This window comes from Panthera onca, chromosome A3 (assembly GCF_046562875.1).
Source record: "Panthera onca isolate mPanOnc1 chromosome A3, mPanOnc1 haplotype 2, whole genome shotgun sequence".
NCBI lineage: Eukaryota > Metazoa > Chordata > Mammalia > Carnivora > Felidae > Panthera > Panthera onca.
Window position 1 is genome coordinate 119,718,762 of NC_138341.1, and position 72,089 is coordinate 119,790,850.

At 45.9% G+C, this 72,089-nt stretch overlaps 1 long non-coding RNA gene across 4 annotated transcripts; it reads left to right on the forward strand.

Annotated features, from left to right (window-relative positions):
- Nucleotides 1-23,450: 23,450 nt before the first annotated feature.
- LOC132668665 (uncharacterized) lies at nucleotides 23,451-36,187 on the forward strand. 4 transcript variants are annotated; one of them, XR_009605683.3, is made up of 5 exons: nucleotides 23,451-23,991; nucleotides 27,837-28,016; nucleotides 31,527-31,732; nucleotides 35,483-35,761; nucleotides 36,035-36,187. It is a non-coding gene; the product is annotated as an uncharacterized LOC132668665 (long non-coding RNA). The 4 variants fall into 4 exon arrangements; XR_009605682.3 differs by lacking the exon at nucleotides 36,035-36,187 and having other exon boundaries at nucleotides 35,483-36,028; XR_009605691.3 differs by lacking the exon at nucleotides 36,035-36,187 and having other exon boundaries at nucleotides 35,492-36,028.
- Nucleotides 36,188-72,089: the final 35,902 nt, after the last annotated feature.

Here is a 72,089-nt window from a genome sequence, read left to right on the forward strand (position 1 = left end):
CAGCCCCAGATCTAAATTTCATTGTTCACAGCAGCTTCTCAGAAGGACTCTCCTTCCCTCGGAGCTGGATTTCATGAGTTAATTACGTGAGTTTTTATAAGGGAGTGCCATTACAGTACGTCACCGCCTCGTTCTTACATGTGGCAAGTCAACAACGCCCAGAGGAGCCTCTCTGAAGCGACCACCCCTCCCCGCACATGATCTCATTAGGAGTCTGGCATTTTGAACAGTTGAGTTTCTATACCCGGGGCCATCTGTGCAGGTGACATAGTTGTTGTCTCTGGTGATGACTGGCATCCATAGTAAAATAATTGTGACCTGGTTTCTATTTCTGTTAGAAGAGCTGACTCTGTACTCGGCGTTGGCCCAGGCGTTGGGGGTGAGGGTACACCAGAAACGGCCAGCGAGCAAAGAGGCAGCAGACACAGCTACCTGCTTCCGTGTCATGAGGCTGGCTGTGCAATGCATCCTGTGTCTCAAGAAGAGAGGCTGAACTTGCTACATTTTCCATCCCCACACGACTCTTGCTTTGCACCTGTATTTCCAAGGCTTCGTGTTGTTTGTAGAACGCTGTCCCAACCACAGGATTCCCCATCCTGCAGCTGGGGAGTTTTATATTCCAAAGGGTGCCGGGTTTTCCAAGTGTGGGATGTCATATCTTTAGCAGAACGCATCTCGCCTCTCTTGGGGTTGGCTTGTCATGAGCTGTCCCTAGCTAAAAAGCAGCCACGGTGGCTGCATCTACTGGACCTGGCCACTGCCATTCTCTTTGGCACCCTAGCTGTCCCAGGCTTGGTTACTTTGGGCAATATTGCCAGTTAAAAAATTCATCTCCCCCTGTTCTTATTTCCATTCTCAGTCACCCTTTCCCATAGACCCGATCTCGGCTCATTCTTATCAGTTGAGGTAATCTACCATGGAGGCTGGGAGCAGAAACGATGGGTGCCCTGCCCCATCCTCACCTTTCAGTGTCCTCTTCCTGACCTGGAGTTGCCAGGATCTGTATCCTTGTGCCTAAAGGCTTTTCCCCCCAAACCATGAAAAGTTGCGCTCCCAAGAGCCCTCGATCAATGACTGTCAGGGATTGGTATATAAACACTCCAGGTCACTTGTTCCCAGGATGGGATAATTTGTGCCGTCTCCCAGAATCTCCCTACGGTAGTCATTGCTTATTGGCTTCCTTCCGAACAGTTGTGTGTTCGGCGGCTCTTTATGGAGCACCCACTGTTTAACAGACACTGTGCTAGACTCAGCATAGAAACCAGACATGGTTCTTGCAGCCTCGGGGGGCGAAACTGACAAGGAACAATCACGCAAAAGTGTACAATTTCAAAATTGCTCTCAGTACTATTAGGACTTAGACAAGGTATGTGATGGGGAAGCTAAGAGGCCTTATCCACATGATGCTGTGGGTGGGGGAGGTCCCCCTGAGGAGGTGATATTGAACCCGAGTCTTGAGGAACGAGAAGGGATGAACCACGTAAAGAGCTGGGGGACTAGGATGTGGGAAGGCGCTGGAACAGGAGGGCACTTAGAACGTTCTTAGAACTGAAGGAGAGCTGACAGAGGGGGGAGCGTGGTATTCGATTAAGCTGGAGAGGCAGGTGGGGACCTGGGATCTTCCCTGGCCCTGTGGGGAGCCTAGACGTGTGTGTGTGTGTGTGTGTGTGTGTGTGTGTGTGTGTGTGTGTGTTTTGCCTTTTTGTTTTATTTTATTTTATTTTATTTTATTTTATTTTATTTTATTTTATTTTAAATAGAATTTATTGTCAAGTTAGCGAACCTACAGTGTGTACAGTGTGCTCTTGGCTTTGGGAGTAGATTCCCATGATTCATTGCTTCCATACAACACCCAGTTGGGTTTGTACGTTCATAAGGGCCTTTGCACGCATGTTTTCGAATACGGGGTTTTGAACTTACCTCTAAGTACGTGTTTACGTATTTTACCACGGAGATGTCTGAGTCAGAGGGTCTGATTACTTATGAGTGTGCTCGTGGAAATGCACGGATGAGGGTGTCATTGTGCATGAAAGCGTGAGCACCACGTTAGATCTGCGCGTGAATGTATTTGTATTGTGTTGTTGTATATGTGAGTTTGTAGCTGCCTATGTGTGTGTGTTTTATGAGCGCGTGACTGTGTGGGTGTCTGCATCTCTGTGTGAAGCTCTGGAAATAGTCTTGCCCTCGACCAGACCACAAAATCCTGGAGTTTTTATGGCCCACATTTGCTAGCAAGATGCAAACGTTATTTGCAGTTACAGTTATGGCTGGTTTTCTTTTATATTTTCAATAGTCCTGCACTTTTAAAATCTGAATTCTAAATACGTTATGTGAATATGTGTGTGTGTGTTTATTTCTCTTAGGTTTAGGAAGTGAGCTCTAGGAAGACCAAAATCTCAACTCCTGTCTTTATGAGTTAATATCTTTAAAAAAATTTTTTTTAATGTTTATTTATTTTGGGGAGACAGAGAGACAGTCTGGGAAGGAAGATTTTATTTCTTTTTTTAAACTTTTAAAATATTTTTTATTTATTTTTGAGACAGAGAGAGACAGAGTGTGAGTGGGGGAGGGGCAGAGAGAGAGAGGGAGACACAGAATCCGAAGCAGGCTCCAGGCTCTGAGCCATCAGCACAGACCCCGACGCGGGGTTTGAACCCACGAAGCGTGGGATCATGACCTGGGCTGAAGTCGGACGCTCAACCGACCGAGCCACCCAGGCGTCCCTATAAGTTAATATCTTGATTGAGAAATGAGTTTCAGACCTGGAACGGAGTGGTTTCCTTAGGCAGCTTACTCCTCGGTGAATGTCCTAGCTGTAAGGTGATCTGGCAGCTTGAGAGTCGGTCAATCAAGCACAGTGAGGCCATCGCGAAGCCCCTCGGATGCTGTCACAGATGGATGTTGTCAGGGAAATGGAGACAGGGGCTCCCAGGGAATGGAAGTGAGAAGCCAGAGGCTGGACTGTTATGTCTTTAGGGAGCAGGGGGAGGGGGCAGCCCTTTGGTACATGTTTCTTTAGCTCCCCATCCTGGGGACACAGTGAACATGGTTCCTGCACAGGCAGGGAACGTGGGTCTGGTCTGAATCTTCACGAAGCTTCTCACACCCCCCTGTTTGGTACCCTATTTGTTCTCCCAACTACAACTGTTAAACACAATTGTCTACTTCATGTACTGTTTTGCGTGTTTCATTTTCGGTTGTATGAAACATATATAAGGCCTTCAATGGGTTTGATAATGTTCTTCCTTTCCTTAACCTTATTTTTCTCACGAGGTATGACGTTCTCCTGTCATGAATTCTCTGACCACAGAGAATTTTCAGGAAGTCAGTGCTAGCAAATTGGAGAAAGCTACCCGTGAAATCTATCACATTTACTGAGCGCTTTGCGGTTCTCCCGGAAAAGTCTCTCGCTGCTTTATCTCATTTGAGCAAGACATTATTCCTGTGAAGTAGGTAGGGAAGACCTTAGCATTTTCATTTTATGGCTTAAATGCAATCAGATTGGCACCACATCCTTTCGGAAGCGAAGAGAGATCACCTTGGGCCAAGCACGTGGAGAACTGAGGAGAAAACGGGTACATTAACACTGTGCCTCACTTCCCTGCGTCTTTCCAGTTAAATCACCTTGTTTCCTTTTGCTGCTACAAACTTGGCTTTGCTAGTACAGACCTGACCTGGATCTGTCCACGTTTCCGCATAGAAGGATGACCTTAATGTATTTGTAGAATCCACACGCCGCCCACAAAAGGCCACCCGGCAAATGCAAATGCAGCAAATGGAAAATGCATTTCAAGTGCAGATCAAAACCGTCCCAGCAAGATCAACAACTGCCCTGACAGGGACTTTGGTCATCCAGATACAAGCTGAAGGTCTCTTTGAATGAAAAGCTGGGTGTTTGACGATTTCGTGTCTTTCCTATCTGAAAATTTAATCTTCCGTGGGGTGGAGGAAGTGATCTGGGTCACTGACTTGCTCGGCCAGATTCTCACCAACACAAAGGCATCATTTAGCTGAGTAGAAGTGACAGGAACCTGGGGAGAGGTGGGGGTGTGAGGCGTTAGAAACCGGGCACCATTAGCAGACAGGAAGGTGGATTTCAAACAATTGAGGAAACGAAGTCAGCTCAGATCTGTGGGGTGAGGCTTTGAAAAGCAGGGTGACAGTGGCTGGAAAATGTCTTCGCGGTGCAATTCCGCCTATGTGAATTTTTCCAGCGACGGAAGGAAAGCATGGGGAGGCAACCAGAAAACCCAGTGTGGTTAGCCAGGGAGCTCTGATGAACACCAGGGCAAAGAGGCACCAGAAAGATGGAAAGAAGAACTCAGGATCAGGAACAGAATGGAAGAGGTGGCAGGGAAACCAGAAGACTGTGTCGTGGAGGGAAAGGTCACCAGGGGTCGAGGGGTCAACTGTGCCAAGAGGAGAATAACAGTCATCTTGTTAGAGGTGATCATGTGAAAAAATGATCATCGCCTCCAGCTGAGGCAGTAGGTCAAGGAGAGAGAAAATGGTTGTATGGTCCTGAAGAGGGATTGGAGAGAGAGAGAGAGAGAGAGAGAGAGAGAGAGAGACAGGGTGTTGATGAGGGGATGGGGGCACCGCCTCGAAGGAGGGGAAGGAACTAGAAGAGAGGGTCTCACTTCTCACAGCTCCGCTCGCTTGGTCTCCTCAGGGTGGGAGGGGACGTAGGAGGGAGATTCTGGAACATTTCTAATGATCGCTGAGAGAATCCCTCAAAAAAAAAGTAAGAGAGGTGGATGTCTGTGGGAAGACGAATGCCACCCCACCTTTCCGTAGGAAGAGAGTGTGGCTTCCACGAACCTTGAGGGGGTGAGGTTGTGGTTGATCCTCAAAGATCCCTGAGCGGATTCTTGAAGGAGTTAGATATGAACACATGGAAGAAGAAAGAAGGACGGTGGGGGGGTGGGGCGCTCGGCTCGTGTTCGCTCAGAAGCCCTCTCAGGTCAGTTGCAACCCTTCCTCTTACGCACGTACACACTCTCGACTAAGGAAGTGAGTTCGTTGTTCGAATCTGGGACAAGAGCTGGACATGGAAAAAATGTCACGTAAAACCTCCTTGGACAAGATGGATAAATATAGATTAGAAGGCATCATAACAGCAGTAATAACAAACATAGTGAGCATTTATTGAATGTTTACTAGATGTCAGACATGGTCAGGTCTTACAAATGGTTTGGTAATGTTTTGTGTTTATCAGGGTTTTCCAGAGAAACAGAAGCAGTAAGATAGAGGTGGGTATAGATATAGATATGAAGACGAAAGACTTATGGTAGGAATTGGCTCAGTGGACTGGGTGAGGCCCATCCACACTGGTGAGGCCCATCTTCTTTACTCAATCTGCTTATTCACATGCCCGTCTTTTCTAGAAACACCCTCACACACACATACACGCACCAAGAAATAGTGTTTTGTCTGTTATCTGGGCACCCCCAGCCTGGTTAAACTGACACATAAAATTAATCACATCTTTGAATGTGTCAAACACAAAACAGGCTACGGTCGACTAGGAGAGAGGTCTCCAGTGGTGGGTCCCAGCAGTGTGTCCTTGACCTTATAACCCAATCAGTACCTTTGTTTCTACACTGGAGGAGGATACAGAGGGCATATGAATGATACAAAGCTGGGAAGGAGGGAGAACAAACACACTGGATGACGGTCAGAAAGAACAAAGAACTTGACAGGCAGGAATAGTGGACTGAATCTAATACGACAGAAAGTACCAGGAGTAACTATTTAGCTACAAAAAAAAAAAAAAAAAAAATCCTCCTGCTCCAGTGTAGAATAGAGATGAGGTTAAACAGTTACTCAAATAGAAAGAGTTGTGATTTCAGTAGATGGCATAGTTTGAGTAAAAAATGGGAGATTCCCTCAGCAAAAATTTTTAAGAAGATTTCAGGCCATATTAATAGGAGTACAGTGTCTGTAATGTAGGAGGGTATAGTCTTATGCTTAGCACTAATTACCTCTTACCTAGAGTATCTTGTTTGGTTTTTAGTGACGTTACAAATGGGGGTGGGGCTAACATCCGTTAACATCACTTCTCTGGCTCCCTTTAATGGTTTCCCATCACACTTAAAAATCATATCCAAATTGCTTGCCATGGCACTTTGTAGTCTCTCCCCTCCCCCATCTACTACCTCATTCCCTCCAGTGTCTCCCTCGCTCATTAACTTCTATGAGTTCTGTTTGCTAATCTTCAAACAGGCTAAGAACATTCTCATCTCACGGCATTTAAATTTACTATCTCCCCTACCTAAACACACTGTCCCCAGAAATTTCTTTGGTTTAATCCTTTAGTGAATTCAGGTCTCTGCTTAATGAGACCTGAGACAAACAAACAAACAAACAAACAACCTTCTTCACCACTTTATTTAAGGAAGGACTCTATCCATTGTTCCCTTTCCACAATGTTTCATTTTTTCACCAAAACGTGTAGTGCTATCCGCCATTATTTTACGTATTTGTATGGTTATTATCGTCTGGCTCCCTTGTTAGAACATGTGCCAAGGGAGGATAGGGACATATGGTTTTGGTCTCTCCTAGCGCAGTGTAATGAAGGGTCATCGTAGGTGCTCAATAAAAACCTTGCTGAGTGATAAATGGAGGAGCGAATGAATGAATGAACGAACATTCTAGAGATCTCACGTTTCATGCAGTGCGTTTTGGCAAATGTGTGAGGTTTTCACTGCTGTCAACTCTGGAAACAAGGTAGAGATTAATGTAGGAAAATAGCCAAGATCTGGGGATTTCTCTAGTTTATACCCACTGTTCCCGGCTTTAGTCCCTGATCCCCTTTCTTAGATATTCCTAAAATTCTTTTCTTAGGAATTCTCTTTTACTTGGACCCTAAGGGCAAATCATGACCTAGCCTTTGGATAGTTCTGGGGCAGAGGCACTGTTACCAGGTATCTCTCCTTTTCTTGCAGCTCTTCTGAGCCTTGACCCTGAAAAGCCCATTGTCCCCAGCCCTGCTTCTCCTTCTTCTGAAGGATTCTTCAGGAGCGTGTTCGCTTGCTGCTTTTTCCTTGGGGGGAACTGACAGATAATTGTTTTTCTCTCCTTGTGTAAGTAATAGTCGTAAGTGTTCCAGTTTTATAATGTCAATAAGTTGCGTAAATGTGCATTTAAAAAATATTAACTCCTTGTTTGCAGAAATATGGCCTGTGTGTGTGTGTGTTTCCTTCCCATAACGTTTAACACAAAGCCTGGACTACAGCAAGAGTTGAGGACATTTTTGCTGCTTTTCAGGATGGTTGGGAAATGCCATCTTGGTTAAACAGGTGACTCAAATAAACATAAGTTTGCCAGAGAGACCCATTCACGCATGGGTCCTCATTCCAGGGGCCTTTCTTCATTCGTGTAACAGATATTTACTGGATGTCCCGTGTGCTTTCGTGCCCTGGCCTCTCAGCATGTCCTTACTTGTGGCCTGCCCTCACTGTTTTCTTCACGTCAGCTTGGCAGGAGAGGGGCCATTCTTTTTTTTTTTTAATGTTTATTTATTTTTGAGAGAGAGAGAGAGAGAGACAGACTGAGCATGAGTGGAGGAGGGGCAGAAGGAGAGGGAGACACAGAATCCGAAGCAGGCTCCAGGCTCTGAGCTGTCAGCACAGAGCCCGATGCAGGCCTCGAACCCACAAACCGTGAGATCATGACCTGAGCCGAAGTTGGACGCTTAACCGACTGAGCCACCCAGGCGCCCTGTAAGGGGCCATTCTTAAAGAATCACCTTATGTTTTACACACTCTTCCTTTGAACATTGTGCAGAGGTGTGATTTAGAATTGTAGAAAAGAGGTAATTGGACTGAGTAATTCCCAAGTATCTTTTTTTGGATCCTTTGGCCTTGACCACGGTTTCCGGGTGGTTGGTGAACGTTTGTTGTCAGTCACCAGCAATGAACTTCCACGGGGCGCTGGTCGCCCTGGTGAGAACAAGGTGCCAGAGTCAGACTGAAGGGCTCAGATCCCGGTCTGATTGTTTACTAACTACGTGGCCTTACTCAAGTCACTCACCTTCTTTGCTTTCTCCATTCCTCTGTCTGTAAGAAGTGGGGAAAGTGATAAAGCCTCCCTCAAAGGGGTGCTAGGGAAACGGAAGGGGATGATGTGGGAAGGGCTTGACGAGGGTGAGTGTAGCAGTTGAAATGGCTCTTGCCTTTTCCGAGCGACGTAGCGTATAACCTGGGGGCCGATCAGAGACAGGGAGGAGGCTTCTGATAGAAAAAAAGACCTTCATGGTGCAGCCCCTTTGAAAGACAGTTCGACAGTGTCTTGCAAAACTAAGACATTCTTCCCACACCATCCAGCAGTTAGGCTCCTTGGTATTTGCCCAAAGCGGTTGAAAACTTGCGTCCACACAAAAACCAGCACATGGGCGTTGATAGCAGCTTCGTTTATAATTGCCCCAACTTGGAAGCAACCAAGATGTCCTTCAAGGGGTCAGTGGATAAATAAACTGTGGTTCATCCAGACAATGGAGTGTTATTCAGAACTAAAGAGAAACGACCGCTCAAGTCATGGAGAGACAGGGAGGAAATCTTAAATGCGTCTTGCTAAGCGAAAGAAGCCGATCTGAAAAGGCTGCATGCTGTATGCTTCCAACTATATGCCAATCTGGAAAACCTAAAACAGTGGAGCCAGTAAAAAGATCAGTGGTTGCCAGGGGTCGGGGAGGGGCGTCAGTGGGTAGAGCTCAATAGGTAGAATTTTTAGGACAGTGAAAATACTCTGCAGGACGCTTAAATGATGGATGCGTGATATTATGCATTTGTCCAACACCAAGAATGAATTATGGTCTTCGGGTGACTCTGATGGGTCAACGCAGGTACATCAGTTGCATCAAAAGTACCCCTCCATCAGGATGACGGTCACGGGGAAGGCCATGCCCGTCAGGGATGGGGAGCACATGTAACCTCTTCACCGTCCCCTCAGTTTTGCTGCAAAAACTGCTCAAAAAAGGTCTTTAAAAATCTCCGGCATATGGCCGATTTAGTTTTGCATGGTCCTAAGTAGAAAGGCACCCAAGGAAAGAGAATTCCTCCCCCATCAAACCCCACATGATTTGCTATTATTTTACTCGGTGTGCGTGCGTGTGCGTAATGGGACGGGGCAGGGGCGGAGGGGGGGGGGAGGGCGCTCTCCTCACCTCCTTCCTCAAAGCCTTTTCCCAACTAATCCAGAAGTTCTGTTGGTTCTGTACAACAGAGACATCGAGGAAACCAAGCCCAGGGGGTTGGAAGAAATTCCTACGTAAGCAGTAATTTGTTCAACCCTATCTTCCTTCCTTCCCTTGTTGTCTGATTCATGATTAATGGATAACAACTTGGTGGCAGGTGTGGACCCCGGGCCTGGGCTTCCCAAGTGTGTCCATGTAGCTCACTGACCATCTAACACACACACACACAGGACTGCTGGCTTGTCCCCTGTCATCACCCCCTGCTCAGTACCCCAGCCCTTCCAGACTCGACTTTGAACGTTATCTTGTGGGCGAGAGGAATCGCTATAGACTTTAGGCAGAGGGGTGATTTTGAAAGATTACGCTGGAAAGGCAACAGCACTGAACCAGGGGGCAGGAAGACAGCTTGATCTCAGTTTCAAATTCTGGTTCTTTCTCTCCCCAGATGTGGAGACTTGGAGAAGTCACTCGGCCTTACTGACTCCCAGTTGCCTGATCTTTAAAATGGGGGGGGGGGGGGTAATTGACCGTATCTCCGATGATTATCACCTGACTTCAATTCAATGAGAAAACACACAAGACGGTGAATACAGTGCCCAGCCTGGATGGGGTGTTCAATAACGATTTCACAACTTCTTTCTTTTGCAACACTTTATGCTTTATTTAGGGTGAGTGACGAGAATTGAGACTCACCGTGGTCCAGATAAGAGCAAAATGACTGTATTGCAGGTAATCTTGCAATAAGACGGAATCAATCAATCATTTTCTCAGAGTTCACGATCCTTGATTTTTGTTGTTGTTGTCATTGGCGGTGGGGGGCGGGGGGGGATGGCATGTGTGAGGGGATTTAGTCAGGACGCGGGATCTTGTTCATTTAGCATTTGGAAATTCCTCAAGACGGGTGCCGCTGGCCTGGGAAGCAGCCGGAGCCCTGGAAGGAGCTGGGGACTCTGAGCCCAGCATTTCCAAGGCACAGATGCCAGCGGAAGCCCTGTTCTTGGCCTGGCCCACCTGCCCACCTATAATTAAAGTCGTGTCTATGCTGAGACAGATTATAAGGAAAGAGAAGAAGCATGTCAACAAGTCATAATTTCCAGAATCAAAGCTCCTTTTCCCTCCCCTCTTTTTTCCCCTCCCTAGTTTGGATTTGGCATCAGGTTTCCTCAAAAGTAGGCCATGGTGTCCTTTCCTACAGTTCATTACAAGTGGGCAAGGAGGGCCCCGCAGCCTGCCAGAGCCTTCATTCCGGGTTTCATGGGCGGCGGGCAGGGAGTGTTTCCCGAATGCACACCTCCAGCCAAGGAGGCAAACACTGGTCATGGAAGACTTTTTCTTCTTCCCCAAACGAGGAGTTGTCATAAATGAGGAATCATTTGCAAACGTCTGAACAGCCAGCCCAATTTGATTTTTAATTGTACAGTGCGGGTAGGCTGCTGCGTGTTGGATGTAGGAAACTGTTACGAGATGTCAATTGGAAGGATCTTTTCTCTTGGGGTCTTGGGATTGGACGGTTGCGTTGGAACTGTCCGTCACAGCCCTTTGGTTACAGAGTTCATGAACGGAGAACTTTCCAGAGACAGAGTGCGTGAGAGGGATTGGATCGAGGCTGTGACTCCACTGTTACCTCACGGTCCTAAAAATAACCACGGAGCTGACCTGTTGCCGCGGGGACCCAGGATTATTTCCTTGACAGAGGAAGACAGAGGAAGTCTTGGACAAGGACTGAGATGTAAAAGTTATAAAACAGGTTTTGAGAGAAATTCGGGTGGGAAGGAGATGATCTAGGGATTGTGGAGGTCTCCTTTGTTAAATGACTGAGCCTCTTCCAAGAACTGGGGGTTGAGTTTTCTCCCGTGTCCACTCTGGCCAGTAATGGCCGCCTGGGGGATCACCTCGCATGTCTGCTGTGGGGATGGCTGGGGGCCGAAATGGCCCATGTGCTGGGTGCCTGCCTGACAGGGTCCCACAGTGCAGGCCGGCGTGCTTCCTGACGCTCGTGGGGTCCTCCCTCCCACCAGGGGCGGCCTTCTGGCGGCTGCAAGCCCGCCATCTTCCCCTTCTCCTCTGCCTGCCCCTCCCACCCCCCCCATTCCCCTTCCTCTCCCTTGTTTGCCCTAGAAAAGAAAATGCTTTAATCCTTTCACGTATATGATCTTATTTAATCCTCAAGCAACCCTTATAATTAGAATCCCATTTTTAGAGGTCGAGGAACAGGAGCGCAGAGAGACCTGTCAGGGTGACGCAGTGCCAGAGCCGGGAACAGGGCCCCTGGACCGTCGGAAGCTGAAGATTTTGCTCACCTCTGTGGTGTCCGTGCCCCCCATGCCCCAGCTGCCCTCTCCATACACCCAAGCCTGTTCCTCCCCCCACCGCTCCACAGCTGGCCTCAGTTCTTGACTCATGAAAGATTGGGCTGGCTAACGAACTCTGTGAATGGAGGCTTACTATTCCTTTTTTGATTAAAAAAGTTTTCCCTCTTGTGTCTTCTTTGCTCCTATTTAAACAGTCCTGTGAACGGTAGACTTGGGCCCAAATTAGCCCCGTGGTGGGAGCTTCCAAGAATATTCTGGAGCGGCCTCTGAGCATCTGACAATTCCCTGGGCAGCAGAGCTAGAGCATGACGCTGACCTGAACTGCCAGAGGTGGGACTTCCCAAGTCTAATCCTCTAGGGGACAGTTGGGGGTGGTGGCTGGTGGGGTAGAGAAGCCTGGCGGAAGCTGGCTCTGTGTCAGGGTGGACTTTGGGCCAGGGGTGGGTGGCTTGGGGCTCTGTCGGCTAGGAAGGAGGACAGCTTGGCTGAGCTCTGATCTGTAGAGGACTCACGGCAAGAGTGGTCCTATCACCCCCGATTCTGCCCCGGCCCGTGGCCCTGGCCCCTCCACCTGGCAGCTGGATTCCCAGCTGCCTCCGGGGAGCTAAGTGACCACCTAATTTTCCTTCAAGGCCGGAGAGAACAGACCGTGTCCTTCCTCTTGCCAGCATTCTGATCTGCAAGGGGCACTGGCCCAGCATCTGAGCCACGCACACGCCCATCTCTACTTTCCCAGTTGGCGGGACAGCTCAGTTCCTTGCCAGAGACATGGGAAGGGGCTGCAGGACAAGGGGGCGTGAAGGTTGTTAAGGCAACTTATCAGGATGTGCACCACCGAGACTGGTTGCTTCTTTGCTTGTTTGCGGGTTTGATTATTTTGATTTTCCGCCACAAAGCAAGGCTCGTTTTTGCCAATAGTCTAGCTCCAAGAAGGTAGACTAACAGAGAAGAGAGCCATCACGGACCTGCTTTCTGAGCACATCTCCGCGGTTCTTAACCAGAAATGTGTATTGGAATCACTTAGGGAGCTCTAGGCAACGCGGATGCCTGGGTCCCAGCCCTGGAGATTCTGATCTGATTGTGAAGATCGACGCTTTGGCAACACGGCATTTAAAAGCTCTGCAGGCGGTTCGAGGGCTCGACTAAATTTGACAACGGATGGTCTATTATGACACCTGATATTTGGAGTCAGGCAGAAAGCCTAGCAGCAAGTAGTCAGATGTTCTGCTGTTATAATGATATAACCTATCATTAGGTTATAACGAGAAGGTAAATAAATAACCTTTATTGAGTCTTTGGGTTCCAGATCCTGTATGAGGTGCTTTGCCTCTATTGTCTCGTTGAATTTTTGAACATATATCTGAGTCACCTGGAGGGCTTGTTAACACATGGGTGTCTGGTCCTCACCCCCAGAGTTTCTGATCCAATAGGGGTGATAGGCAGCCTCCAAGACGTCTCTCCCTCCTGTTATGCATGCTCTGGTGTGATTCCCTCCCCTTGAATGCCAACTGGTTTTATGGACTCGCTTCTAAAGAGAATAGAATATGGTAAGAGAGAAGGGATGTCACTTCTGAAATAAAGGTATAAAAAATTGTCCGTCTCTCCTGCATCATTTGTCCTGAGGGAAGAAGCTGTTCATGACTCAGGTCTTCGGTGAGGTCCACACGGCGGGTGTGTCTAGATTTCTGATTCAGATAGGAGATAACACACGTTTGATGTTGTTGGCTGCTGAGTTTTGGGGTAATATATATATATATATTTTCCAGAGATAGATAATGAGTACAGTAGGTCTGGGACGGGGCCTGAGAATTTCCATCTTGAATACACTCTAAGGTGGTGTTGATGAGGCTGGCCTGGGGGAGGGGTCACACTTTGAGAACCACTGCCTTAGATCAATCAATACTAAGAAGATGCTATTACTGTGCGATTATATCGATGGAAAGACAGTAGAGTTTTAAGTAACTCGCTCAAGGTCACATACAAGAGTGGTGTTGTAGGTGTTAAATGCAGGAAGTCTAACATCCATCCTCTTGCTCAGAACTATGCTATGCCACCCTCTCTCCTCACTGTGAGGCACGTCTGTCCCCTTCTGCATTGAATCGTGTTGATTGAATCGTACCTGATATCGGTGGTTTCCTGAGAAACTTTGACTTGGGTCTCTACTGGGGATCTGTAACTGCAGTGACTTTCCTTTAGGACATAATGTGCCCCCCAGATTAGGGTTTGGGCTGGAACGAGCTCAAGGACCGGTTTACCCTTTGATACCGAGGTTCTCAGACTTTAGGGTGCATCAGAATCATTCGGAAGGCTTGTTAAGAGACGAATTGGTGGGACCCATCCTTAGAGTTGCTGACACATTGCAAGTATGGGAGCGGGGGGGAGGGGACGGGAGAATTTGCATTTCTAACAAGTTTCCAGTCAATGGATCCAGGGTCCACCGGGGACCACACGTAGAGAACCATGGCTTAAATCAAAGGGCCAAGACGCTTCCTGCCTGGCAGAAGTGCTCTTTTGCTAAGTCCTCTGAGCTGTTTCGTGCAGAGAGAAGGGCAGGCAAACTCTGGGTTCTGTGCTCCTCCTCCTGCCCTCCCCATGCCTGTTTCTACCCCCACGAGCCTTTGTGCTCTGGCTGGGACTTACGGTTGGAGGAACCATCCTGCCGGGCTCCTTCTGCACGTCCCGTGCATTCCAGGGTGAGCTCAGATTCCATTCTAATTACGGAGGGCAGAGCGTGGTCACGGGCAGCCCACAGCACGGCTTCGAGGGAGGTGTTGGCATGTGGGTTAGGTCTTGAGAAACTGAAGGAGGAACTCCGACAGGCGACAGCTCAGGCATGCCTCTGCACGTTATCTGTTGCTACAGACAGAATGAGGGTGGGTCACCGCCCGGCCAGGTGGAGGTAATGAATGGCGGTGGCCGAAGCCAAGGTGGGCCAAAAGCCAAAGCACAGAAGAGCTCTTTTCACATTTTGGATGCCAAGCGGCGTTCGTTCCCCTTGCCAATGGGGCCTGTGGTTTTCTTTCTTTTCTCTCCATCTCTGATCACCTCCTTCACTCAACCTGAGGCTCTGCGGCCAATTCTAGCCCGGCCGGGACGGGGCCCAGGGTGCTGGCTTGTGGTGGTTGAGCCTTGGCCGTGTTGGAATGCAGAACCGTTTCAACACATGTGGGGAGGAGATCTTACCTTCCTTTGCACCAGCGGTGAACGTTTGTAAGAGCCACAGCTGGGGGACTCAGCTGGGGATGCCAAAGAAAGCTTGCCGTTTTGTACTGTATCAGCACTTCCCCTGGGCCCAGAGTGGCTAGAAAGCTCGATTTTTGAACCCTCTTTAATAAATACACCACCAGCCTTCTAGTTTGAAAGGAGCTGCTGCGAGAGAATATGTTATTTGTTTATAGTATTTCTTGGTCTTGTCACCTTTCTCTGCAGACAAAATATTCTCTCTCTCCTATTGACTCTGGGACTCTAATGTGACTGACCAGAGCCATTGAAAGTTTCCACCAACTTTCTTGTTCTACCCCTCGGCCACAAGGCCAGCACATGGCAACCAGGTAGAGATTGTGCCTTCAGCCTGGTCCCTAATGCACAGACCGGCAGATCCCCTACGGCTTGGAGCAGAGGCTCAGAGCCATGGCTGAACTACAGCTACTGTGTGATGTGAGTGAAAAACAAAGGTTGGTTTTGCAAACCAAGATTTGGACGCGGATTATTACACAGCAGAACCTAGGAAAAGCTCTCTAACGCAGAGGCAGAGCCGGATCCTGGTCTAGATCTTTCTCTGATTTCCCAAGCGTCAGGCGCTTCAAGTACAGAGCTGAACTTGCTCCGTTTCGTTAATTCAGAAACACTTAATGGAGTGACCGCTTTGAAATGTGACCTAAATATTAAAGACACGATTTTTCAGCCTCCAAGAGAAAATAGAGGAGAACATCTGTATGATCTAGCAGGAGGAAAAGTTTTCATAAATAAAACATAAAAGATTGGTAAGTCGAGTACAACGATAGGAGCTTTGGTATATAACAAAGGACATGTCAACAAAAAGCAAAGAAACATCAGAGATAGAGCAGGTATTTTATGTCTAATTATATGTTATATATGCACATGCTGTTTACGTATTAAGGGTTTCGTATAGAATGAAATCAGATTATACAATGATGCAAAGAGTTCCTAGAGACCAATAAGAAGACAAAGCAAAAGGCCAAAGGACAATAGTTAGAAACTCATGGAAGCGATAAGAAGAATGGCCCCCCAAACATGTACAATATGTTTAGTAATTAGGAAAATGGTGAACCAAGCCGTAATGAGACATCATGTAACAACGAGCAGACTCGCAACCTGTAAAAAGTGTGACCATACCAACTGTTGGGGAACATGGACCCTGTGTCAGGACCAAGAATGGCTGTGATCCAGCCTTGATCTTGAAGGACGTAGCATGGACTAGAGGTAGAAGGATTGAATGTACATTATAAGCACAAAATAATTGATTTGGCAAAAACTCTTCTGTAGCACGAGGGCAAAAGACAAAGACGTCTGCGTTAGCAGAGAGAAGGTCATGGCTGGGGAAGAAATCTTATAGGCTCATAACTGGTACTGCTGAATGAGAGAGCAGTGATGAGAATCACAAAAATAATGGAAGAAAATTTCAGGAGGTGAAGAAATATTCGAAGTATTGTCTAATTGGCAAATAGCATGAACAAGGTAAAAGGAAAACCAAAACCGATGGAAACCTAGACATTTTCCGCTTTTAAACAAATTCAAGGACTTTTTTTTTTTTTTTACCAATTAGTGAATTTACTCTTATTTTTAAAATTTTAAATTACGTACTTATTTTTGAACATGAGAGAAATATACAATAAAAAACCCATTTTCACTACCAATAGGTATTACTATTATTATTTGTTGTGCCCTTTCAGTGTTTTTCTATGCTATTTATCTACACAGAACAGAGGTTACGTCGTGCACGTGAATATACATGCATACATGTGTGTATATGTATGTGTATATGCACACATGTGTGCATATGCATATATGTATTTGTACAAACAGTTCATTCTTTTTTTTACTTGTTTTTAGAGGTACATACGAGGACCAATAGAACAACGTTGAGAAAACAGAGGCATTTGAAATCTTACCACTTTTAGTTATATTTTCAAGTTTTATTATGCTGATTTTGTTATGACAATTTTCAAAATGTTCTGAATTTGCAGTTTTGATTTTCTTCTCAACCTAATCATTACTTTGGAGAGGTTTAGTATATTTCATATCCTCCTATGTTTCCTCCTGAGAGGGTTTTACATTCTCCCTTCGGGATTTAGGTCATATGTCCAAAGTGGCTGTTTTCTTGGTTCCTGTTCTAGAAACAAACCTCTGGTTTTCCTCCGCTGTGGTCGGAGAATAGGCTGTAGGAGACTTTTCCTCGTTGGAACGTTTTGAGGTTTTCATCAAAGCCTAATTATGTAATCATATTTTTGTAAATATTCGAGGACCCTGGGAAAGAAAGCCTTTTTTTTTTTTTTTTTTTGGCTTGATTTTTACAGTATCTTCACTAACCTTTGGTATTATTAGACTTGATAAATTTGTGTATATCTGATGGTTTATTTCATGTCTCTTTCATTGCTTGAGATATTGATCACGACTCATGTGCTTTTTGGTCCCTCTTGCTTAGGCTTCCATGAATCTTTGATCAAAACCTCTGACCTTTCCTTATTGGTTTGTCTTTTTTTAATACTGATTTATAGGCATTCCTTATATGTTCTGGATTAGATTTTTTTCCTATTCTAAGAGTTAGAAATAACTTCCACATGTCTGCAGCTTCTCTTTTTGCTTATGTTGTCTTTTCTCATAAAAGTTTTTTATTTTCATATAATTAGTCAATCTTTCATGTTTCGTGCTTTTTATCTTTTGCTTAAGAAGACCTTCCTTTCTGTCAGCTTATAAATATTTGTTCCCATATTTCTCTTTCAAAGGTTTTCAACTTCTACTTTTCACAATTAGGTTTTTAATCCATAAGGAATTTATGCTTGTGTACGGCATGAAGTAGGGATTACATTAATTTTTTTTTTCAATTTGGATGGCCAGTTGCTGCAATGTAGTGAAATAAATTCTTTCCTGTCAATTTTTTAATGCCGCCACATATTGGTAGATTTTTCTTGTATCAATGCCACATTGTTTTAGGTACTGTGGCTCCATAGTGATAAATAGTAGGACAAATCACCCATCCCTATTCTTCAAAATTGTCTCAGTCCTCTACTCTTTCGTATAAATTTTAGCATCAGCTTATTGATTGCCATGGAAAGCCCCGTTGTGATTTTTATTGGAAACACGTGCTTATATATTAATTTAGAGGCTATTGCCTGCTTTATAATTTGAGTTCTTTTATTCAATGACATGGCGTATCTTTCTCTGCGTTTAGAATTCTTTTTATGTTCTTAAGCACAAATGCATAATTTCCTTCATAAATTTCTTAACTTTTTCATTTCCTTTGTTGAATTTATTCTTAGATATCCTGTAACTTTTGTTGTTCTTAAGAATGAGATTTTTAATTTTATTATAGTTTCTAATTATCGATCGAGGAATGATATTAATTTTAATATATGGCCATATGGTTGGCAGTAATGCTAAATATTTTCAAAGAGTTCTAATATTATTTTCCTCTATTGTCTTATATAGTCAGTGTTCTCTATGTGACTAACAGAAATGTTTCTTAGGTTTCTTTCTGATCCTTCATACTTCTTCCTGCTTCTCCTCTCCCGCCTGCATTGACGAGGACCTTCTACATAATGCTGAGTAGGTACAATGATCAGAGAATTTCTTTCCCTTTGTCCTGACTTTAAAGGAAATGTTGCTAAATGCTTAGCAACATAGGATGTGTGTTGGAACTTGTATCGAGATAGGCTGTAGAGGCTGTTATCAGGAGGTCCCCTTTCCCTCTCCTGCCTCTGGTTTACTAAGACTACTTAAAAAAAATCAGGGACCGTTATTAAATTTTATCAAATGCTTTTTGGGCATCTTTTGAGATGCTCGTATGAGTTTTATCCTTTAATATGCTAATGAGGTGAATTTCATTATAGGGCTTTCCTAATGTTTAATCATGCGGGCATTCCTGGCCTCACTCCAACTTGATCATCATTATATATTATATGCATCATAATAATTACATTATTGCAGTCGGTTCACTAATATTTTAACGAAGAGGCTACTTGACAATTCGTTGTATTTTTAAATTCGAGAAGTCAAATTCTAATTTAGTCTGGAAGTTAGTCTTTACCAAATTTGCTTCCTTTTTTCATCTGTTTCATTCGTTACTGTTTCTTTTAGTCATTTGTAATATATTTCATTGGATCATCTCCTTTAGATAACAAGCTACGACTTCCGAATTGTTCTGTTTGCTGTGCCCGGTAGCTTTCTGTAGCTGTGCTCCCTTTTTCCCATCTGGTTTGTGATTCTGGATTCTGAGCTCGTCTTCTGCAACGATTGGCTTTTCTGTCAGAATCCACTGGGTCTGTGTTGTGGAAACTTCCTTGCCGACTCTTCATGGTGATGCTCGGGGTTTCTCTGGTCCCCGTCAGAATTTTGAACAGCTCTTTGAGGATCTCGGTTTTACATACACGGCTGATTCCACTCCATGCCTTGGGTGGACCTTGAACTGTATATAGACGGTCCCTGACAATGTGAATTGTGTATAGACGGTCCCTTAACTTCACAATGGTGCAAAAGTGATACGCATCCAGGAGGAACTTGGCATTTCAAATCTGGATCTTTTCCCCAGTCGGCCTACCTAGATGGGTAGGATACTTTCTTGTCTTGTTACACACTGGCAGTGAGCCTAGCTCCCAGTCAACCACGTGATCACAGGGTAAACAACCCATACACTTATGGCCGTTCTGTGCCTGTACAGTCGTTCTGTTTTTCACTTTCAGTTCTGTATTCAGTATACTGCATGAGATATTCAACACTTTAGTATAGAACAGGCTTTGTGTTAGATGGTTTTGCCCAACTGTAGGCCAGCGTAAGTGTTCCCAGCACCTGCAAGGCGGGCTAGGCGAAGGTTGGGTAGGTTATGTGCATCGAGTGCGTTTTTGACTTACTATATTTTCAACTTACAACAGGTTCATCAGGATGCAACCCCATCATAAGTTGAGAAAGACCTCTATTCTGTGGACAGTGAAACCCCTGGGATCCTGAGGCCTGTTACCTAAACCTGAACGTGTCCTGGTATGGGTCAGGACCCTGGTATGGTTGACCCTGAACGTGACCCTGGTATGAGCAGGGTCAGCTCATATACTCCCCTCCCCTATTTCACTCTTGGGATTTATTTTTCTTTTCTCCGAGGACTTTCATGCACTTTTTAAAAATCGGGTAATTTATCCAGGATTTCTATCAGTCTGTAATGGGAAGGAGTAGCTTTTTGTCACCCTTAGACTGTCATTGTTCTAGAAGTTCAAAATCTTTTCATTTGATTTCAAAATTCTGTAATCCTTGTTTATCTGTGCATTTTTTTATCTCAAATTATCTTTGTGTCTGACTGCAATACTTTGATAAAACCAATGTCTTTTCAATTCTTCTTCGAATAAGAACACTTTTTTTTTTCTGATTCTTTTCAACGTCCATCTTTTTTTGAAGCAGACTTAATTTTCTTAGCATCAGGGTCTTTTCACTCTTTATAAAACCTCTTGGCCTTTAGAGCAATGCTTCTCGAATGTTGGTCACAGGCTACCCGCTTTAGAATGATCTCAATTCTCTCTTAAAATTGACAGTTTGTCAACCTTCCTCTTCTTCCACTTAATCAAGATCTCAGGGGACAGGTTCCTGGAATCTACATGTTAAACAAAGATTCTACATACTTGGAGAGCTGCTATTAAAAAACATCAAGGCTTATCTAGCATTAGCTCCTTGTTAAGCAAGATATGTTAAAAGTTTCTTTGTATAAGTTTGCCCTCAGTGTTCACGAAATCCTTGAGGCTGAAATGAAATCCTTGGGGGTGCTCTCAATCGCCGTCTCTGACTCTGACAACCCAGAGGCATCCAGCGATTCAGGAAGGAGGTGGAGTTAGAAACATGAGTGGACGTGGGGGTGGCCTTTGTGGGCGGGCCGTGGCTGATGGGACCAGAAGATGTGAGACCACCAAGTGCGGTGGGGGAACCCAGATGTTGCTAACCCCCAGGGGTGAGAGGGACCCCACTGGCCTGTGGCTTGCCTTGTCTGTGGCTCTCAGCCCAGTGATGGATTTCTTTTCAGTGTCCTCCCTTCTGTCTCCCTGCTGCTGTTTCATAGACGAAGTTGGGGCCTGCCATCCTTCTTTGTCTCCCCTGCCGTCTAGGACATTTCTGATGCTGGTGCAGACTTTAGTACATGTTTGTGGTCTTTTGGGCATTCCATTGGGAATCTGAGAAGGCAGAGGCTTTATCAGATGCCTTTACGTCTGTTAATGAGTTTCTGGGAATATTTTCTTCGTTGTTTTATCCTATGGCTATGAGGAGGAGCTCCGAGAATTCTTTCTTTTTCTAAAACAAGCAGTTTTACTATGCAGTTGTGAAACACTGAAAGTATAGATTTATCTTTGATATGGGACACGCTAAATGTATTTTGCATGGCATCCGTTTAAAAGGTGCCTTATTGGGGCACCCGGGTGGTTCAGTCGGTTAAGTGCCTGACTCTTGATTTGGGCTCAGGTCATGATCCCAGGGTTGCGGGATCGCGCCTCGAATCGGGCTCTGCACTGAGCATGGTGCCTGCTTAGGATTCTCTCTCTTCCTCTCTCCCTTTCTGTTCCTGCCCCATGCTTGCGTGCACTCTCTCTCTCTCTCTAAGAAAATAAAACTAACTAAATAAAAGATGCCTTATCAAGTAAACCATTAACTGCTTTGCCCGCTATATAGATTACATCCCATGAATCATTTTACATAAATAACCTTATTTTCATAAATGTCAGTGATGTGTTTTGAGATACTCTCCCTGGACTGTATTGTGTATCAGAGATCACGTCTTGTGAGACTTTATGCCAATAAATTGGTGTACGTACATATATTCCTGAGATGTGTATTTCAGCTCCCAGAAACCTAGTGTAGAACCCAGGGCAGGTAAATGAGCATCGACTCTTTTGTGTAGATAGAGAAGTTACGTATGAACCTACTTACGCTGAAGGGTGGTTGATGTAGAGTTGAGTGGCTTTTGAAGCTGAGTCTGACAACAATTTGAAAACGTGTTCTCTGCCTATGTTTATAGCCTCTCAAGTATTAAGAAATCTAAAGTACGGGGGCGCCTGGGTGGCTCAGTCAGTTGAGCGTCCGACTTCAGCTCAGGTCACGATCTCACGGTTCCTGAGTTCGAGCCCCGCGTCGGGCTCTGGGCTGTTGGCCCAGAGCCTGCAGCCTGCTTCTGATGCTGTGTCTCCCTCTCTCTCTGCCCCTCCCCCATTCATGCTCTGTCTCTCTCTGTCTCAAAAATAAATAAACATAAAAAAAAATTAAAAAAAAAAAGAAATCTAAAGTACGTAGATCCTTCCAATTTTAGCAAGGCTTAATTTAATGCACAGAGCAACTTAAAATTTTTAGAAAGGCATTCGGTTAGTAAATTTGTACTTATTTTCTGGGGAATATAGTAAATGATAATATTGAAGGATCAAATAGCAATTTTCCAGTTGTTTCTAAAATAATAAAATGGCTTCTGCCTTGAAATAGAAGATATTAGAGTTTCAAGAGACTCCGGGGAAAATTTCACCCACAGAGGGGTCAAAAAATAAATATTGCCAGTACTTTGATTTCTCAAAGTTTTCTGTATTTTTACTGCTTTTCTCATGGCGTCAAAATTTCTGGGCCTTTTGCTGCAAGTTGTCGAAAAGCCATTTGGCTTTTCAGCTCACATCACAAACCCCAAACTCTCACTTCCTTTAGGATGCAATTTGAGCGCCCGTGAACGTGGCCAACTAAAAGCCAGAGTGCAAATGTTTTCTTTCATCCCTTTGACTTTGTCCCAAGTTACACGGCTGCAAGAGGGCACATGTCAGATTGAGGTGAACGCCCCGTGTGGGTCTGATCTCCGAGCCATATTCCCTGCTACGGATGGGAAGCTTGGAAAGGAGGGGTGATAACTCAGCCGTTTCTAAAAGAGGAAAATGATGACAGCCGTAAGAGGGCCAGCCATAGAAAATGGCCTCATTGGTGTATGTCAAACCAGTCAATCTGCTTCTGCTTAGGGGGTGTCTAGGGCCTGGTTCAAAGGAAGGCCAGCTCTGTGTGTGCCTGCAAAAGCCAGAGTGGGTGGAAACTAGAGACTGTGTTCAGTCTTCAGTGTTTATTTAACAAGAGCGCAGCCTCCCAGAGAAACACGGACAGGGCACAGAACCCCACAGACCTGTGTTGGCTCCTCTCTCCGGACCGGGGACTTTTAGTTCACTTGTGTGACTACAGTGGTTCCTTGAGACACCCCTCCCCCACCCCCCGCCCCCCAAGGCTTCCCCAGCTCAGTCCCCTTCTTCCCCATTCCCGCTGCTTCCGTACTTTTGATCAGCATGTTTGCAAGGGCTTGAGACAGGGATTACAATGCCCCTTTTGGAAAGGAAGAAAGTTCGGCTCAATCTGGTGAGGCTTAAGGCCACAAAGTTTGTAAATCCTGAGTCTGGATTAAAATCTCGGCCTGACTGGTGCGAAATAGCATAACTTTGGCCAAACCACCGATTTTCTCTGGCCCTTACTTTCCTCCCTGAAGCGAGCTATTGTTCAGGCCAAATGGCATTCATTCGTTCGTTCCTTCATTCAGCAAATATTCGTTGCACATTAATTCTGTGCCAGAAACTCTTCCAGGTGCTACAAATACAATGAACATCCTGTTTTCATGGAGAGAAGATAGTAAATGTCGTATTAGTATTTCGGGGGGTGCTAAGTACTAAATGGGAGTAGGTAGGTAGGGGGCCATAAAGAATGCTGGGAGCAGGGGTAAAAATTTTAGCTGTGATGTTTAAGGGAAGTATCCTGGAGACAACAACTTTTGAACAAGGAGATGGGGAGTGAGCCACATGGATAATTAGGGGAAAGGCATTCCAGGCAGAGCAAACGTGAGTAAGGTCTCTGAAGCAGAAGCAAGTCTGGAAGGTGCAAGGAAAAGCGAGAAGGTGCTGTGGCCAAGTAGACGCAGTGAAAGAGAGAGTCAGAGGAAATGATGTCATAGAGGTGATGCTGGGTGGGTGGGGGAGTCACGAGACAATAGAGCTCTCGAGGCCTTTATCGGACACGATGTACAGAGAAATGTTTTTTGGTGAGCAAATAGCTGTCCAAATGTATTTGCTATAATGCAAACAAAACATAGCAGTTCTGGAAGTTGGGTTCTAAAACCAGTCTAGACTGTAGATTTTAGAGTCTCAGTCTTAGTTCTGAAATCTTGGCTCATGTAGAGCCGTAGTCCTCAAAAGGATCCCATGATTCGTGGGTGTAGTCTAGCCCCCTGTGGGAAATATTGTCAAATTCGTGATCAGCATGTAACAGTTGGTGAGTATTATGGCTGTGCGTGAATTTTTAATTTCTTTTTTTTTTTTAGTATTTATTTTTGAGACAGAGAGAGACAGAGCATGAACAGGGGAGGGGCAGAGAGAGAGGGAGACACAGAATCCGAAGCAGGCTTCAGGGTCTGAGCCGTCAGCACAGAGCCCGACGCGGGGCTCGAACTCACGGACTGTGAGATCATGACCTGAGCCGAAGTCGGACGCTCAACCGACTGAGCCACCCAGGCGCCCCTCTGTGCGTGGATTTTTAGATTGAATGGGATGGTGATGGGGTGTAATGTCTTATGATTAAGAGCGAGGAGTTGTAGCTTAATGCCAAGCCAGCAGCAAGGAAAGACCTCCTTCCTCTGACACGCATGAGAACAGTACCTTGTCAGGATGGTGAGCTGCGTTACCCCAGCAGCGTCACGGAGATGGAGGGAGACCAAAGGCACAATCCAGCAACTGGAGGCTTTTATAGACCCTGTGAGACATTTTTATAACTCAGTAGTGACAGCGCTGTGGTCATGGCTGACCTGTTAAAACCTGCTATTCAGAGATTTTAATTCCGCTAAGCATTCTGCTAAAATTTCAAAAAATCAAAAGGGTGGTGCAAAAACGTACAGAAAGAAAATGAGGGCTGGGGATCACTATTTTAGAAGCCAGAGAGTTGCATGATGGTATCTGGTGTGCAGCTTCTGGGCGAACCACTTTGGGCCAATTAGGCAGTTTAGGCGCATAGACTGATAAGTTGGGTTTGGCCATTGCACTACATGGATGTTTCCCTTTTTTTGTTAGCGGGGCACTTGGTTTATAGAATACTCTCCCTTCATTATCCCGTCTTGTTCTCCCAACACTTGTGTGGAATTAGCATGAGGAACGTTCCCTTCCTATTATGAGTGAGAAACGTGAGAAACCAGGGGAATGTCGTGACTTGCCCAAGGTCACACTGCTATTAAGTGGCAGCAGAGGTGGGACATGAACCCAAATGATCAACAAACTCATGCTTCCTTCCTTTTCTAGACTGACTTCCAAATGATGACAACGCAATAGAGGGAGACAATCAGGCCAAACCCATGATTTGTTGTTATCTAGAAAAATAGCGTTCCACGGAGTAGCTGCTTTCAATTTTAACCAGTTACTAGCCCCCCATCCAGTGGAAGGCCCAAAGCAGCTCCAAAAATGTCTTCTTTTAATGCAACTGAACAACCGAGAGAGTAACCAGGTTTCATGATCATCAATATACTGGTAACTTCTGGGTTCCCTTGTGTGACAGCAGGCTGAACTCTGCAGGCCTGATCAGACAGGGAGGTGTGGGTTGAGAGCCCTGGCCAGTAGGAATTATCTGGGTTCTCTTCATTATCACTGAGAAATTGTCATTTCTGCTTTATCGTTTAGTTTTCTCAACTCGCTTGTCTGGTATTGTTTTATTTGAGAAACCTTTCACTACTGCCCATTCTCTAGTGTAGCATCATCTAGCAGAACTTTCTAGGATGACAGACATGTTTTATATGGTTACCGTCCAATATGGCCGCCGCTCACCACGTGGCCGTGGCTATGGAGTAGTTGAAATGCGGTTGGTGCAACCCAGGGACTGATTTTAGGTTTTATTTAACGTTCCTAATTTAAATGTAAAAAAGCCACATGGGGCTAAGCCTAGGGCAGGAAGAGGTTAAGAAGGAGAGAGTGAATCAGGGGTGGGTATTGTGTGGATGGGAAGCTGGAGGCCCATGGGATGGCTGGGGGTGCTGGGGGGTGAGGGAGGGGGCTTGGGTTACCTGGTGGGCTCGTATATGGTGTGTGGTATGTGAGGGCCAAGTGGAAGCAGCTGGGGCAGGGGAGTCACTGTGGAACCTGTGAAAAATGGGACTTTGGGAAGTGGGGTTGGGAGGCAGGGTGGGCCCCGGGTGGCGACGGTCACAGTAATGTGGATAATAGTAATAATAACAGTGGAGGGTCAAAGGAGCTTCCTCTGAGACTGGCAAGATGAGGGAGGGGCCTAGTGGCCGGCTCCTGTCACGCTGTGGGCCCGCAAGTCCTGAAAACCCAGGAGAGCACTGCCAAGGGGGAAAGGAAGTTGGGGGCCGAAAGGGAAGATTTTCCGAACTGGGGAACCAAGGTAAATACAGGAAGTGGAACATTAACGCTATTTGGACTCAAACAAAGGAGAGTTCCCCTTGTCCTTTCAGCTGGCTGGGAATCCTACCCAGGAGGTCTCCGCTATAAGCCTGAGGCTGAGAATGTCCTGAGGTTCGAATGAGGCCTTGGTCCTGAGAGCTCAGGGGGCCCCTCTGGCTCCCTGACCAAACGTGCACTTCCATTTTGAGAGATCGACGTGGGAAAGTTATTTACCATTTGCACGGCAAGGACAGGGACATACAACAGAGCAATTCTGTAACACGGTTCAAGTCACCAAAAGCACCGGGGGAGACTTTTTGGGGGTCCCTTAGGTGACAGTGTTGGGGAGGACAGAAGCCCGGTATGGAGGGCATCCTGAAGAGGAGCTTGTGTGGAGGATGTCAAGGAGGTCTGACCCCTTCTTAATCTCCCCCACGCCGAGATGAGATAACATTCTTACGAAGTAGCAGCCGATAACACTGCGCCATTTAATCCTCCCTGGCAAAACTCCCCTCACTCAAAACAAATATTAGCCCCATTCATTGTACAGATGAAGAAACCGATGCCAAGAGGAGGCGGAACTACCTGAATGGCCGGTTCAAGCTGGAGTAGGGGAGCTTGGGGAATTTGGCCCTTGAGTGTCACCCAGGAAGCCTGGGGAGTTGGGACAGCGTCTTCTTGGAGGTATCTCAGTTGACCGCAATGCTCTTTGTCTGCCCTACTCTTGACTCTCCTTTTCACCCTTATGTGTCCTTCCCAGAGTGGCCTTCCCTGATATCCCAGCACCTTGTGTCTTTCAAAGCACTGATTACAATTGTCCCCCTCCCTTCATTCTACCAGTCTTCTCCAGGGAGCTGTGACTTCTGTGCAGTTGAGGACTCTGTCTGTATCGCTCACCCTTAGATCCTGACATCAAGTGAAGTGCTTGGTTCATAATATGAATGGTGACTATTTTGTGGAGCGAAGGATCCTCTGAGCTTCTAGAAATGGGGCCTGACCAGAGGACGGGGGCTCCTCCAGGAGGGCCAGGAGGACAGAGTCCTTTGAGGGTGCTAGTTTCAAGGGCCATGGGGTAGAAATGACAGCTGGGTTTGTGCCAGTGAGAGGAAAATGTCCCACTTGTCCATCTTTACTGTGTTTCAATAGGTAGGAGCATGGCCGGGGCCGGGTCTGAGAAGGAGTCAGAGAACTGGAAAAGCCCTTGCGCTGTGTGAGGAACAGAGTCAGGGTGGGGCAGGTACGTGCCTCTTTGAGGGCTCGGGCTTCACGGACTTGGTCTCATTTGCTTCTGTCGACAGTACTTCGAGGCAAGGGTTCCTACCGCCATTTCCATCTTGCCGGTGATGAAACAGACTCTCTAAGAGGGTAAATCCAACACCATGCAGGCGAGATGGTGGAGGGGGGATGCCCACTCCGGTGTGGCCAGCGTCATGACTCCTTTGTCTAGTGATTATGACTGTGTTTTTGAGTCAGAATGCCTGGGTTTGCGTCCCTGTTCCTTCACTTACTAGCGGTGTGCTTTTAGGAAAATGATGGCACTCTTCTGTGCCTTAACTTCCTCATCTAAAAAATTAGGATAACATGAGGGTCTACCTTATAAGGTTGTATAAGGGACTAAATAGGTCAATACCTACAGGTAAATAGGTAGAGACTCAGAACAGTACCAGGCACTATCATCCTTTTCCTCATCACCATCACCATTTATTTATTGGATTTCCTTCTTCCGTTGCTGAGGGTGTCCACAGGCTCTGAACGGCTAGGAAGGGAAACCACCTAGGAAGATCTGAGAGAAGATTCTGATGTAGGGAAGCTCTGGAAGCGGCGAGAAATCGCTCAGATCTGGCTCTTACGACAACGATCTCTTTCTCCTGCACCTGCTTCTTTCAAAGACTAAGACATTTCACGGCAGGTTACGTGAGTTTCCGTACAGTAATTGCGATCTTTCTTTCCTTTCATCCGTTATTTCTGGTGGGAGAGGAGAGCAATGACTCTGTCCCGACTTTGTCGGGAAATGAACACATCAAAATAACACTTTTTGCGATGGAGCGTCAGCGAGGGTCGCAGGGATGCCCCCAAGGGATGTGAAAGGCCAGACTGAAGCTATGCCTTGTGTTCAAATACAGGAGTCTCAGGCTGATCCTTGAGCAGAGCCCGTGGCCTTTCCAGGCGTAATCAGAGGAGAGAGAGGAGGTGCACAAGAGAGGGAAATCCCAGACACCCCTCCGAAAGGTGTCTTGACGTAGTAATACTTACAGGGCACCATGGGTATTCACGACTGGCGACACAGGATTGTTCTTCCTTCTGTTAATGGACTGTTCCCGTATGTTTCCCATTTGGGGCATAATTAAGAAATTCCATAGAACTGGCCAAGGAATGGTATGGGAAGTAGAGTTATCTCCCAGATTTCTTTTTTTTCTTTTAATTTTTTAAATGTTTATTTTTGAGAGAGAGACAGAGTGCGAGTGGGGGAGGGGCAGAGGGAGAGGGAGACACAGAATCTGAAGCAGGCTTCAGGCTCTGAGCTGTCAGCACAGAGCTGGACGTGGGGCTCGAACTCACGGACCGCGAGATCATGACCTGAGCCGAAGTCAGAAGCTTACTGACAGAGCCACCCAGGTGCCGCTCTCCCAGATTTCTCATCTGGCTTTGGATCCCGCACTCCCCCAAGCTCAGGACATCCTAAAAGCGTCCTCTCTGGAACACCCAGGTGGGCAAATGATGAGAGAACCCTGGTGTCCCTGCAACACTGCTTGGCCTCTTCTAGAACCTTCAAGAGCCCAGAATACAAGTTCCACTGTGATCCGTTAATGCAGGAAAGAATTGTGTGGTTTGTTTAAGGAGAAGCAAACCCTCAGTGGAAACACACATCTGCTGGGATTTTGGAGAGCTTTTCTCTCATCAACCTAGCAAGTCAGCAGTGGAAAACGCGTCTGTCCATAGGTGGCAGAACCCAGGTGAGTGTTGCAGAAAACAGATTGGATGTGGTAAGAGATACAGCCGTGGATTTGACAGTGAAACAATCAAAATCCTGAACCTGGACCTGGTGGCTCTAGGAAGATATTCTCTTCCTGATTTCCACACTTTCTTTCCACTGGGGACAAGGGGGCTAAAAAGTCCTCAAGAAAATAGAGGAGATATCCCGACCTTTTATTCTGGCATAAATGGTTCATTTTACCAAATTCAAAAAGTTGATTAAGTTCATATTAGAAAGAAGGATTTTTGTTGTTGTTGTTGCTGTTCAGTAACCAACTTGCTAAAAAACAGTTCTGGAAAGAATTTATGTTCAGGTGAGAGAAATAACAAGAGATTCTCAGTGCTAGCTTTGAGTTTGAGATCTGAATGGAAAGAATTACTTCCCACTGCCTCTTGTTTTTATGCGATAAATATATAGATGTGGTTTAACTTGCTTAGGCATTTATATAGCAGATCACAGAAAGAAAGGAAATGGATGTTTATTGAGGGGTTACTATGTGCCCGTCACTTTCTCATCTAGTGAATACCGACAACTCACGTTTACTGAGTGTTTAAGTAGGGCCCAGCACTGCACCACACAAATTACGGTCAGTTCTATTTTAATGCAACACATGGCACATGCATTCTTTTTCTCAACATGTTTTTAATGTTTATTTTTGAGAGAACACAAGCGGGGGGCAGAGAGAGAGGGGGAAGACACAGAATCTGAAGCAGGCTCCAGGCTCTGAGCTGTCAGCACAGAGCCCGACACGGGGCTCGAACTCACAAACTGTGAGATCATGACCTGAGCCGAAGTCCGACGCTTAACCGACCGAGCCACCCAGGCGCCCCAACACACGCATTTTTAAAATCACTGTGCTATATGCTAGATCAGGCACTAAAACCAAGGGGCTTCTAGAAACATTGGGATCGGGGTACAACACTCAAAAACGTCATCAGTGACCGATTGCAAAAAGGTAAGAACTAGGTGGGCAAAATGGGTTAAGGAGTTTCAGAGGCACAAAATTCCAGTTATAAATAAATAAGTCACCGAGATGAAAAGTACAGCCTAGGGAATATGGTCAGTAATATGGTAATCGCGTTGTATGGTGACAGATATGGCTCACTTACTTTAGTGACGACGCTGTGTAAAAATACACAGAATGGTTGAATCGCTGTGTTGTGCCCCTGAAACTGACATAAGAGCGGATGTCAACTATGCTTCAATAATAAATTTTTTTTTTTTAAAAAGATAGGAACCTAATCAACATGGCAGCACACTTTGATATCTCGCGTGGCTAAAACGTACATAAATACTACCGTAAATACGACACATTCCCTTTCAGGACACCCAAGGATTGCTTGTGTTAAGAGGGCTTTTTTTTTGGCAGCTGGGGAGTAATTACAAAGGGGTCCTCTGAAAGCGGAGGGAGGGTTGAATACCAGGTGTGGATGGATGTGGCTCATAACGCACACGGCCAACTGAGGGAGATGTTTGAGGCGTGTGCACAAGTGTGTGTGTGTGTGTGTGTGTGTGTGTGTGTGTGTGTGTCCCTACACAGCTCCACTCAGTGGGGTACAGTCTTCTGTATTCACCTAAGTGCTTCTCAAGGATGAAACTTACCGGAAGTAAACACGGAATTCACGTTATGTTCAAATCACTCCCTAGTTACCGATCGCATTGGAGCGAATTCCATTCTCAAAGTAAATGTTGGGGCGGGACTCTGATGCTTGTATCCCTGCATCTGAAGCCCGTGGGTACTCACGAGGCCAGCGTCGTTATCACGGTCCTGACAACTACCCTGTGACTCACAGTTTACTTAAGCAAGTTTTCCAGGATCACGGAAAACGTTCGGACCTCACGTCAGTTTTGAACCTTCGACGCAGTTCCTGGCGTGGTATTGGTCACTGGTCTCCCTGCGAGGACAGCGAATCTTTAATTAATCCCCTTTCTCTCCAGACCACAATTCTCCTGTGTTTGTGGGATACCTGTTACGATAACCCTGAGCACTTTTCAGATTTTTCTGAGGCGGGGAATGCAGTCCGGGAGAGAGTAAGGTTAAGGTCATGACTACATTAGGGTTCTATTCCTTTCCTAGGGCTGCCACAATAAATTATCATAAAACTGGTGGCCTAAAACCCAGAAATTTATTCTCTCCCAGGCCTGGAGGCCATCAGCCGAGAATTGAGGTGCAGGCAGGGCCGTGTTCCCTCCAGAGATTCCAGCAGGGAATCCGTCCTTGCCTCTTCCAGCTTCTGATGGCTCCTGGCCTTCCTTGGCTGTGGCCACATCCCTCCAGTCTTTGTCTCTGTCTCCACATGGCCTTCGTCCTGGGTCTCTCTCTTGAATCTCCCTCCCTCTTGTAAGGATGTCAGTCATCAGATTTAGGCTCTACTCTAAATCCAAGATGACCTCAAGACCTTAATTCCATCTGCAAAGGTGCTATTTCTAAGTCAAGTTTGCATTTGCAGGCACGAGAGGTGACGACGTGGACGCATCGTGCGGGCGGCGGGCGGGGGGGAGGGGAGACCTCATTCGACCCAGTACAGTCACAACAGGGATTTGAAAGAAACGTACAGATTTTCTGGCCCGTCCGTAGAGCCACGATGTTTTTTAATGGCCGGGAAGCACACTCCATCCGCAAAGATGCAGAAGGGTTTTTGGAACCTCAAAGCTGGTAAGTTCTTCTCTCGGCAGAGCCTAGTGTCTGACAAATTACAAATTATCTCCTCCCTTGGGGGCATCTCTAGCAAGGACCTTGCAGGATAACAGAGAGGGAGGCCCGATGGGAAGGGGGAGGGCGTCCTACAGGCTCTGGGGCACTCTGGATGCCGGCAAGAGCTTTGTTTTGCGGGCGGGCACACCTGGGGCCCGTTGATATGTTCGGAGGATGGAATTCAAGACTTCCGGAAGCGGCCCTTCTCCTTGGACTCAGGGATGAGGCTGGCAGAGGCTCCGGAAAGGCCACCAAATCACCTAGGCTAGTGGTTCTTTCATTTTTAATGTCTGGAGGCATCACCCGGACAGCTCGTTCTAACAGAGATACCTGGACGTCACCGCCACCCTCCACTACCAGCACCACCGAGATTCTCACTTAGCAGGTCAGGGCTGGGGCCCGAAATTTTGCATTTCCAACAAGCTGCTGCTGAGCCGGGGTGGGGGGGGGCACCGCGTGAGTAGCACTGAGTAGGGAGGTTGTACACACAGCCAAGTGGGGCAATCTGTGCATCACGTTCAAGGACCGTCCAGAGGAAGGCCTCTCAAAGTCGTCTCGCTTGGATCCCTACGTCCCAAAGAACAAGGGACGTTGCAGAGCTGGGTCCACGATCCAGAGTTCTGAAAAGTCTTTCTGTTCCTTCTTTTTTTTTTTTTTTTAACGTTTATTTATTTTTGAGACAGAGAGAGACAGAGATGAACGGGGGAGGGTCAGAGAGAGGGAGACACAGAATCTGAAACAGGCTCCAGGCTCTGAGCTGCCAGCACAGAGCCCGACGCGGGCCTCGAACTCACAGACCGCGAGATCATGACCTGAGCAGAAGTCGGCCGCTTAACCGACTGAGCCACCCAGGCGCCCCTCTGTTCCTTCTTAATTCTCTCTTCTGCGGCACAGCTGGGGTTCTCATCTCCATGCTTCCCCACCCCGCTCGCGGAGCTCTGGCCTGCCCTCTTCTTCTGACTCTTCCTTCTTCTCCCCTTTCCCTCGGACGCTGCTTCCCACTCTCCTAGGATCTGGGTGGTCAAAGAGAGAATTCTCCCAGAGGGCGAGGCGAAGGGCGGAGCCCGGGGAGGCAGATACCGATAAATCTTGTCTCTCTCAAGCATATTAATATTTCACGTCTCAACTCCAGAGGGAAAACTTCACTGACCCAGAGTGACCTGCAACCACTCAGGAGAATGTTTCTTTTTTAAATAATTTAACTTTATATGGTAGAAAAGCCAGGACGGGGGTGTCCTGAGTGCTTCCATTAGCCTGTACTTTCCCTGTAACGCCGCTGAAATTGCCAGGGTTGTGACGGCCACAAGTCCACTTGGTGCAAACTTGTTGATTGTGTTATTTGTATCTCTTCATCCAAGTTTTATTTTCCATCTTGACCAGAAGGAGGTGTATTAATAGATGAAATATTATAGGTAAATATACCTGTATAGCTATGTAAAGGTTTCTTCTCCTTCTTACTTAAGTTTATTTGGTTTTGAGAGAGAGAGTGTGAGTGGGAGAGGGGCAGAAAGAGAAGGAGAGAGAGAGAATCCCAAGCGGGCTCCGCACTGTCGGTGTGGAGCCTGACACGGGGCTCGATCCCACGAACCGTGAGATCATGACCTGAGCTGAAGTCGGATGCTTAACTGAGCCACCCAAGTGCCCCCAACATATCTTTATATATTTTTATAAGTATATAGTAACATGCTACTATATACATAAAGCAGTCTGTAGAGTTTAAACATTCTAAACGTACCTTTTAATTTGGTACTGGAGTTGAGAGGCGGGGAGTGTAGCAGAGCAGAATCTGGGATCCGAAGGCAGGAACCAAGCGGGGTGAAGTCTGGTGGTTGGATGATGGAAGGCCGCTCCCTGCCCAGGAGGGTCTGCCTCAAAGTGCCTCACCTCTCTCTCTTTGTCGTCCCACCCCTGCACCGGCCAGCCTGCTGCTCCCCGGGCCCTGACTGAAAGCACTCGGCCAGGCTGGGCTGGGCGGGACAGGCACAGGATTCTCTTACTGAGGTCCGCAGCCATGGTGAACGTCACAGCGGCCACGGCCACGTCTGCCTGCCGCAGCCAGGCCAGTCTTGCTGGTGCACGAGCCCATTGTCCCAGCAGCCTCTTCCCTAGATGACCTATATTCTATAGAATATATGCCTGGAATGCATATAGCGTTCCCCATATACTTCTGAGTACTGCACGCACATTCTCTAGAATGCACACATGTACACCCTAGAGGTAATATATACACACTAACTGGCTAATGGACATGCTAAAGTGGTCGAAGACACAAACCATCCCCTGTGCGCCCTTGTCTCCCTGCCTGGGGACTTTGGCCGCAGGCAAGGCTGTGCCTGGGAGCTGTTCTGGGATCTTTAGAACCAGTGCGGAGCAGAAAACGGTAGAAAAATACCATAGTTTCTCCCCTCAGTGGAACAAGTCTGAGATGCGTGCAACCCATTTATTATCAGACCCTGCACTGGCCTTTCTCCCTTCCCCACTCCCTCACTGTGCTGCCTGGATTCCCAAATGATGGAGCCCGCCCGTCCTCAGAGTCTGCCACTGGGGGGAATTTGAACGAAGGCAATACACCACAGATAGTCCCCGTGCAGATCTTCGAAATTTGGCAAAAATCCACCCGAGCGTGTTTTTGTTTGTTTTGTTTTGTTTAATCATGCCATTCAGAGAGCTGCTTCTCTTTCTCCAGGTATAACTTTCCTATCTGCGTAAGTGTCATTCTCTTTATCTACGTCTACTAGGTGCCCTTGCAATAACCGAACTGAAAAATAACTTCTGTACTCACTTCCTATTTTTCAGTTAATCTACAACTTTCTGGAGGCTTTGACTCTAATACATTTTTAGTCACTTTGTGTGAAATCTCACTTTCTTTTCCTTTTAAGTTTCTATTTGGCTCAAGACTCTGCCTGTCCCATATGGTGAGTGCAGGCAAAGTCCCACTGGTGGCAAGTGATTCTTTTTATTTGAGTTGTTTCCCCTGAAAATTTATTGTCAGAAGGTTTCTTTGGAGTACACGTCATTCCTCTGGGGGGCTAAACGGGGGTGGCGACCTGTTTCGAGAAATCCTACTTGCGGCCCATGCTGGGCACGGATATTCTCCTACATATACATAGCAGCCTGGCTTCGAGTACATAGTTGATGCTAAACAAATGCTAATTAATAATAACCTAATAGAAAATGGAATTAGGGCAAACACATGCAGTGCATAACGACATCCTAGATTTTTCAAGTAACATTCATCGCATTTATTTTAGTCTTCTCAAACTCAAGCCAATCTTTCAAGTCAGCTCTGAAGAAAAGAGGAGATTAGGATTGGGTCGGTTTTTCGGTTTGTTTTGTTTTGTTTTGTTTTTTGTTTTCCAGAACGTTCCATCCTGTAGATGCCTGTATTTCCCGGGCCGAGGCAGAGGTAGCTGTGGGCCATGAGGATGTATGGGATGTGGTGGAAAGTTGGTCTGTAAGGAGGGGGTCCTTTCTTCTTCCAGAGAGGATTCTCACTGGGATTTAGTACACCATGCAGGAAATTGTCATTCGAAAAGATAAAGGTTTTATTTAATTAATAGGATGGGTGAAGTCACAGACTCCCTCCCTGGTTTATAACCTGGATTGGGGCCAAGACCGGGGTCAATGAGAAGGGGGCGAGTGTGACGTCCACACCTTCTTTCCTTCAGTAACTCTTTTTCATTTTTCACTGATTCTCATCCTTCCACGGAGAACGTTTAGACCTGGCCATCGCACGTCCTGCAACCGCCCCGGCCTTCAGCCTCTGGACCTGCCCCCTCCCTCCGCCACTGGACCTCCGAGGAAACGTGGTCTCCACACACAACGGAGTATAATTCAGCCATAAAGAGGCAAGCCCTTCCGCAGGCGACAATGTGGAAGAACCTGGAGTACATTGTACTCAGTGACATAAGGCAGACACAGAAAGACAAATATTGCCCGATTCCACATAACGGGAGGCACTCAAAATGGTCAGACGCAGGCAAACAGGAGGTGGGACGCTGGTTGCCCCGGGGCTGGCAGGGAAGGGAAAATGGGGAGTCACCGTTTAATGCATCTCAAGTTTAGGTTGTGCAAGGTTAATAAGTTCTAGACATCTGTGCGCTGCTGTGCGTATAGCCAACAGCACTGTATGTGCTCTTAAAAATCTGTTACAGGGTATAGATTTCACATGAAGGGTTCTTACCACGATAATTAAAAAAAAAAAAAAGAGGGGCACCTGGGTGGCTCAGCCCGTCAAGCTTCCAACTTTTGATTTCCGCTCAGGTCGTGATCTCACGGTTTGGTAGTTCGAGCCCCACGTCGGGCTCTGCGCTGACAGCGCGGAACCTGCTAGGGATTCTCTCTCCCTCCCTCCCTCCTTCTCTCTCTGCCCCTCCCCTGCTGTCTCTCTCATGCGCGCTCTCTTTCTCTCCCAAAATAAATAAATCAACATTAAAAAGAAAAGCTAAATCTCACCAAGTTGCCTAAGCCTCGGCTCACGTGCCTGGAAATAGATAATGCCAACTTGGTGTCACCGGGAGAACGACATGTGATAATGTTTCCTGGATGTCTGGCACGTCCCTGGCGATGAATGAATGTCGGTCGTATACCCCTCAGAGCAGTGCATGTAGCACAATGGGGAACGCAGGCTCGGAAGCCTGCCTTTGCCATTTGCTACTTGGGAGATTCAGGGGGACGTTATTTCATCTCTCTGTGCCTCAGTTTCCCCATCAATTAAAAGGGGGCCACGATGGTGTCTAATATATAGGGTTGTCAAGGATTAAGCAAGGCAGTGCCTGCAAATAATAGACGCCTCCTGATTATTATTCTTAGTTTCCCCGGGGAAATAAACAGTCCCTCTTTATCCTCTCTAATGCAGTTCTATTATTCTAGGATTCTTCCTTCCCAGGTGGGAAAATGGGTCCTCATCGCTAAACTTGCTAAAGAAAATGCTGATCTCCCAAAATAGCTATTGAGCAGTAATTTTCAAAATACATAGTAAACCCAAGCCGTACATGAAAGGCTCTTAAAGTAGGTCATTGCCACGGGGCTGCTTAGAGAGGGTGCCGCTGGGGTGATTTATGTCTGGGGGGATTATTAATTAAACAAAAGAGGGTCTGTGTTTTTGAAAAATGCCTCTGCCACAAAAGAACCGTGCATGAAGAGGCATAAAGGAATAGCTGTGATTAAAGAGTGTATCTCTATCTCTATCTATATATTCAAAAGATTATGCATTAAACAGATTTTTTTTTTTTTTCTGTATTTAATGCTTTGGGAGTTTTCACAGATCTCTGTGTTGAGTTTGGACTACTTTGGCAAACTTGTTGCAGAGGAAATTGTGCACATGACCGCTGCATCAATAAGGGATCAGTTCTTGTTTCTAAGAAGGAGCAGAGAGGGGACACTGATGTGTGTGTGTGTGTGTGTGTGTGTGTGTGTGTGTGTGTGTGTGTGATACGCGTGTGCTGGTTTTCCAGGCGTGTTTCTCTACAGGTGCGTGACCACTATATGTTTCCCAAAGAGGTTTTATTCTGCAAAGCTTGATAAGGATGGGGATTTAGAGGTGTATCTTTCGGGAGGGGAAATTTCTCTTGTAGGAATGCTGAAGGGGGGCCCCCTCAGAGGTCCCCGCCCTCTCTCGCGTCCCCCTCCCTACAGCAGGGGGCTCTTCTGTGTCTGCATTGTCTTTTTCTCCTGACTTCATGAAGCTCAAACATTGTCCTTCTTAATTTTATCTTTTATCAGAGATTAAAAAAAAAATCTTTCTGAATATTTTTCTCACTATAAAAGCAAGGCGTCATTCTTGGGGTTCCTTATCTATTTGGGTGGATTGACCCCTTATCACATACATAGTTTGCAAATACTTTCTCATGTCCTATCGGTTGACTTTTCACTCCACTGATGGTCCCTTTGCTGTGCGGAGTCTTAGTCGGATGTAGCACCACTTGCCTCTTTGTGGTTCTGCCTGTGCTACGTAAAAAAACTTGAATGGATGTTTCTCCAAAGACCTACAGATGGCCAACAGGTATATGAAAGGATGCCCCACATCGCTAATTATCAGGGAAAAGCAAATTAAAACCACAGGGAGACGTCACCTCACACCTGTCAGGATGGCTGTTACCAAAATAAAGAAAACACGCACGAAAAGCAAAAAGCAATAAGCTTTGGCAAGGATGTGGAGAAACCGAAACCCTGGCTGGCACGCCATGGGTGGGAATGCGAAATGTTGCAGCTGCCGTGGAAAACATTATGGAGGTGCCTCAAAAATTAAAAGCAGAGGTCCTGGGGCTCCTGGGTGGCTCGGTCGGTTAATCGCCCAACTTTGGCTCAGGCCATCATATTATGGTTCGTGAGTTCGAGCCCGGCGTCAGGCTCTGTGCTGACATCTCAGAGCCCGGAGCCTGCTTCAGATTCTGTGTCTCCCTCTCTCTCTGCCCCCTCCCCCGCTTGCACTCTGTCCCTCTCAAAAATAAATAAGAATTTAAAAATTTTAAAAAAATAAAGAGCAGAAGTACTGTGTGATCCAGCAATCCCACTTCTGGGTACTCATCCAAAAGAATTGAAATCAGGATCTGGAAGCAATATTAGTACTCTTATGTTTGTTGCAGTATTACTCACAGCAATCAAGAAGTGAAAGGGACTTAATGTCCGTGGACAGGTGAATAAATACAGAAAATGTGGTAGTTTCATCCAGTGGAATATTCTTCGGTCATAAAAAGAAGAAAACCGTAGTCTGCAGCGATCTGGAGAGATCTTAAGAATATTCTGTTAGGTGTAATAAGTCTAGCACAGAGATGGACAAATACTGCATGATTCTACTTCTGCAAGGCATCTGAAACAGTGAAATTGATACAATCCAAGAGTGGATTGGTGGCTGCCAGGGGCTGGTGGAAAGGGGGCAAGAGGGGATTACTGATCAATGAACATAAAGCTTCAGTTATGCAAGATGGATAAATTGTGGAGACGTGCTGTGCACTTGGCCAACAGTCAACAATACGGTACACTTAGACGTTTGTTGAGTGTAGATCTCATGCTGAGTTCTTACCGCAACAAAATACAATTTTTTAAACCCCGAAACAAATAAGGCATAGTTGTAAACATTTAAATAATACAGATATGTGAAGAATAATCACATCCAACAGCACTCAGTACTGTTAATATTTTGGGAATATAGCCTCCCAGATTGTTCCTGTGCATGGGTGCACATGTAACTCACACATACAGAATTTTGTGACTTGCCCCGATCGCTTTGCAGTACAGTCTTGCTAGATCTTCATGTCAACACGTATAGCTCTATTGTTTTTGTTTGAAAAGCTTCACAGTATTTTCTTTGAATGCTGTTATTTATTTAGCAGTCTTGTAGGTAAACCTCCAGGCTTTTTCCAATTTTGTGGCTATGAGAAACCCTCAAACGAGTATCCACGTGCATACGTCTTTACGCCATTGCCTGATTCTTTCCTTAGAATGAGGTCTTGGAAGGTTAATGGGTGGAGTATAGTTAATTTTGGTTCATATTGGCAATTGCCCTTCAGAAAGATTGTCTGAGGTCCTATTTCCACAATAGTGTGAGTACATCTTTCCCTACATTTGCAACAGTAATGGATAGTATTAGCCTTTCTGCTTTTTGACAGTTTGATGAGCACAAAAAAAGTGTGTTGATTTTTCAATTTGCTTTTCTCCGGCCCTCACCTAGATGGGCATGTTTTTCCTCTGTGCATTGCAGTTGCATAGAGCTTTTGTGAATTGCCTGTTCATGCTCTTTTCCGTGTTTTCTATCATCGTTAATGTTCATTATAAATTGATTTGAATGATCTTTTTATTAAGAATATCAATCATGGGGCACCTGGGTGGCTCAGTTGGTTGGGCGTCTGACTTCAGCTCAGGTCATGATCTCACAGTCTGTGGGTTCGAGCCCCGCGTCGGGCTCTGTGCTGAAAGCTCAGAGCCTGAAGCCTGTTTCGGATTCTGTGTCTCCCTCTCTCTCTGCCCCTCCCCTGCTCATGCTCTGTATCTCTCTATCTCAAAAATAAATAAAAACATTTAAATAAAAAAAGACTATTAATCATTTTTATGCCATAGATCTTGTAAATACTTCCCTAGGTTTTATTTAATATTTTATTTCTTTAAAAAATCTTTTTTAAAGTTTATTTATTTTTGAGACAGAGAGAGACAAAGCTCCAGCAGGGGAGGGGCAGAGAGAGAGGGAGACACAGAATGTGAAACAGGCTCCAGGCTCTGAGATGTCAGCACAGAGCCTGATGTGAGGCTCGAACCCATGAACCGTGAGATCATGACCTGAGCCGAAGTTGGATGCGTAACCGACTGAGCCACCCAGGCGCCCCTTTAATATTTTATTTCTGATGACAGAGCCTTGTCCATATGGTTTACATTTTTATGAACAAATTTGTTAATCTTTCCTTTAAGACTTTTGGCTTTGATACAAAGCTAATCGTGGTCATCCCCACTCCGCGATGATGAAACTAAATGTACATAAATCCAATATTTCACCTATTGGGGAAATATACAACTTATGGAAAAAATCAGAGACTGGGATGCCTGGGAGAGGGGCATGTGAATGGATATACAGCAGTTGGCACAAGGTCAAAGATTTTTCTATCACATGTAAATGTTCATATTTGTCAAAAACATTCACCATGGAGTAAACCTTGAACAACCAAGTAGACAAAATGACTTGCCCAGTTGATATTAGTCAGCCTTCCTCATCGGCCACCCCGGACCTGGCTCATCTGTGAATGACAGACTGTAGTGGCAGAGAAAGAGGCTACAAGTGGGCTTAACAGGATGAACTCCCACTTACTAAGACTTATCTGCCAGATCTGACCGCCCAGCTTCTCAGTAGCGGAGATGAACACTGAGCCTTTATTATGTCACTATTCTTCATGGAGACTAACACCTCGGGGCAAGAGCGCTCCCGTGACCATGTGATCTATCGTATCACATACCACACCATCCAGAATCTGTAACTATATGGAGCCTCCATCCTAGAAGAGACAAAGGTTTCTCCTCATAGGGATAGATATTCTAGGTATCTTAGACATGCGATGATGTCTGATCGGCAAGCAGGATATTATCTTCCCCATGAAACTAAGGCTTAGAAAGGTTGCATGACTTGCCCAAGCTTGCACATCCAGAATGTTTGAGAACTGCAATTTAAAGACAAATCTTGGGTCCCCACCGCCCTTTCTTTCTCTAGTCCAGCAGGACCAGTGTAGTTTCCTGCAGAAGACACATTGACTCAGGTCTAGGGGGCTTGGCCTGGCCACTCTGTAACCAAAACTGAGCCCGGAGCCCCTCTTAAATGCTTCCTATGCGACCTGGGAGAACCTTGGGTAAAGCCTCCATGATTGCTTCATTCAATACAAAACAGAACAATAAACGGACATGATTCCCTTTTACTACATCACGTAACGAGAACTTCAACATGGTGTTGGTGGCTCTTTCTTCAACTGCTCCAGGGATTGGTGGATAATGTGGAAAAAATCTATACTGGAGTCAAGTTCAGTCTAGCTCCTAAGCTTCTGACCTCTTTTTTCAGGACCAATCCTCATCTGAAAAAAGAAGTTGCAATTTCAACAGGACCAAGGTGACATGTGTCGGGAGTAGGGGGGGGGGGGGTCTGGCTCCTGATCTTACTTGGTGTCTCTTCTTTCTGACCTCTGATGCCCATATCTTAGAAGTTGCCTCCTGTAATGGGCCCTCTTTCTGAGTCCTATTGGGTCAACTGTCCTCCATCTTGTGATAGGCTTGTATTCAACTTGTATCAACACACTGTTAGTACCACTTCGGGTGGTAAGTGACTGAAACCCAGTTGAAACCATAGCAAGACTTATCAACCTATGAAAGTAAGTCTTCAGCTTGACCTAGGGCCAGTCAAGGGTGTCTTCGATGCCACCAGGACTCCATTTCTTCATCTCTCTTCTATGCTCCCTTCAGCCTGTCTGTTTTCTCCTTTCATTTGGCCCGAGTCACAGTTGGTGGTGACCCACATGTCTCCCAGCTTATATCTGCATTGCTGCCAGTTTGGGTCTGAAAAATCTCCAGGACGGCGCCGATTGGGTGCGCTTTGGTTAGGTGTCCGCCCCAGGACCAAAGAAAGGTGGCATACTTCGGTTGGCAGCTTCCTACAATCAGTGGTTGGAATGTGGGAAGCAGTAAGTCGTTCTCCAAAAGAAGGAAGATGACGATGTTGGCATCCTAGAGAAAAGAATATAGAGCGAAGAAAACAATGGTACCCGCAATGGTGTCCTAGTGACCTGCAGCAAGTAAGCCAAATCAACAACGCGATGAGCGCCTACTAAATAATTATATTTTTTTCTCTTCTAGGAAACATTAATTTTTGAACACAATAGAAGATGCCTTTGCTCACCTTTGTACCTTCCACAATGATTAACATAGTGCCTCAAACTGAAGACACAGGAGGGGGGAAAACAGCAGGTGATAGGTTCCTCTCCTGGGATAATGACATTTTTTCCCAGCCATCAACTCCTTACTGGACATCTTTAGGTTTTCCTTTGGTTGCATTTGCCTTCTCTTGCTCTGTCAAGAAAAAGCAAAAGGGATTTTTCACATTTAGCCTTTGGTTTCTGAAGCTGCTTAGGCACTGCATCACGGGTAAAATTTGGGTTAAAGATAATTGTAAATATGGTATTGATATTAACTGATGTTTTCCCAACATTGCAATAATGCTTGTTTTGTTTGTTGGAGAGTTTATTACTTTTTGATCAATAGAATGTGAGATTTGTGGGGGAAATTAGCATAGTGAATAACAATTAGGCAAAAAATCAATGGCATTCAGACAAATACGGGGTTTGGAAAAGTCCCATAGGCACATGAACCTTCACACACACACATACTCACACACACACTCTTAAAACTGTAATGCGTCTCATTTACAATTCTGAAGCATGGGGTGGGGGTGGGGGTGTGCGCAGCTTCTATGAACAGAAAAGGGATAGATCCAGAGAAGCTGTCCGTGGATTTTGCGTTGAGGAAACTCAAGATCTCTGCATTCGGAAAAACCCAGAACATCAATATCTCCTAATTCTCTTTGTGCTTTCTTTACTTTTGGCTTAAGAGTCACTGAATGCCTGCTTTTCACTGGCTGCCTGGGGGTCAAGGGGGGAGCAGATAGAACCATAGTTCTCCCTTAGCTCTTTCCTTCCTTCAACGTATTCCATGGTGGCCGGAGCAAAACATTTCTATCCTTTGTCATGGAACCAGAGTGAAATAAGGTAGGAGAGACCCAAACAGGCATCTGATCCAATACGCTCCTAAACACAGGACAGAAATCCTTGAAACTATGGTGGGTCGTCACCCTTTACTTGAACACTTCCAGGGACAGGGAGCAAAATTCCTCCCAGTGCCACCCACTGGGATGTAGCATGGCTCTGGTGGGTAGACTGTGCTTTCTGACAGTGCGCATTCTCCCACTGGTCCTGGTTGTACCTCTGGAGTCCGAAGGAACAAGAGAGGAAGGAAGGAAGCCATGATTCATTCGTCACCTTGTAAGGTTATAGGTCATTCAATATGTGAATTTGGATTAAAAGTATCCTGCTTTCCTCCGGCTGTTTGACATGGTGTAGATACCCTTGAAGAGAGCCACGCTGAAGTATTTCCTAATTCCCTTCTCTCCTGCTTGGTGGGAAGGAGCCATAGGGATTTGGAGAACGGGAAGAAGAATTTCCGTTTAACAGATTTATTTTTCTTTGGGGCTCAGAGAGATTCATGCCATGCTTTCTAGCCTGATGCACCTTGTGTGTTACTGAATAGATACTCTACATTTCTGTGAAAGTCTTTCATTGGATGTATGACTCTTTGTTGAAATATACAAACCTATCGGGGGAAGGAGAATCTTCTGAAACAGTAGCCACATTCCAAGTATCCATCCTTTTTGAGTGGAGGGCATTTCCAAGCTTCCTTAAGGAACACAACATATTGGCTCTGAGCTCTTTGAAGGTAGAGGCCGTGTTTCCTTCTTGTCTCCTGGACCTTCAGCAAATATAAAATATAGTTCAGGGAAGTTACTAAGCATATATTTGTTGGATTAAATACAGTGATTGGCATACAATACAGTTCTCAGCTCTTACATTTTATGGTGCATCTAAGAAGTATTCCCTAGGAACATTGCTAAAGTGTATTCACAGCAATACACTGTGTATTCACAGTCTCCCTGTGGGCTCTGACATCTGTATATCACGGTATTTGAGGATTCCAGGGGGTTCATTGCCTTGTCTGAGAATCCTCGCTATATATCATCCTATCTGATAATTCCTTATGGAATATCTCTGTAGCTGAGAATTTCCTTCCCCTGCATGCCTGTTCAGAAATCAATGTTTAGAATAATGGTCCTGCTTGGCTCTGAATTGGGCTGGTTAATAACCATTGCCAGGGAAATCAATCAAATCTATGATATCTTATTACTTACACTAATTTAATCACAGGGAACAGATCACTGTTCCAGTTCAAAGGGCAAAATGTGTGTGTGTGTGTGTGTGTGTGTGTGTGTGTGTGTATGAGACAGAGAGAGAGAGAGAGAGAGAGAGAGAGACCTTTTAAGCAAAGAAGGTAGTGAACCCTGAAGGAAGTGACCTATTACTATAAATCTCTACGCTGCGTTATTGCAGGCAATATTCAGCTGAACTTTAATTTATACCTAAAAGCATGCCACTTTTATTCCAATTTCGTTCTGAGAATATTTTGTGTTTTGAATAATCTTTGAGATCAGGAAAGGCAATTGCTAATTCCCTAATCATACAAATGAACGGGGTGTGGTCTTTAGCAAAATTGCTCATATGTGATGACTGCAGCCAACCCAGCTGGCTCAGTCCCAGGCAGCTGGTTAGATTATAGATGGACAGGACACAGTCTGTGGATGCGGGGAATCGAAGATGCTTCCGTCTCTTCATGTACGTCACTTAGTCTGTGTCAACCTCTTACCCTCCCTCCCATCTTGGAGCTGGGAAGTGGTGCCTTTCTATCCACCCTTGATCTCAGATGTTTCAACCTCCACAAAGCCTTTTCTAAGGACCCCCGTCAGGTGAGGGCTTCCTTCTCCCACCTTTGTCACACTCCTTTTGTGTCTCTGGAGTAGGCGCTAATGATCTGATCTACCCCATGTCTTTTTCTATTGGGCAATGCCCCTCTCCTATTTCATGGGCATTCTGATGGGGTTTATAATCAAGGACCATGCTCCTTTGCCCCAGTCTGGCCAATAGAGGATGCCACCCTCCCCTGGACAGAGAGCTTGATGCAGCCTGAGGCTCTTTCTCAAGCGGCACAAGAAGAATCATCCTTTGGTGATCTTGTGGACTTTGGGGCAGGAAACACTCTGGAGATCGCAAAGAGCATGGTTTCCATCCTCCCTGGCCTCTCTCTATTTTGTATAGCTTTGCCTTAGTCTTCTGATTCGTGAAGTTTCCTATTCTCTGATCACTGGATTAATGCAGAGATGACAAATTTTGTCTCAGGTCCCAAACCTAATTGATCGGCAGTGGCTGTGGCAGGCTGTGCTAAGAACCTAAAGTCATGCCCGGGGTCAGCAGGAAAAGAGATCTGTGATCAATTAGTTATGTCTGGCACGGGAACGGATATGGCTGTAAACGAACCAGGTGTTTGCCATCCTTTATCTAGTGACGTGTCTTGTTTCTTCTCAGTGATTTGGTGTGAGTCTTTGATTTAGGCAGCATCCTATTTCTATCATGTGTCACATTTGTCACCAGGAAAGCCACAGCGACCACTTCATGAGCCAGGCCAACCAGAGTTTTGCCCTTCAGATTTTGACATTCATTCTTTGGATCCTCAAAGCCTAAAGTCAGTTAGCAGGAGAAATGATGTTAAAGAGTATAAATCCAAGTGGGGCAGGAACATAAAAAACGAGAAGGGAAAACAACTCAAACCATTCTGACAAATTTAAGGAGTGTGCAGCAGAGGCAGGGAAGCCTAGGGTTGTAGGGTCAGCAGTGCATGAAGCAAATTCAGTTACATTAGCTTTCCAGTGCAAATTTTAATTGATTGATTCGTGGCACCAAGGCCCTTGGGGGATTTTGTGTGTAAAAATGTGGCCACAGGCCACGCGTGTCTTCTTTGTCATTACATCTCCAGTGCCTCGTACATAGTATGTGCTCAGTAACATCGTATTGAGTGAGGGAAATCATAAGTTAGCATATTAATGTACAATCTTTCCAGCTCATATCAGAAGTCAAAACTGATAGATATTTGGAATACTGTCTGAACTGAAGCAGAAGCATCTAGAAAACACATTCTGTTTTTGAGAGACATTTAGGAGCCAGAATCCACAGGATCTGGTGGTAGATAGGAGCCTGGGAAGATGGAGGAGATAGAGGGCAAAAAGCCTTTCAGATTTATGACCGGATGAACTGGGTCGGTGGTACCAGAGTTCGCCGAGAGGCTTGTCTGAAGCACCTGGGTGGATCTTAGCAAACAGACTTCTCATACTCCATTTTTATTGGCTCGTTGTTTGTCTGACTTCCTCCCAACCCAGGAAGTGCATTGAGGGAAGCATCGTGCCTGTCTTGTTAATGTTGCATCCCCGCGTCTAGCACAGTGCCAGCACATAGTAGGCCTGCCATAAATACTAAGTGCATGGGTGAACTGGCACCCCATATCCACTGATGATGACAAACTAAGTAGTCAGTATGCAGGATGACACTGCATTTCTCTTTACTGTGCCATGGGAACATGCTATGGGCCATGGGAACACGTTACGTGCCATAGGAACACGCTACACACCATGGAAACACACTACGGGCCATGAGAACACGCTACGGGCCATGGGAACACGTTACGCAAAAGCAACTTCCAGCCATGTATGATGGAGAACAGAAGGCAAACCTTGTTTCACACAGCTCAGAACTGCGTTCTGGTCTACCGGAGGCCTGCCAATCTTACTGTGGTAGTAAAATGCAAGTTTTGCATGAACTTCAATTACTGAAAGTCTATATGGAGTTTATGAGGCTTAACCCATAGCCGGTTCCTGTTCACAGTCAAAGGCCAATGAATGGTCGATAAAAGCTGCAAACAGTTTTCCATTATTCCTGATGGATTTCTCTGTAAGATGACAGAGTGTAACAATGGTCAATAGTGGAACAGCCATTCCTGAAGGCCTTTGTGCCAGATATAATATACTGATAAAAAGGAGGGCGGCATGAAGTTTTGTTGGTACATTGGCCTGTGGTTTTTGGTGAAACGGGAAAGCTCTTCTTGAAAGTAGGGTAGACTATGCTTGAATCCTTCCAATAAAAGCTGCCCCGTGGTTGGGGCTCAACGACCGTGTGGCTGTGATGATCACATCAGAAGAGCTGGTTGAAAAGGAGTGTATTAGTGAGCCCAGGAGCCCAGGAATTAGATTAGTTCTTGGGGAAAAAGTTCCTCACCTGGTGTTTTATTAAATTTTAAGGTTTGAAATCAGATGAACTAAATGAACAGGCAGAGGTAGGTGGGAAGGAACTGTGACTTAGAACAGAACCTTATTATTTTTACCTTAGATAACTCTCAGCAGCATGGAAATGGTTAAACATTTTGGAAAAGCTCACCCCAGATGATTTCCATAACACCTGTTATGGGTTGAAGTGTGTCCCCTTCAAATGTATATGTTTCGCGGAGACACCTAGTCCTTCCCTCCTGTGTTCTCCAAACTGAGGAACCTCATTGCCATTGATGCAATTGCTCTAGCCAGAAAGCTAGAGGATTTTCTTTCTTCCTCCTCAGCCTCAAATGCATTCATCACCAAATCCCACCACTTTCACTTCTTCAATCTTTTCTCCCCCAAACTTGTCTGGCAGCTCCCTTATTTCAGGATACTTGATCGCTTGCTAAAGTGACTTCAATAACCATCTGTCTGTGCCCCAGCTCCAGCTCTCTTTACCAACTCCTCCAGTCTCCAGACTAGAGCCTGATGATCTTTGTAAAATAAAAAAAAATGTGATCATGTCACATCCTGCCCCAATTAAAACCCATCAATGTCATCTCCTTGCCCTCAGAATGAAATGGAACATCCATTCCAAGGCCTTTCTTCATTTGGCCCCAACCTACCTGACTCATTTATCACCCGGTCTTCTTCCTGCCCAGGAGGAAAATGGAGGGGGTGGGGGGGTGGGGAAAGCATGTTCAGGATACTGCTAGTGATGCATGAGGGGTGTGAAGAGCTTCACTAATCCAAGAGGCCACCCAACCTCATCTGGGGGTACCAATCAGCTAACTCGTTCGCGTCTTTAAGATTTTCCGAAGGCGCTAAGGTTTGGATATCCAGGTTTTCATGCTCATGGGAAGAAAAGAAGTAACAGCCCGTTTATAGATAGGAGAGATCTGTCCTTTGCAGAGGTAGTAAATGTGGCAGGGTCACCATTCAGGAAAGTTAGGATCAGTCAGAGAGTCGTGCACAGTCCCGGATGCACGTGAGGATCAGTTGGGTATCTTGACCAATGTCAATGTGGGAACTTCGCCCCAGAAGAAGATCTGGGCGGGTGAGGCTGGGAATGAGGATTTTTCTTCCTAGGTGATTGTGACACACAGAATGTGGGCTGAAAACCACTCATTTCACTCAGTAGAGAAATAGTTAAATACATCAGACATTTCTGTGGAGAAAATCCATTAGACTTGATAGTTAACTGAGCAGTGAATTTTTTAAAAAATGGATTCGGGGGGGTGGGAGGGAGGGGAGGGTGGGTGATGGGTATTGAGGAGGGCACCCTTTGGGGTGAGCACTGGGTGTTGTATGGAAACCAACTTGACAATAAACTTCATATATAAAAAAAATGGATTCGGAGTATTTTTGGAATTAGATATTGTTAGCTAAATAATACCTTGACGTTGGGATAGCTGGTTTCATGTTGTATATGCCTCAGGAAGGGAAACACACGAACATTTATCTTACCTCTGGTCTAGACACTGGTGTCAATGGTTGCGTAGAATATCCAAACTTTGAGAAAGGCAGATGTGCATATGGTGACTAACTGGGAGGTTCTGTATCTATTGAGAGGGTCTTCCACGTATGCATTCTCTCAGGGAATCTTGACTTTCAACTAAGGCAGACCCAGGGCAAGGCTGTTCTCCCTGTGGGAACAAGGAGGACAAGTTGGCTTTAGGGGTTCAGACTTCAGAATGCAACCGGAGGGGCAGCTTCAAAAGTTCCCACCTCTTCCAGGGGCACCTGGGTGGCTCAGTCGGTTAAGCGTCCGACTTCGGCTCAGGTCATGATCAAGCGGTTTGTGAGTTGGAGCCCCGTGTCGGGCTCTGTGCTGACAACTTGGAGTCTGCTCTGAATTCTGTGTCTCCCTCTCTCTCTGCCCCTCCCCTGCTCATACTCTGTCGCTCTCTGTCTCTCAAAAATAAATAAATGTTAAAAAAAAAGTTCCCGCCTCTTCTGAATCAAAAAGAGAAACGGTGGATGCTAAGAAATGGTCTTTGCTGTTTGGTGAGCACATTTTGTCACATTCTGACCCAGTGGCTGACTCTTTAAGTGGACATTGCCAGTGAAACTGCCCTGGGAAGGCAGTAGCCCTGATTTGGTACTGTGGATGGCCGTCAAAGAGGTGGCCTTCAGGGCTTTGCTGTGGGACAAGGGTTGACTCACCTCCCCAAACCTGGGTACAAAAGGGGAGCCATATGCAAAAGCTGACCAAAGCAGCACAAAGAGGGGCTTTACTTGCTAAAGAGGGAAATAAAATTTTCCTAAGCATTCTGAGACCACAAATCAAAAAAAAAAATCCTAATGGATCTGAGATTTTTTTTTTCCTCTTGGTTTCAGACTTATTATTATTAATGAGTATGTTGGGAACTGGACTTGTTTCATTATTTTAAGTAATCAACTGACCTATAATAAAGAGATATTGCCAAGCAAGTGTTGTTCAGTAAAGGAAAGGATTGTATTTCTGTTAAAAACATGAGCCCGTATATCTGTGACCTTGTATATCTGGCTGGGGTTATGCCTTTCCAGGCCTATCTGAATGGGTTAGTTCGTCCTCCTCGTTTGACTAATGAGTCTACTGAGACTTGGTAGAAGTTGCCAGAGAGCTATTAAATAATGTGGAAATTGAGCTGCCTTTTTCCCTGGAGGCTGCTTTGCGAGGAAGACCAGCGAAGGCAGAATCTCGCTGCTAAGGGGAACCTCCATGAGGATGGTTGATGATGGCTCTCCACAGGATGGAAAAGAGCAATAAACAGAAGGGTTGTCACTGTCTCCTCTGCCTTCCATGCTCCTGAGACCTCAGCTCTGTAGCCAGGTCCTCCCTCAATGCCTGTCTCTCTGTGTGGATGGAGAGACGACAGAATGCACATCCATGGAGCATGCCAGAAGTCATGAAGGTGGGGCCTAGAGAGTGTCCAGAATGGCGTCAACTCATGGCTTGACGGCCTGTGTGTAGTTGGATGGAAGCCAGAGAGCCATCCAGAGTGCTTTTCCAGGGAGTCAGACTGCCTGGCCTCAAACGTGTTCTGCCAATTTTTGACGGTGTAATATTGACTCTCAGTTTCCTCATCTGAATAATGGGGTGATGATAACAATACTCAACCTCTTGGGTCTATTTTGAGAGTGAAATGAAATATCGCTTGTACGTGCTTAGAATAGTTCCAGGCATAGTGTAAGTGCTCAGTATAATGATTATGACAGGCTTTTAGAAAATAAGTAGGGAAATTTGACACTTGTCTTTCTCAGATGGATGGTCATTCACTCATTCATCAATTCAACAAGTATTTGCTGAGTAGCTTTTTGTGTTAGGTCTAATTCCAGGTGCTCACAAATGAATTACAAATAACCTCTCTTTCAAGGAGCTGGGAGGGCTAGTTGGTTGTTTATATCCCAAGAACAGACAATCAAAAAAAAAAAAAAAAAGCGAAAACAGTAGAACTGTCTGCCAGCCCAAGGACACACAGAGACGTCTTGTATCCTAGAGGGATCAAGTCATGGGCTGGAGCTTCCCTGGGAAGACTTACCACTAGAATGTAGCCCACGTAAGGCAGTGGGATGGAAGAACACGACACCAGGCCTTTCTCTCTCTTCCCATTTAGATGTAAGGCTTATAAAGTCATTTCCTAAAAAACAATCTATTGAACTCAAGTTCTCCATCTCAGTGTCAGAAAAGTGGGCAATAGGGCTTGGCTGCCTCCTTTCACGGTCTTCCGGGGCAGGAAGTTGCCCATCCTCATGCAACAAACAGCCAGTTTCTTCGGGCCCCATAGAAGCTTCTGCTGTTGAGTGGTGCTGGTCTCGGATGATGGTCTTGGATGGAAGGAAACCTTCTCTATAAAGCTTCCTGGTGCCTGGGCCAAGGGCTTTGCATAACAAGTAGCTTTCTGGGGGCAGGACTGCTGTGTTCTCAGTCTGCTTTAGATTATAATTATTGATAGACTCTTGGTTTGGCAGAACTGGGTTGGATCTTGGAGATAATTTTATTCAATCCTAACATTTTGCAAAGGAAATCCCTTAAACCTGAGGGCCAAATTCTCCTTCCTGGCTGCCCGGTTCTGTTCCCTTCACAGCAGAAATCTCATCTCGCCACTGATTGCCTCTAGGGATTCTGCCAGATGCATTTTCACATGCTTCGTATCCTAGAAACTTTGTACCAAATATAAAGTCTAAAATATTTGAACTACAATAGATTTCGTCAATAGCAACCAAACTGTAATATGGAGCATACTAGGAGGTTTTCTTAAGTTATGCAAAACACATTTATTCTTTACTTTATTGTTTGTGTAAAATTGGAGTCCCTTACAGCAATCATCACCATCATCACCATCACCATCATCAACTTCACCATCATCAACATCATCAACTTCATCACCATCATCATCGTCATCATCATCATTGTCATCATCATCATCATCATCATCACCATCATCACCTTCATCACCATCATCGTCACCACCAACATCATCACCTTCATCACCATCGTCACCATCATCATCATCAACATCACCATCATCATCATCATCACCATCATCACCTTCATCATCATCACCATCATCACCTTCATCACCATCATCATCATCACCACCATCAACATCATCACTTTCATCACCATCATCACTGTCACCATCATCACCATCACCTCCATCATCATCATCACCATCACCACCATCACCACCATCATCATCATCACCATCACCACCTTCATCACCATCATCACCATCACCATCATCACCATCACCACCTTCATCACCTTCATCACCATCATCATCATCACCACCATCAACATCACCATCAACATCATCAACATCATCACCTTCATCACCTTCATCACCATCACCATCATCTTCATATCATCATCATCATCATCATCATCATCTTCACAATGGATGAAAACTATGCAAGACTAGTTGTTCTCAAAGTGTGGTCCCAGATCAGCAGCATCCCCCATGCCCGGTACTTGTCAGACATGCAAAACCTCAGAGCCCATCTGAAACCTAACAAATTAGAAACCCCTGGAGTCAGACACCCAGGAATCTGTGTTTTAACAACCCTACCAATGAACCGGATGTGTGCTGAAGTTTGAGAACCACTGTGCTAAACAGTGTCAAGGACTTTTAATGCATTATCTCAGTTCTTCCTCAAAATGACCCCCTGTGAGAAGCACCACTGTTATCTCACATTGAGGAAACTGAGATGTGATGAGGTTAAGTAACTTGCCGAAGGTCCCACAGCTTGTGAGGGTTGCGGCTAGACCCTGGGCTGCCATTACTTGGTTGTACCATATCACAGCTTCAGTGAAGTCAATACCTGTGTCTCTGCTTATCCTGACCAATTCTCTGAACTAAAAAAGGAAAAGCGTATGAAATTCTTCAGCAGTCAGCCCCCACCTCGGGCGCGGGATTGTGATTTATTTTTACTGAGCCTCATCCCTTTTTAGTCCGTAACTAGCATGTGGGGCTCGAATTGGTGGCATGACTCCCAACCTCGTCTTCCCTTGATGTAATGCCAGAGGTGGTTTCCTGGGCAGGTCTGCAGCCACTGAGGTCTGTGGCAGCAAGAAGGATGATGGGGCAGAGGAGGACGAGGCCAGGGCCAGCTGCAAATATTTGCTGAGTAGAGAAAGAGAGGTGGAGAAGACAGGCCGCAAGAGAAAGTACTTCTCAGTTACTAGTAAGCAGAGCCTACTGGTCTGTGAACCAAGGGCGATGATGTCAACGTAACCAGCGAGCAAAATGGAGACCGAGGGAGGTTATGTGATACATGTGGTACCACGATCCGGGCAACAGAGGTCCTGGGATTTGCCTCTAAGTCCTGTGCTTATTCCTCCAGAGTGCAGCTAGAGCATAACCGTGTAAAAAACCAGCAGTATTGGCCTACAAAGAAACAGAGACTCCTGTCTTGGGTTCACCCTGACCTTCAGGGGATTGAGGGACTCACTGAAATTCAGTGCAACGTTATAGTGACACAGTGTGTGTGCGTGTGTTTATGAGATATACATTCATATGCACATATACACATACCTGTGTGTGTGCATGCATATAGATACATATACACACACATATATAAATCTGGATTATTGGGGTTCTCCAGAGAAACAACCAATAGCAGGTCTCTCCCTCTCTTCTATCTATCTATCTATTGATCTATCAATCTATCGATTGATGGATCGATCTAGCTCGTAGCTATCTAGCTATCTCATCTATCATCTGTCTCATGTATGTACCTATCGATCTTTCTACCTCTGTCACATGTCTATCTCTCCATCTATATCATATGGAACTGGCTCACAGAAGTCCAGTGCTCTCCCCTCTGTGAGCAGGAGACTCAGGAGAGCTGGTATAGTTCCAGTCTGAGCCCCAAGGCCCGATCCTCAGGAGAACCGATGATGTAAGTTCCTATCTGAGTGCCGGAGAAGACCAGTGTCCCAATGCAAAGACAGGCAGAGAGTGAATTTTCCTTTGCCCTGCCTTTTGTTCTGTGTAGGGCTCCCCCACGGTTTAGCTGAGCAACATGCCAGAGTCTACCAATTCAAATGTTAATGTCACCCAGAGACACCCTCACAGATATATCCAGAATAATGCTGAACCAAATAGCTGGGCACTTGGTGGCCTAGTCAAAATTCTCTCTCCCTCCCTCTCTCTCTCTCTCTATATATATATATATGTGTGTGTGTGTGTGTGTGTGTGTGTGTGTGTGTATACATGGCAAGGTTTGAATTTTTTTGCCTTGTGTTTATTTTTTATTTTATTTATTTTATTTTTATTTGTATAAATTAAAAAAAAATTTAACATTTATTTATTTTTGAGAGACAGAGAGAGACTGAGCACGCGAAGGGGAGGGGCAGAGAGAGAGACACAGTATCTGAAGCAGGCTCCAAGGCTCTGAGCTGTCAGCACAGAGCCTGACACAGGGCTGGAACCCACAAACTGTGATATCATGACCTGAGCCGAAGCCAGCTGCTTAATTGACTGAGCCCCCCAGGCGCCCCTATAAATTTTTTAATGTTTATTTATTTTTGAGAGAGACAGAGCATGAGCAGGGGAGGGGCAGAGAGAGAGGGAGACGAAGAATCTGAAGCAGCCTCCAGGCTCTTGAGCTGTCAGCACAGAGCCCGACGCGGGGCTCGAACTCACGAACCCTGAGATCATGACCTGAGCCCAAGTCGGACGCTTAACTGACAGAGCCACTCAGGCACCCTGCCTGTGTTTATTTTTAAAAATAAATCTCTTGTTTCCTCTATGTGTGTGTGTGTGTGTGTGTGTGTGTGTGTGTGTGTGTATTATATATACTGGAGACAGAGAGAGAGATTGAGAGGAAATAATAAATAATTTGCAGTAGGGGGCTCTGTAGCATATTGCATTTTCCAAAGATGGCTGCACATATACCCCCACATACACTCTTCCACTGAGTGGCTGGAACTGTGTTCCCTACCCCCTCAATCTGGGCAGGGGTTTGGGACCGCTTCAGCCAATATAATGGGGCAAGGGATGTCATGTGACAGCCAAGGCTAGGTCATAAAAGGGTATAGCTCCCATCCCCTGGAATCCCAGCCACAGCGCCATGAGGAAGCTTAAACTAGCCTGCTTGGAGGGACCCAGGAGAGGAGCTGAGGTCCCCAAGTGGACATCCGGCATTGAGCCACCAGATGCGACCAGACGTGTGCGTGAGGGAACCTTCACAGCGGTAACAGCCTCCAGCTTCGAGTCTGAGACCCCCAAGCCTGTGGAACAGAATCAAACTGCCCTTGCTGCGTCCTGTTTGAATCCTGACTCCCAGAATCGAAGAGCATAATCCATGATCATTTTATGTCTGCCCCCTACCTGGGCTTGTGGAACTGCTGAAGGTTCCCTGATGCCATTGGTTCCCCAAACCCACATCTAAGCAATAGCGCACCTGGCTGTGAAGAGGGTTCAGAGGCTCGTAGTTAAAAAAGGTGAAAAAGTAGACTTCATGCAGAAAGCTTTCTTCAAGGTGAATTATTACATTTTCTGAACCAAACGCCCCCTCCCCCTCCACCCCCCCCCCCCAGTCCCCTGTTTCTTAAACTAAAATTGATATTCTTTCTGCTTTTGGGGGATAAAAATGTTCTTTCTTTAATGAAATAATGAGAGTAGCTTGTTGTCTTGTTTCTGCTGCCGCTGTGCTTTGCGGTAAAGCCCTTACTAGGCAAAATAAAAAGTTGGTCAGTAAACCCTATCCCCCGATTCTTTAAAAAAAAAAAAAAATTCTGATGCTTGAAGTAAAAGCCTGGGAACCGCTGCCCCACATAATAAAGTCCAAGCCACTTAGCATGGCATTAAAATCTTGCCGCTGTGTGAGCCGAATCCTATTCTAATTGTGTGATTATCACGCCCCACCCCGGCGCGATTCAACACCATACCCCTCAGGTAAGTTATGGACTTGCAAGAACATCAGAGGCATACAGTGGAGCATTATTTCTTCGGGGGAAAATGTGTTTCGAGGCACAAACTATCGACTTAGGTTAATTTTTAAAACACAGCCTCCTCCAAAGCTAGGCATTGCTAGTTGGTAAATAACGAACGCGAGCCGTACATCCCCTCCGACATACAAGGGACACACGGTCTCAACTCACACGCGGTGGCCTTCCCACGCCGAAGTGCGTGCGCACACAGGCACACGTGGCCGCTGGAAAGAGGCAGAAGGCAAGCAAGCGATCCGGCGAGGCCCCCTAAGCCGAGCTGCGCACCAGTTCCTGTCCGACTGCGCGGTGCTCCATTAATCTCGGCATATCCGCTTTCAGGAGCTCTTTTCCCCAAAGTCCCTGAAATAAATCTGTGGCCTGATATTTGAGAAAGGGCCGGTACGGGCCCTGCTGACATAACTCATCCATGCCCTTGACATTCCCCACCCCCACCCGCCCTGGATTTGTCCACGAACAGCTGCCCATCCCCAGCACCCGGCCACGACCACCAGCCCAGGCACACCCGGTGGAGAAAGCATTTGCATTTTCTCCGGACAGGCAGCCCCTCGGACTTGCTTCAGGTCATCGGCTGCCGGGATCGTAGTTCATTTCAGGTTTGTTGGCCTCTGTCTCCCCCGGCTGCCCGGTGTTTGGTGATTTCAAAGAGCGATAAATAAACACAGGACTGATTCGTAATCACGGCACGCGTGATTAGGAACACTTTCTGAACATTTCAATTCAATTTGCATTTAGGTCTGGTTAACCTGAGGGGCAGGCATGTTAATCTTCACACAATACAGATTGATTACTGGCTTCTCTAATTTTTCTGCCTTCAGATGACAAGCCCCAGCAGCCTGGAATTTGTCAATTTAGGATAGCACCCAAGGAGCCCAACTGGCCGACTTTAGGAAAAAAAAAATTAACTTGGAATAAATACATTACTTCCGCACGGAGCAGGAACGTAAAATTATACCCCAAGGAAAGGCGCAGCCTATAACCTACTGCACTCCTGAGATATCTCGGTGCCGCTATTAAATTTATTAATGAGGGTTGGGAGGTCTTGGCGGCAAGGCTGGCCCATCAGTTCCACCCAGTCCTATTGTTTAATAGGATCAGTGGACATTTACCAGCACAGATGATTAATTAGAGACCGGCTTTATCAGTGTAAGGGTTGGGACTGGGGAAGCAGGTGGAGATATTTCCCCTTGACCTCATAATCCTTCATCTGTCTTCCTTGTGGCGAGGTTTTATTACTCAAAGTGCACAAGGATCCACTCCTCACCCTTGAAAATGTCTAGGAATGTGGGAGCGTCTCTGTGATGCCCATGGAAAACCTGGAGAATTCCATCCAGGTGTGCGGGTTTCCCTGGTCTGGCCCACGCCCAACAACGCAACTCCAGAAAGAGGCAAATCTGAGGAGGGTTGATTGTATCATAAGTTACGTGCATTTTGCAAGGCAGAAATTAGACTTTATGTCTCTCCAAGATCTTAGTAACTGGCGTAATTTATGACGCAGAGCAGATTCTTAGGAAACGTTTATTGAATGAATGGGCTTTTGGCCTGCTTGACAGTTGACGGTCTCCTCGCTGTTGCTTGAATAAAGGCGGAAGAAGAAATTTTACGCAAGAAGAGGAACCTGAATGGTCTCTGTAAGATTGTTTCCCTCACTGCGCCTCCCTGTCACAATTCAGTCCTCGTTAATCTGGTCTATGACAACAGATTCTTGGCTGTTCTGTCCATCCAGGGGAGCTCATATCCCTCCTTACTGTTTTGATTTTCTCATATGATGTTTACACTCCTGGGTGTGACTGCCCTTGGCACTTGGGTCATCGTCAAAAGTGCAACACAGGGTAACTTCCTCACAAGCGCCAAGCCCCAAGAGGTATCGCTTTCTGGGAGGGTCTGCAATCCACCTCTTCTTCAAATATTCTAAGATTTTCCTCGGAATAAAGTAGGCCAACAGAAAGCTGGGCATCTTGGACATTTTGCTAGGTCCCTATAGATCTGCTTTTAATGAATGGCTTTTTGATGATCTATATTGAGGGTCTGATAAGAAACAGACCTATGAAGCTTATGGTTCTATCCATTTTAATGACCCTGTAAAATGGTGTTTATTATATCATACATTGTCTTCTTTATGAAGGCTCCTGGGAGGAATTTTCATCTGGTCCCCAGGAAGGGATGGATAATTAGCAAAGACTGGAGCTTTTACCTTTATGAGATACATAAACTTTCATATGAGTTTAGTGTGTGTGTGTGTGTGTGTGTGTGCATGCACGTGCCCATGCTGACTTCAGGAAGTATCTAAAAGCAGTGTGAAGACAGGATTCTTGTGGGAAAGGAACAGGATCCTATCCACCCTTTAAGATTTATCTCAAACGTATGTCCTTTGAGAAGCCCTTCTCGACTGATCAGGGGTAGTTAAAAACCCCTTCCTCTGGTCCCCCAGATCACTTCATTCTTTAGCTTTGTCATCTGCGGTGTGGTGGCATTTGTGTGTCTGTGGCTGTTGCCTCCACTCACCTGAGCCTGTAACAGACCAAGACAAGGCTTTCTTTGTAGCCCCTGGAACACAGCATGTGCAGCTCGGGACTTTGTCACTCAGAAGTTTTACCTACGCCTCTTGAAATCCATCTGACGGGTGGACTCTCGGGGGTCTTTTGTCTACGTGCACCTTTATAATAGAGTGTTGGAAAGGAAAAGGATGGGCCTTTTTGGATACAGGTGGGTTCATCTTTTATTCAAGACCTTGTAAATTCTATTTCCTGTTTCTGCCACCCAGAATTATGAAATGTCTTCTCCAGCAGGGTGTGTGTGTGTGTGTGTGTGTGTGTGTGTGTGTGTAAGCACGTGTGTGTGCACGCAGGAGAGAGAAAGAAAGACATAAGAGAGGGAGAGACAGACACACACACACACACACACACACACACACACACACACAGAGTGAGTTTGAATGATGATTCAAGACATACTCAAGACTGAATGGGAAGACGACCAGTAGTCTTTTGACTTACGAGTTTCATCCGACCCACACAATTGTAGTGCTTCTGCCTTGTGGAGCAAGGTGCTTTTTTGCATTCTTTTCTTAATAAGTCTGTGACCGGGCCATTCTCATGTTTGGATTTTGGAGCAGGTCTATTGAAGATAAAAACTGTGCCTCTGAGGTTTGCTTTCTAAACCACAGCTGTTTCATTTTTTATTTTTATTTTTATTGTTTTTCTGCTGATTTGCTTTTGATTCCATCCTTTCTTCACCCATGTCCTTTTTCCTTTCTACGAGCAATGTAAAGCTTAGACATGTTCTGAGTTTGCGTTTTGGTGACTTTAGCAGGAGGTCATCAGGAAGCTGACGGTCGGTGATGAAAGCTGATGGGAGGTGATGATGTCCACGTTCCCAGTCCTCCCTCTGCACCCTCACTGCACCACCACGGAGTGGACCGTCCACATCCTGGGAATGTGGATGCCCTTCAGCTTTCGACAGATCACCGAGAGGCCATGGCGAGAAGTGGGCATCGTGGACCGGCCTCGTGCTGTGGGATCCTTTGGACTGCTTGAGCCCCAGGTGTTTTAAAAATTAGGAAAAGGGAGGGGCGCCTGGGTGGCTCAGTCGGTTAAGCGGCCGACTTCAGCTCAGGTCATGATCTCGCGGTCTGTGAGTTCGAGCCCCACGTCCGGCTCTGTGCTGACAGCTCAGAGCCTGGAGCCCATTTCAGATTCTGTGTCTCCCTCTCTCTCTGACCCTCCCCTGGTGCATGCTCTGTCTCTCTCTGTCTCAAAAATAAATAAATGTTAAAAAAAAAAAATTAAAAAAAAAATTAGGAAAAGGGAAAGAGGAAAGCCCCAAGAGGAAAACATTGGGTTTCTTGCCAATGTATTAAAGGGAGCTCAAGACTTTAATTTGAGCTGAAAACTTTTATAAAAGGTATGCTTTTTTGAGCTTCTAAAAATGAAACGAGTCATTATGGTTACACAATTTTTTTTTTAAACCGGGGTAATTGCTATGAACTGAGTGTTTATGTCCCACCAGATTCACACATCGAAATCCTAATCCCAGTGCGGCTGGATTTGGAGATGGGGGCTTTACAGAAGTAATTAATGTTAAATGAGGGCATAAGTGTGGGGCCTTAATCCCATGAGATTAGTGTCCTGTTAAGAGGAGGCGGAAGAGAGCTTGCCCTCCCTGCATACAAAGAGATCAGGTGAGCACACGGTAAGGTGGCCTACAAGGCAAGAGAGGAAGACTGGTCATAAAACCTATCTCACTGGCAACTTGATACAGAGAAGCAAAACGTACCCAGGCTCGGTAGTCAGAAAGACCAAGGCTTAAGTCCCAAGTACACCATTTGTTTGCTGTGAATTTTAGGTGGGTTTCTTTGCCTCTAAGCTTGTGTTCTATCACCTATAAATTATCACGCAATCCTCAGTATAAAGGTTAAATGTGATAATGCATAAAAATACAAATCTAAATGCAGGACTAACACAATGAATTGTCTAGCAGGTATCATTTACCAAATATCTACTTGACTATAGTATTGCTACCTAAGTCTGCCTCTGATTCCCTTCTCTCCACAAACTGGAACCAAAAAGATTTTTAAACATTTCTTCTAAGTAGTTACCTTACTACCTTAGGGCAACAAGCTTAGTGGTCCAGCAGGATTGGCGGAGAAGAGATATTTTATCTTCGAAGGCCCCTGAATAAAAGAGATGACACCCTCAAATGGGATAAGAGAAGTTTGGGGAGAGTTTGGCAAAGGGACTAGTTCCAAAAGCATCAATTTAAGGAAACAACAAGGGATAAGGCAGTGTCCTGGGGCTAGCAACGGTGGGTGGCTAGCTCATACCGCCTTAGGTCTAAAGGGGCAAAGGGAGGGACCAGTCACCAGAGTAACTGCACAGAGTTGGATAACAGCATGCTAAGGGGGGTCTTGCAAGGTTTCTGGCTGGTGATAGAGGAACACAGCCCTCTTGGGATACCTCGGCAGTGAGGGAGCTATGTGGACCTACACCCAACCTCACTCTCCTCCAATCTGCTGCTCTCTGGCTGCCCACCAAGTGGCTGAACCCAACCAGAAGCCAAGGACAAGGGGATCGGTTGATGGATCCCATAGGAGTTAGTCCCCTGGGGTACAGAACAGAGGTAGAGAGTGAACTTGGCAGGGTAAATGGAAGCTATCCAAGACAGAAATCCCCTGAACATTTCTCGCCTTCTCACCAGAGGAGCCGCCCTACATCTGATTCTTCTAGGTTTGATTCTGGAGATGTTAAAAGGATATAGAACATCTGCTGTCTTGCCCAAACTTACATTTCAAGTTTAATGTCTGCCCTGGCATGATAAATTCCCACCTTAGAGCAGAAGACAGCAAGGACACATGATTTAAGGGAAGAATTAAAACGAACAGGCTTAATGTTTGAAAAATACTTTCGCCATTACACTGACTCATGCTGTGAGTTCATCCATGCCTGTGGGTCCTTTAATCATTGTGTTCCGGGGCCACCTGTATGTCCATATCTCTTCGTCACTGGCAGTAAAAATCTATTTCTTTGGGCCTTCCCTCCACCCCTTTTTATTTAAACTTTTTAGTTTGAGATACTTGTATATTCACATGCACGTATAAGAAATAATTCTGAGAGATCCCACATACTCTTTACTCAGCTTCCTTATCGATAATATGCTGCAAAACCATACTACGATGTCACAGCCAAGATTTTGGCATAAATACAATTCACTGATCTTCATTAAGATGGCCTCAGTTTTACTTATACTCGTGTGTGTGTGTGTGTGTGTGTGTGTGTGTGTGTACAGTTTTACCACATGTACAGGTTTGTGTACACACCACCCAGTCAAGACACAGAACAGGGATCTTGTTGCCCATTTATAGTCATATCTATTTCCTTCCTGCTCCCAACCCCACCCATGTCCCGTCCTTAACCCTTGGTGATTACTGGTCTGTCCTCCTTTTCTCTACAGGCATACCTTGTTTTATTGCACTTTGCAGATGCTATGTTTTTTTGCAAATGACATATCAGATGAAGGGCTACTATCCAAAATCTACAAAGAACTCACCAAACTCCACCCCCAAAAACAAATAATCCAGTGAAGAAATGGGCAAAAGACATGAACAGACACTTTTCCAAAGAAGACATTCAGATGGCCAACAGACACGTGAAAAGATGCTCAACGTCACTCTTCATCAGGGAAATACAAATCAAAACCACACTGAGATACCACCTCACGCCAGTCAGAGTGGCTAAAATGAGCAAATCAGGAGACTATAGACGCCTGCAAGGATGTGGAGAAACGGGAACCCTCTTGCACTGTTGGTGGGAATGCAAACTGGTGCAGCCGCTCGGGAGAACAGTGTGGAGGTTCCTCAAAGAATTAAAAATAGACCTACCCTATGACCCAGCAATAGCACTGCTAGGAATTTACCCAAGGGATACAGGAGAGCTGATGCATAGGGGCACTTATAACCCAATGTTTATAGCAGCACTTTCAACAATAGCCAAATTATGGAAAGAGCTTAAATGTCCATCAACTGACGAATGGATAAAGAAGATGTGGTTTATATATACAATGGAATACTACTTGGCAATGACAAAGAATAAAATCTGGCCATTTGCGGCAATGTGGATGGAATTGGAGGGTATTATGCTGAGTGAAATAAGTCAGTCAGAGAAGGACAGATATATGTTTTCACTCATATGTGGAACTTGAGAAAGTTACCAGAAGACCATGGGGGAAGGGAAGAGGGAAAAAGAGTCACAAACAGAGAGGGAGGGAGGCAAACCATAAGAGCCTCTTAAATACAGAGAACAAACTGAGGGTTGATGGGGGGCTGTGGGGGAGAGGGGGGAAAATGGGTGATGGGCATTGAGGAGGACACTTGTGGGGATGAGCACTGGGTGTTGTATGGAAACCAGTTTGACAATAAATTATATTTAATATAAAAAATTTATTTAAAGGTATAAAACATTTAAATAGAGCTCTGGGATTTGTCTTTAAACTGACATGTTAAATTTTGTAGAGACACTACGTTTTCCAATTAAAGAAGGGAAATTAAAAAAAAAAAGAGTTTTGAGACAACGCTGTTTTGAGCAATCTGTCAGTGTGATTTTTCCAACAGTTTGTGTCTCTGTGTCACATTTGGGTAATTCTTGCAATATTTCAAACTTGATCATTCCTATTATATTTGTTATGGCGGTCTGTGATCAGTGATTACAACTTGCTGAGAGTTCAGATGGTGGTTAGCATTGTTTTGAGCAATAAAGTATTTTTTAATTAAGGTATACACACTTGGTTTCTTTTTTCTACATATAGTGCTATTGGGCACTTAAGAGATTAAAATATATAGGGTAAACATAACTTATATATTCACTGGAAAGCCAAAAAATCCATTTGAGTCACTCTACTAGGCTCTTTGCTTTATTGTCGTGGTCTGGAACTGGAGCCGCCATATCTCTGAGGTATGCCTATAATTTTGTCATGTCCAGAATGTTCCATGAATGGAATCTTACAGTTTGTGACCATTCGGATGTTTTCTCACTCGGCATGATTCTGTGAGAATTAATCAGAATTGCCGCATCTATCACCAGGCCCTTCCTTTTTCCTGCTGAGCAGTATTCCGTGGTCTGGATGTACCAGTTTGTCTCGCTAGTCACCCGTTAAAGGTCATCTGGTTTGTTTCCAGATTTTAATTATTATGATAAAAGCTGTTATACATAGTCATGTGCAGGTTTCTGTGTGAACACGAGTTTTCATTTCTCTGGGATAAATGCTCAAGAGTGCAGTCGATGGGATCTATGACCATTTCCTGTTTCGCTTTATAGGAAACCGCCATACTGTTTTCCAGAGTGGCGGTGCCATTTTACGTTCCCTCCAGCGAAGCAGAAGTGATCCGTTTTCTCTGCGTCTTAACAGCATCTGGTCTTAGAACGATTCAAAAAAACCCACTTTTTACCCATTCTGACAGGTGTGTGTGAATATCGCATCGTGGGTTGAGCCTGCATCTGCCAGAATGGCACGGGAAGTTCAACGTCTCTGAACGTGCTTCTTGGCCATATGTCCACCCTTTTCAACGAAGTTTCTGTTCATGTCCTTTGCTTATTTTCTAACCGATTGCTGTTTTTGAGACCTTTGAGAGTACTTTATATATTATAGTTGCTAATCCTTTGTCAGATGTGTGAGTTTCAAATATTTTCTCTCCGTCCATAACTTATTTCCCCAACCTCTTAACAGGATATGTCACAGAGCTGAAGTTTCTAATTTTGATGAGCTCCAATGTATGTTTTTTTCCCCTTTTCACTGATTATACTTTTGGTGTTGAAACTACAGCCCTCCACTTGCCACTTGCTTTTGTACCTAAAGCTTTATTGGAACACAAGTATGCTTGCTTGTTTACGTATTGTGTTTGGCTGCTTTTCTGCTACAACAGCAGAGCTGAGTATTTGTTACCGAGACCACAGGGCCCACAAAACCTAAAACACTTGCGAAGCAGCTCTTTGAGGGGCGCCTGGGTGGCTCAGTCAGTTAATTATCCACTTCGGTTCAGGTCATGATCTCACAGTTTGTGAGTTCGAGCCCTGCGTCGGGCTGGGTGCTGACAGCTCGGAGCCTGGAGCCTGCTTCCGATTCTGTGTCTCCCTCTTTCTCTGTCCCTCTCCCCCTCAGGCTCTCTTTCTCTCAAAAATAAACAAATATTTAAAAAAATCTTAACTAAAGAGCTCTTAGAGAAACGTTTACAGACACCTGACTTAGTCCATTGTAATTATTTCACAATTAAAAGAACTATTTGTAGACAACGGCAAATCGAAACAAACCTAGGTTAGACTTTTAGCGGGAAAGTAACCTACGCCTATACATAACCATATTGTATAGTTAAAACTATGCTAACTTACAACTACGTAAGATAAGAGCATGAAAGAAAGAGAAAGTCAAATTCATTCATTAGATGTGGGGCATTCTAAGAGATTTTCCTTCCCCAAATCTCTTATATTTAAAAAAAAACGAGGCGTACAATACTCATTATCATCTAAAAAGTATGTCATCTCTTAAAGCGTTCAGGAATTCAAGCCCTCACTGGGTGGGGCCAAGCGTCTAGGGAAACCTCCTCCAGGTGGTTACCAAGGGTCCTGCCTGCGCAGGTGTTCTCAAAGTTAAGACAGGTACTGACGGATGAAGGGAAAATGAAGCCTTCCCTTTCCTTCCCTTCCAGTCTCCCTGCAGGCAGAGCGAAAGTAGTTCTGGCTGCAGGGCTTCTTAGAAATGCATATGCACATTGTGTGTGTGTGTGTGTGTGTGTGTGTGTGTGTGTACATATTCCCCTTCGGGAAAAATATGTATATATATTGAAAATAATACATACGTATTTTTTTAAAAGGACATTTTTAAGTGTGTGCCACACTACACAACCCTATGAACTATGAAGCCCAACCAGAATTTCTGGGGACTGAATATGTCCCTCAGACTGAAAGTCTTTAACCTTTGCTCTAGAAAATGGTTTGGAATAAAACTTCCAATGTGACCACCTAACAGACAAATTATGTCTTTAAATTAAATGCAATAGTTTTATTTTATTTTATTTTATTTTATTTTATTTTATTTTATTTATTTAATTTATTTATTTTTGCTACTAAATCTATTTAACATCATATAAGCCACTCTTGGGACACAACACTGAATCCATGCTAATTAGGATACTTGGTCTGTGTGTACCAGGTGATGTGTAGATGCAGGGCAGTAACTCTTTATTTGTGAGTTGACATAATTTTGGAATTTGAAGGAGCCTGAACATTCTTTTTTATTTAAAAAAATTTTTTTTAATGTTTATTTTTGAGAAAGAGAGAGGCGGGGAGAGAGAGAGAGAGAGAGTGAGAGAGAGTATATGAGCAGGGGAGGGGCAGAGAGAGAGGGAGACACAGAATCGGAAGCAGGCTCCAGGCTCCGAGCTGTCAGCACCCAGCCTGACGCGGGGCTCGAACCCACAAACCGCGAAATCATGACCCGAGCGGAAGTTGGACGCTTAACTGACCGAGCCACCCAGGCACCCCCTGAACAGACATTCTTAGAGCTCTCTTCTGGGTGCACCTTTTCACCCATAACATCTTGGGTAATTGGCAATCCATCTTCGAATGCATAGCAAATGAGGAAGAACTCAGCACCTTGTAAGGGGGTTTAGTTCATTACAAAGCACTTCGCTTATCTGAGAGGCTTTCATTATATTAAACAAACCCAATTTCCCTGTTAAGTATTCTTATTGACCCTTTGGAATCCTATAACCGTATCTAATTCCTCTCCTGCTTGATGGTGCTAATTATTTCAATAAGGCTACCAAAAGGTCCTATGTCTTATGAACCCCCTGGAAAAACAGCAGCCGTTCCTTCATGGCTTCCAGCTGCTTCATCTACCCCAAAGTGATGCTGGGTGTTAGCAAAGCCTATTTTGAAATGTCTGTCAGAGAATGCTCCAGAGTCCTCTGGCCAGCACGGGACACTCGTATCAAAGGAGTAAACCACCGTGGAGCTGTAGACACTGCAGAAGAAAGGTTGAATCTCTTGCTCATCTTCCTCATTACATGAGCGTCTCCTAGAGCTTACCATCAACTTCAGTTCCTCTTTTTGTCGCAGCCGTGTTTTCTGGTCCTATCCTTGCACAGCTGACTTACAGACTTAGGTGTGGTGATTTACATTCTATCATCTTATTCTGTTGTAGAAGCTCTGAGATAATCTGCTTATGACCATTACTACTGCTAAGAGAGACGAATAGTGCTGCTGAATATGAAATCAATGTTTCTATAGGTCATAAACAATTAGAAAATATAATATAAAATGCGTGTTATTTTTAACAGCAAATGGGGGCTACAAATGACTTAGGAATACGATGTGCTGTACGTTAGGGAAAAATGGTAGCACTTTACCAAAGGTTATAAAAGAAAACCATAGAAAGCGATCTATTTATGTTCATGGACAGTGAGATCCGTAATGTAAAGATGTCAGTACCAAAGGACTCCAGCTTGTGGGAGAAGTAGAGCATGAGCGGCATCGGAATTGGATAATGGTTTAGTCCAGCCAAGCACGGCATCATGGTCCGAAGACATCAGCTCTTGGGACCTTACATGATGAGATGCTACGCTGGAATCTATCCACCGCAATTTGGTGGATGAAGGGAACAGAGTTGGCATATAAGGTAAGGTTCTACTCCCAGTAGAGAATCGGTAGAACTCAAAAGAATCTGGGGTAATGTGGGCTGTGTGAGTAGGATGGAATGAAAAATAAAGGCTACAACTCTGTGGCTCCACTGTGTCTAGTCCGGGTCCTCAGAGGAAACAGATGGCATGCTAGGGTGGGAGACAGTTGGGGAGAGTGTTAAGGAACTATAGGTAGGAATGTGATTAGGGTCAAGACGACCAAAAATGATGGACAAGTGGAAAACAGTAGTAGATGGAAGCATTGTAACCCCGAGGCTGAAGAGACAAGGGGAATGGGCTGCTAGTGGAAATTAGGGCGCTGTAACTGTAGGAGGGTGGCTGTGGTTTTTGGTAAAGGGACACAGCCATGGCTACACAGTGGCCCAGCAGAGAGGGATCTGGGGGAATAAATATCATAATCTCGCTTTCCTATCACTCTCCAGTCATCTGCTGTGCCTTCCATTGACCCATTTCCACTGGAAGCCAGGGAGTAAGAGAGCCCAATGGTGTAGTCCCCAGAGACCAGCGTCCGGAGTACAGAGAAGGGTGGAGAAGGGCAAATCATGGATTTGGAGAAGCAAAGGGAGAATGTGCGGCTCACAGAAGTAGCTCCCCACCATACTTTCATGGTAGCGAGTCTATTTCCAGACGCCATTCAACAGTAAGAACCAATGTTGAAGAATGGATGGTTTTTGTACCTGAATTAGATGAGGACTGGACCGAACAGAGCCTTCTGGAAAAGAGTCTCAGTGTCTGTCGCTGAACTGGGATGGGGGAAGCAGGATCCGATCTAAGAATAAGTCCTGTGGTGAACAGAAACGAGGACCCGAGCATTTGGCTTGTTAGCATAGCTGTGTACTCTGAACAACCAGGTACGATCTTTTGAAATCTCCTTTCACTACATAAGCAATGTATCCAGGTAACTCCAATTAGTAGGAGTCGCTGAAGTGGACGTGTGCTCTACCCTCATTCCACTCTCCTTCCTACCGCTGCTTCACCACTGGGCGAAACAGAGCTTTCTGCATGAATTGGCTTCATTTGGAGCTCAGCTCCATCATTAAACAAATATTTATTGAGTGCCTGCTGTGTGCGAGCCACTATGCAGGCACAGTGGGAATCCGGCAATGAACAAGACAGTCCTTGCCCTCTAGACCTTCCAGCACGGTGAGAGAAAGAAAACAAGTCCGTGAGAAGCTGCGACGCGAGGCTGGGTTTGTTATCGGCTCCCCACCCTTGTTTTTTGCCCAAGCTGCTTCTCTCTGTGGACACCATGATTGCTGTCCATTTGGGTTGTGCTTGAGGTCTTGAATCCCCCGGCAAACTCTACCTTAGAGGGACAAGGGCTCTGTGTTTCAGGGAACGGGAAGCGAGAGGGGGCTCAAATTACAGCAATGTTGGTGTTTAGCAGGAGACCTTTCCTAACTAAGTCCTAATTTTGCTGAAGGGAGAGCGAGGGTCAGCATGGGGGTTTACTTCCTGGTGTCTCATACTGAGTAGGCTCCCGCCGGGAGAAGCGCCAGGGAACTGTGCAGATTTGTAAAGTGTGATCAGTGTAGTTCAATGCGCATTAGCTTGAAGACGCGTGGCTTGTGGCATTTAACTCTTACGGTTCCAGACTGATGCAGTGACCTCAGCCGGAGGCTGCAGTTTTGCCTTCAACTGTACCTTCATAGCAACAGAATCCAGCCATTCACCCAGGGAGTGCAAAGGGGGAGAGTAAGTTTGGGGGGAAGCGGCCCCCTTCCGGCGAGTTCCGCCCTGTTGTTTTCTTTCTCGTGGGAGGCTCATTCTTGGTAAGCTTGAGTGCTGTGGACATGGTGTGTGGATTCTCCTGTCTTAGAATCCCACGGCCGTGGTCAAGTACCCTGAGCCACCTCTGTTTTCCCCAGAATTCTCTGGTCCTCCCGGCTGTGGTCACCAACTGAGGACTCCAGCAGAAAAAAAAAAAAATCCCAACTGGCTGCCGGCTCATCCCAAGCTGAGTAAGTGATGTGTAGGAGCCCTGGCGCACACAGAAGAGAATCCTAAGCAGGCTCAGTGCGGAACCCAACGTGGGGCTCAGTCTCACAAACTGCGAGGCCATGACCTGAGCTGAGATCGAGTCAGGCGCTTAACCGACTGAGCCACCCCGGGGGCCCCTGTATGTTTGACGCTTTGAGAAGTCTTATAATTACCAAGAAGAAAGAAACACGAGCCCGTATTCATCAAAGTCACACTTTACACGTTTGTTTGCTTAGATATCCTCCCCAAACCTCTCCCCCCGCCACCGCTTTAGGGACATTCATGATGCGCTAGAGATGTTAGGCAGTAACTACTCAATAGATCCTGGTTGCTGCTGGCTATTGAAGTTGTGCAGCGAACCCTAAAGTTTTCAGGAATAGGCGCTCCAGAAGCTTCCTGCAGGACTCTGCCCCTCAGCCGGTCCCCATACCTGCCAGCGGCAGCTCTTCAGGGACAACCCTATAAGTGCCAGCATTGGGCTAGGCACCGTAAGTGGGCACTGCAGCCGGGTACAGCAGGCATGAAGCGAACTTGAGGCAATGCCTCAAGGGGTGATTTCCACGAACACCCCCCAGACCACGGACCCCAGATCCCAGAGGCGCACGTAGGCATCTGCATATATTTTTTCCACTTTGCTTGCTCTTTCAGGCCCGGTCCGGGGTCCGGGAATTCCCATCTGGGCTCTGCCGTTAATAGGTTGTGTGACCTCAGGGCAGTTACTTAACCTTGGGGTCCTGTTTCCTGAGCTGTAAAATGAGGGGGTTGCATGGGGTGGTCCCAACGGGCCTTCTGGCTCGGCCACTCTGCGAATTTGGCCAGCACGAAACGGTGTGTCCCCTCCTCCCCTTGTCTTTGGAACAAGCAGAGCGTGAGCTTCAGGAAAACGGATGGTCTGTAGAACGGATGGGGTGGGGTGTCTTGGGCTGGGGCTCCAATTCATGCCTGCACTTGTATCTTGCTTCACTGTAAAGCCGAGGTCTATCGTCGAACATCTGGAAAAAGCACACAGCGAACAGAATCACAAGATCCGAATGAGGAGCTGGCCACAGGGAACCCCAGCTGGTATAAAATGAAGAATCGAGACGCTTCCAGGAAAGCAAAAGAGCAAGGTCTAGGTTGAGTCCTGGCAGCAGCCGCCTCCCCCCACCCACTGGGTTGTCCTGAGATTGAAAGAGAAGCAAGACAGACAACCTGAGGGACAGCCCTGCTCTGCTGCTCACTCACCATGACCTTGACCTTAGGCCCTTTAGCGGCAGGCGCCTGTGCTTCCCCTTTTAGGGTTTTGGGACCGTTGAAGAGGTAGTGCAAGGTCAAGTTCCTACCTCGTGGGAAGCGATCGCCAGTACTATGTGCCCAGTGGTGGATTCGCTGCCGCCGCCATGTTGGTTGTAGAGAAGTCTCGGTGAACACTGGGCTCCCCACCAACCTCTAGTCTGTTCTAGGCTTTTCCAGCTTCATAGAGCATCAGAGCATCCCGTTTTTGGTCCTAACGGAAAGGTTGGCCAGAGGTCTTGACATAAACGGATACATAACCTGATTTCCTGATCCACTTAAAAGCTTTCTTTAGGAGCAAACCCATATCTCGAGTTGGCTTTGGCTCCGTTTAACGTGGTATTTATTTGCCCGCGTGTTTTAGTCTCAGCTGGTAAACCACGAAGGGGACGTGAGGTCAAGAAGTACTGGGTGTCTGCCTGAGTCCAGGGCACAGAGGGCTGAGCGCCCTGGGGGCACGGGCAGAGGGGTCCCCAAATCTGGTATGGAATGGAGGTGGCGTTCTCCAGACTCTTCTGCCCCAGCGAGCAGGTGCGCCCCGCCCATGTCTCTCAGCAAAGACCTGCCAAGGGACTATTGACACATTGTGTGGGAATAAAAGCAGTGGGCGAGTAGCTGCTGTTTCTAATGGCAGCGTGGGTAGTGGGGGCGGGCCAGCCCCGGCAGAGTGACAGCAGTGGTACCCAACATTGTCAGCGCAGATGCTGACGGCCTCCATTCCCTGTGCCTGCCCACATTTGTGCACCCTGTCACGGCAGGGTGACAAGCCCAAACACAAGGGGCCTCCCTTTCTTATGCTAATGCTCCGTGATGACAGCTTCACCCGTTGTGACAGCCACCACAGACGCCTCCGCCCCCTCTTCTGGGGTTTGCACCCCAGGCCCCGGTGGTTCAGGACAGGGCCAGCTGGGGGGCAGACACCCCTTCCGCCAGCCATGAAGGTCCAGGTGCACAAGCAGGTGACCCTGGTAGGCTGGATCTTGCCTTGTTTCCCCCGACAATGTCATCTTGTTGCTGTCCTTCTCTGTCTGCATCTCCTTTCCTCTTGCCGCCTTACTATCCTACCCTCAGCAGTCTTCTTGTTCTCGCCTTATTTCTGAGCCTTTTCCTCTGTTGTCCCTTCCACCTGGACACCTCTGACCCGTGCTCTTTCATTCGTTGGCTCAGGGCTCCGGTTCGTGTCACCTCCTCCTCTGATTGCCCTGTCCCGTATTGATAGCCCTACATCCTCTCCTCCATATCACTCTGTTTCCTGGATCAGATCGATTTCAGTCTTTAATTATCTTGTCTGCTAATGTCTTCACTTGCTTCCGTGTCTCCTCGACCCGAACAGAAACCCCATAAAGGCAGGAACCTCGTCTGTCTTTTTCAGAGATCCATCCTCAGATCCTGGCACATGTAGTGGCTGCTCAATAAACACAAGTTAAGTCAATCGATGAATGAAGATATGCGCAAGTGAAAACGCTCCCATATGTAGCTGTGGTTCACCAAGCAATGATTTTCAGATGGGGAGCCGTGACCTCAGGGGCACCCTCCCTTTTAGAAAAGGCTCCAGCCTTTCCTCTAAGAGCGAGTAAACTTTCCTGCAATTGATGGGTCTGCAGCCCTGTGCTCCTTCTGCTTTTCAAAATGAAATCTCATCTGTTGGAGTCCTTTAGCCCCGTTGTCTGCCAACGAAGGCTTCGGTGGGTTACATGTTCAACATTTGCTCCCCGCAAGCTACTAGCCTGAACGCTAGGGGTAAACATTGCTGGAAAATCTTGTTTTCTTTCTGAAAACTTGTAAGGATCTCCCTTTACCTTTGAAGTCTGGGGGATTTCAGGAGATACCCCGACTGTCTGTCTTTTCTCATTAGTCCCGCCTGCCGCTCAGCCAACCTTTTCCATCCAAAGACTAGACCCGCAGGTGCTGCACTTTGTGTTACTTTTTCCCTATTTCCCATTCTCCTTTCGGTTCTCCTGCTAATTACTCGTTAAGACTCTTGTATCTGTTCTCTAAGTTGTCTTGTTTCCCCCGT